Source organism: Mus caroli, unplaced genomic scaffold (genome assembly GCF_978045245.1).
Source record: "Mus caroli unplaced genomic scaffold, Mus_caroli_1 scaffold_4, whole genome shotgun sequence".
In the NCBI taxonomy this organism is placed as follows: Eukaryota; Metazoa; Chordata; class Mammalia; order Rodentia; family Muridae; genus Mus; species Mus caroli.
Window position 1 is genome coordinate 110,580,621 of NW_028227259.1, and position 72,089 is coordinate 110,652,709.

At 42.9% G+C, this 72,089-nt stretch overlaps 1 long non-coding RNA gene and 1 pseudogene across 1 annotated transcript; one reads left to right on the plus strand and one right to left on the minus strand.

Moving 5' to 3' along the window:
* The first annotated feature begins 2,207 nt into the window (after positions 1-2,207).
* On the plus strand, positions 2,208-8,769 carry LOC110294911 (ADP/ATP translocase 2 pseudogene; annotated as a pseudogene).
* A 911-nt stretch (positions 8,770-9,680) lies between these two features.
* Positions 9,681-58,077, minus strand: LOC110294817 (uncharacterized). The gene is made up of 4 exons (XR_002377981.3): positions 58,010-58,077; positions 57,603-57,636; positions 13,223-13,388; positions 9,681-9,789 (listed from the first exon to the last, which is right to left on the minus strand). It is a non-coding gene; the product is annotated as an uncharacterized LOC110294817 (long non-coding RNA).
* Positions 58,078-72,089: the final 14,012 nt, after the last annotated feature.

Sequence of the window (72,089 nt, forward strand, 5' to 3'; positions counted from 1 at the left end):
GTCTCAGTATTGTTGGAGGAAGAATATGAGCAAATATAACCTTGGGAGGCATGAGGGACCAGTGTTTAAAAACCCAACTTCCTTCTGCAGTGGAGACCCCTCAGGCAATGAAAGGGAGGAAGACCCTGGCACTGCCCCCTGTGGAAGAAAAGGGTCCTTCTAAGACCTCTCCTAGAACAGCCAGTGCAGCTGGGCAGATGGCACACTGCACTGTGCAAGCAACGGAGCCTGTGAAGAGAAACCGAGGGTCATGGCCACCTGTGCACTCTCAGCAGACTGAAGATTTACTGGAAATGGAAGGGGCCTGTCAGCCCAGAGACTCCAGCAGCAATCCCACATAGCTTTCTTCCTAAAACTTTTCACTGTGCCTTGCTACCTAATGGTAGGGTGTGGGAAGCCACATATGCCATTATGTGCAGTTTTTTGCCGAGTCACTGCCTGGCCCGAGGCATGCAAATGAGGTACTGAAAGCATAACCAATCGGGTGTAGACACGCCTCTCCTAGGCCTATATAAGCAGCACCAGTTCTGGGGCTCAGGGTCTTTTCGCCTCTGCAATCAAGCTCTCCCAATAAATGTGTGCAGAAGGATCCTGTTGTGGCGTCTTTCTTGCTGGTGAGTCGGGCGCTCACAGTAGGGTTCCATAAACTGACCTCCAGTCTCAAGACTGGCAAGTTCACAGCACAGCCCCTGATCTAGTTCCAAAAGTATTGTCTTGGTGTTGGTCTCGGCAAGTGTTGGGCGTTTCTCTCCCCTGACGCAACATAAATGATTTCTGATTTTTGTTGCTGATATTGTTGGGTGTTCTGAATTCATTTATTTAGCAAACATTGACATCACACTCTGTTTGTACTAAGCACTATTCTTAGCACTACACAAATGTTCCTGGTTCCATCCAACTCACTGCTGCTTCTGACAGTGACATTCTCACAAAGAGACTGCCACAACTGTCAGTGTCTTTACCGCAAACAGGAGACAGCTTCATCTGCTCCCCTCCAACTGGTGTATGTGTGGTGGTGGTGGTGGTGGTTGGGGGTGGGGGGTGATACACTACAGTGTGCTCTGAGAGCTGGGGAAGGGGCTTTGTCTGTCCTGTTGGGATGTAAATGGCTTCCATCCCATCCCTAGGGAGTCAGGTCATTAGAAATGTTTTCCCTCACTTGAATTGATCCTACTTCAGCACTGAGGGGGATGCTGGCCACCCCACCCCCTGCCCATTCCTCTCCTTCCAATAGGCTTGCCTGGCACATCAAATGACAGATCTTCTCGGTGATATAGATGTCTAGTTTTCAAAAATCTTCAATCAAATTTCACTCCCTCGAGCCCTTTTTCTCCTCATTCTTCCTTATTGGTTAACACCTTTGTAATAATCCGGTGTCCAGACTGTATCATTTTATCACTTTCCGGCTCCCCTCCCAGGTGGTGTTTACTGTGACTCTAGGGCTTTCGGGGCCTCTGCTTTCCGCTGGGCAACTGCTTCCAATCATTTGTCTCCAGGCTCCTCACTCCGTCCTGCCTTCAACCTGACTTATTTTCTCTCTTAAATTTCCACGCATCCCAGATTCCAGTCACCTTGTCCACTTGGAATGCACACGTGCGCTTGTGGCTTTACCATGACCTGAGTCTTAATTCTCTGTAATCAGTGGGAGGCGTGAAGAAATGTTCACAGGAGTATTGCATTAATAATGATGGATGAGATTTCACTTACTGAGCGCGTCCCATGGCCCAGGCACCAGGCTCAGCGTGTTCATACATGTTTATAAGATCACACATGATCTTACAGTAAATCACGAACTGTAGCTGCTCTTTCTATCTGGTTTTTACATAGAAAGAAAGCTAAAGTTTAAACATGTTAAACTTAACAAGCTAGTGTGATAGAATTCAACCTCTGAGGACTCCACGGTCACCCTCAGCTACGTGAGCCTTGACCTCAATGAGATTGGTCTGTGAGAGATAAATAAACACATAACTAAATAAAATTAAATTGAATAAAATTAAATTAAATAAAGATGCTAAATAGGCAGACTAGAATTCACACCCAAATTTTGAGATTAACTATTACACTACATGGTGTTTAAAGTAAGCTTCGCCTTTCAATGGCACTGCAGAGACTGAAGCAGGGAGCCCTGTTTTATAAACTATGCTATAAACAAAATAAAAAACTGAAGGAGATTTCAGAAGTTTTCTAGTTCTAGTCTCGTTTGCAAGATGAGGGCCCTGAAGCAGGTAAAGAATGATTTGCTGAGTATAGCTCGATTCTGACGCCATACTGAAGGGTGACTTCCTGGAAGATACTCTTCCCTGAGACTCAGTGGCTCTCTCTGAGCCATAAGGCCAGGCACATAGTGCTGCTGCATGGAAGTTGCAAATGAGTCCTGCATTTCACCCTTCCTGTGTTACCAACACTGTCATCTGTCTGTCTTTGAGGAATAGACCATAGCCCGTCTTTCTGCCCACTTGGCCTGAAGAGCAGAGCTGCTGTGTTCTCCCTCTCAATACCAACCCAGCCCCTACCCCGCTCCTCTCTATTCCCTATGACTGCCTCTCTCCACTTCTCTACTTAGTTATCTCAAACCAGTGATTCTCAAAGGGCCAGGACATGCTACGCATCCCTGAGGCCCTAGATAACCCCCCCAGGCCAAAATGGTCTCTTCCCTCCTCCGAAAGATTTCCCATGTCACTCATTTGTCATTTATCGCACGCGGCCCTGTATCATCTGTTCGGTCCCTTTTTGTGTAAGAGCCCAGCTTGCCTTGAGGGCAGAGATCATATCTTATTCATCATTGCATCCAGCACAATGCCTAGCCTAAGGCCCACAACAAAATAGGTGTTCTATAAATGTTGATTGATTTATTGTACGTGGAAATGAAAATGACTTCCTTGCTTCTACGGAGACCCAAACAAAGAAAGTAACTTTTCTTAGAGCCATGAGACCGACTTGGAATACACATTTTCGAGGACTCAAAAGGAAAGTAATTGGAAGTGTTTGTACTTACACGAACATGAGTGTGTCTGTTGGCAGTTGAAATGGGCCAACAGGGGTTAATCTGATATTAAGCAGACAAGGACAAATGAAAAGTTTCTCCACAGACTTGAGCAGTTAAAGATACTTTTTAAAAGCAGTTCTATATATGTAGGTATGTTTTAAAAATTAGACAGATTGATCATCATCAGATTATAAAAAGTAGAAAAACCTGAGGGTCACTACCCTGAGGCTTGCTAGAGGTCATACTCTTTCTCATTCGACTTTGAAAATTCCATAAAAATGTGCAGACCCATCTTCCTGACCCTCCTCGTGGAAACATCTTAGATTGTGAAGAGGCAAAGCCTTAGTTTGTCTTGTAGATGGGCTTACAGAAACTCAAGAGAGACCTATAGTCATGAAGAAGATTATTTTGTTTTTTTTATCTTCCCTTGATACTACTGTAAGATGGACCTTTACATCTTGCTATATAGGCCGTTGATGTGTTTATGCTACAGAGGGGGTGACTAATGCCTTACACGTGTGAGGTTGGCCTCTCTACCTTGTACTTCCAGAAGGGCAGGAAGGGAAGAAACAAACACTGGTTGAGAATTTTCTAGGTGCCAGTCACCATGTTAAATGCTTGCCCCATGTTAATATCTTCAGCAACTTGTCCAGGTTCCGACTTCCAACAGATAGAGATAGTCAATGTGAACTGTGTTTGCCCTGCTTTTGGAATCTCATGGATGATGTCTAAGGGACCTTTTCTTTTCATGAACATGAACACCTCAGGCTGCCTTCAGGATCTGGTACTTTTGATCATATCCATATTGGAAAACCCAAGTCATGCCAGTGTTTGCTAGGATTTCCAAGTGATTTGTCACCCAACGTTCACATACTGGAGGCTTGATCCTTAGAATTGTAACATGGGAAGATGGTGCAATGCTTGGGAGGGAGGGGCAAATGCAAGGTGGCTGTCGTGAAAGCATTATCGTCAGAAGAAACGAATGCTGGTCTCTTGCACTAAGTTACTTCTCATATAAAGTTTCTATAAGCAATACTACCCCGAGTGCCTGGCCCTTTCTGCACATGCCTGGAGTGCTTTCAGTTTTTATGACAAGTTGAGCCACAGCCAAGCCAAGAGTCAGTGAATGTTTTTTTGGACCCTGTAGTCACAAGAATCATGAACAAGGTAGACCTCTTTTCTTTACAAGTATTAACTAGCCTTGAGCATTTTGCTATAGCAAGAGTAAACATAACAATACACTTATATTCACTTTTAAGGCTTCTTATCCCTGGAATAATTACAATTCCTGTCTATACAACTTCCAGCATTCTCACAATCTCACAGGATCAGACTTCCCTTTCATCACAAAACTTGGGTCTCTGGTTAGCTTCCAGAATGCCTAAGTATCAAGTTTATATACAATAATGATGTATGTGTCTGTCTTAATTAGGGTTTTACAGCTGTGAGCAGACACCATGACCAAGGGAACTCTTATAAGGACAACATTTAATTGGGCCTGGCTTACAGGTTCAGAGGTTCAGTCCATTATCATCATGATGGGAGCATGGCAGCATCCAGGCAAGCATGGTGCAGGAGGAGCTGAGAGTTCTACACCTTGTTCTGAAGGCAAACAGGAGAAGCCTGACTTCTAGGCAGGTAGGCAAGGGTATCCAAGCCCAGGTCCATAGTGACACACCTATTCCAACAAGGCTGTACCTCTTAATAGTGCCACTCCCTGGACCAACCATATTCAAACCACCATAGTCACCTTCTTGCTTTCTTTGTCCTTTGGGCTTTAAAGATGTGCCTTTTCTCTTATTCAAAAATAAATAAATAAATAAATCAAAAAGAAAAAAGAAACAAGAAAAGAAATTGTCATCCTTGGGAGTGTCACTTGTGGCTTTTATCTCACTGACCCTTCCTATTAATCTCAGGAATCTGGCATTCCTCATTTTATCATACCATGGGTCTTAATTTTTAATTCCAAAACAAGTTTAAAACTCTTACATCTTGAGAAAAGTATAGCCATTGAGATCTTCATACTTGACACTAATGTCTCTTTCCTCTTCCCAGCTAAACTCATAAAACAAAAACCCATGGTCTAGCACTGTAGCTTGAGTTCACACTCACCCACAGTCTAGCAATGTAGTTTGAGTTCACACTCACTTACAGTCTAGCACTGTAGCTTGAGTTCACACTCACCTGTGGTCTAGCACTGTAGCTTGAGTTCACACTCACCCACAGTCTAGCACTGTAGCCTGAGTTCACATCCAGCACACTACTGTTTCATTTTCTCCACTTCAGTCCAGATCTGCTTCCCCTGGTGACTAACCCACTGCTCAAATGGGAAAATGAAGTGGAAACTTCTGGTTTCTTTGGAAAGTCTGTAGTCTCAGATAGTATTTTGCTAAAGCAGACTGGTGGAGGAATGTTTCCCTGAAGCAGACACAGGTGAAAGGATGTTCTGCTGTAACAAGCACATGGAAGGATATGATAAAGGTCTCTTTGTTAAGGACATGCATGTACTGGTCCGCCTTACAATGCATAGCTGAGCTCCATTTGTCAGGACTCCATAGAGAGAAACATGCCAAACTTCCCGTGAGGTTCCTTCGGCTTCTTTTTACTTCCATGGACTCAGGCCAATTGGCAGTGATATCAGATGATAGAGAGACATCTGGGGTTCTTTTGCTAAGACAAAATCACGTGCTGAGGCAAGACTGCTGGAGGACAGGTGATGTTTGGAGGGAGTATAAATAGGAGTCAGAGGACAGTGACAGAGGCGTGACTTGGCTTACTGGCAGGAAAGTTTATGTAAATGTGTCTTGTTCACTGATTCTCTAGTCCTGGGTAATTCTGCAGCCTTCCGGAAGCTGATACTGTCTTGTCTATTCAGCTGTTGTGTTCTTTCTTTCTTTCTTTCTTTCTTTCTTTCCTTCTTCCTCTTCCCCAGTAATTTTCTACCCTCTGCTCCAGATAATGTAAGAGACTTATAAGGTTTTGATATTGTCAGGTCTACCAGTGCTGACTACATGGATGGATGCCAAGGACACCTCTGCTGCCATGGTCACTCTGACACCCACACTTGTTCATTAGCTGTCTCAGCTAGAGTCCTAGCTCAGCCTACACAGTGGACAAAGCAAGTACCTACTGTGTTCTCAAATTCCTCTCTCATCCTTCTCCTCCCAGAAGACCAACCACGGGGAGCTGTCAGCTTTGCTTCCTAACCATCTATACTCTGTCCATCCTTCCTTAGTCTTGGGGCCCATTATCTATTAGAGTGACATCACAACTTCATCTAAACTTGATGTTCTCTACCAGGACAATTGTGTCTCTCACCCCATGAGGCATTTAGAAACAGAGAAGGTATGCTTAACTGTCACCTCAGGTGTTAGAGGGGAGGAGAACTCATGTGCTCACACACCTTAGTAAAGGACAATCACAGTTCATAGACCAGATCCCCCAGGCTCTCACCCAAAGGGATTATCCACCCTAGGTGTTAACTGAGCCATGACCAAGTCATGGACCTATTTATCAGGAGTTCTCAGTTCTGAGATGCTAGACTCAGTCAGAGGCAGTAGTTCCCTGTCCTTTGAAGAGCAGGGGAGTCTGCCAACAACTCAGCAGGGACCATAAACTACCATGTTAAGAACTGGCCCTGCATGTTCAGATGAGACTGATGACACATGCACCTCTGTAGCGTGCTCTGTAACACCACCAATACCCGGTAGTATGACTCGTGACACCAACAACACACGCTTCTGTGGTGTGCTCTGTGACACTGATGACACACACCTCTGTAGTGTGTCTGTGATACCCACAACACACACTCTGTAGTGTGCCCTCTGTCATTGTTCATTACAGTTTGCTGGTCTCCTTTGATCCATGTCGCTGTTTTTAAATATGGTCATGGTGTTTCCCTGCAAGTTTTACATAGTTCAGTGTTTTCTATAAGCTAACAAACAAGACTCACTCATTTGGAAAAGAATTAACATAATTTCAGTAGCACATATGATAAAAGAATAATAGCACATGAAGTAAATGTTGGGTACCTGATAGAAATACTTCAGATATTGTCATATTATATTTATATGTTGTGTGAAATACTGACAATATCTTATGTATTGTATTTTTATTTCTTTATTGAAAGTGGGAAACAAGTGTTATTAATTTTTGTTTGAGTGCATGTGTTCCTGTGGGAGGTATGAATATGTATGTGAACATATGTATGCATGCATATACGTGTGTGTGTGTGTGTGTGTGTGTGTGTGTGTGTGTGTGTGTAAACCAGAGGCCAAGATCAGCTCTCTTCCTTCCTCCTCTATCTCTACCTTTTGAGACTGGATCCATCTCTGAACCTGGAGTTTATAAATTTGTCTAGACTAAATGGCCAGCAAGCATCAGGCACCCGCCTGTCTCTACCTACTAAGGATGAGATAAAAAGTGTGCACATCTTTGCTGGGCTTTTTTATGTGGGTTTTGGGGATCAAGTCTCAGGTTTTCATATTTGCATGACAAGCACTTTGCCTACTGAACCATCTCCACAGCTCAAAGGTTATTATTTTGAAAAACATCAACTAATCAAGAGTGAACTATTTTCCTGAAGTAGAATGTGTATGTGGGTCTCTAGGATTCAAGGATGTGTGTTAAATCTTTAATTGTCTCTAATTAAAGATGGTTTGAAATTTAACTTTCCCAATTATCCCAATATTTTCAAAATCCTATTGATCATGCTCTTGAGACTTAGTCTCCATTATAAGGTTTTTTTTTTTTCTTCTAGAAATATTTCAAAGAGTATTTTCAGTTTGGGAGAGCTCATTATGAGAAACCTGGACTATTAGTTTCATGCAGTAAACTCAACTCAATTGATGGGTGTTTGAACAAGGGAAGGTTTTTGTCTCACTGCGCAGAATATTGCCTCCTTACAGTAGACTCAAGAACATTTTGATTTGTAGTTACAGAACATTTTCAGGACACAATTATTTTACATATATAATGTGTGTATTTACCTACATGCTCCTTCCTGTGCTCAGGGCTTGAAGTAGTAAATACAGTGATGTATTTGCTATGATCCTGAATCATTTAAAAAGGAAAACAACCTACCCAGGACCCTGGAGTCAAAGCCAGTTGTCAGTGCCACCCTGTCCTGTACTCTCCTGACTTTATACTTCAATGGTCGATATTGTTGTGTTCTTCCCAAGGACTTCCTGGCAAGTGGAGGGGCTGCAGCCATCTTCAAGGCTGTAGTAGCCCCTACCCGACAGGTCAAGCTGCTGCTGCAGGTGTACCATGCCAGTAAGCAAATCTCACCAGATAACTAATATCCGGGAATTATAGACAGGTTCATAGATAATGAGCAGAGAGCCCTGTCCTAGTGTGGTAACCTGGCCAATGTCACCAGATACTTCTCCACCCATGCTGTCAACTTTACCTTCAGAGATAAATACAAGCAGATCTTCCTAGGTGATATGGAGCAGAGGACCCAGTTTGGACACTGCTTTTCAGGGAACCTGGTATCAGATGCCACTGCTGGGGCCATATCCTTGTTGTGTTCTGTGCACTCTCTTAATTTTGCCCATACCTGTCCAACAGGTGACATGGGCAAAGCTGGACCTGGAGGGGAATTCAGAGGTCTGTTGACTGCCTGGCTCAGATCTACAAATCTGATGGATCAATACCTATACCAAGACTTCCATGTGTCTGTGCAGAGAATCATCATCCTCAGAGCTGCCTGCTTTGGTATCTGTGACACTGCAAAAGGGAACGCTTCCAGATTCCAAAATATATCTTTATCAGCTGGATGATGGTAGTCTGTCACAGATGTTGCTGGCTTGACAAAGTTTGCCGTCACATGACATGCATAAGGCATTCTTGACCGCTGGAGGAAGACTGTTCATGGTGAGGGAAGCCAAGGTTTCTTCAAGATGCATGGTCTAGCGATCTCATTGGTGAGGGTGAGGCTTCATCCCTGTCTTGTATGATGGAATCAAGAAGTTCACATATTTCCTAAGTGATCCAGAACCCTGTGATCAGGCATGTTGTATTACATTAGCATATTTTGAACATTATGAACAGATTCTCTGGGTTTGTTTGTCTTATCAATGACAACTGCTCACTGTTTGAAAAGTGGGAAGAAATACTACTACTACTGCTAATAATAATAATAATAATAATACGTATGTCTGGTCAGTTTTCTACTAAACCCATTTCCATGATGACAACCATGATGGTACTCAATTATATTTTTAGTTCAGTCATGACTGATAAAAATGATCAAAGAAATAAAACTTCCTTTAAAGAGAAAAGAAAAATTAAAAAAAAAAAAAAACTAGAGAAGCCATACATTTTTGGAATCTTTGACATTCAATGAGACTCTGTCATAGGCCAGATAATATAACACTTATTGATGGCTATATTTTATCCAGCTACTTCCCAAACTGTTACAAAAGGAAACAGACCTCCACGGCATGGCTCTGTAAAGGGGAAGTGCCTCACAGGTAAAAATGAGCTGACAGTTAACAATTTATGAGCACTTGAAAGAACGGCATTCCAGGTTAGACAGAGGTGGCAGGACCAGCGTGTGGAACTATGTCGACTCTGGAATGCTAAGTTCCACACGCCTGGAATGCGGTGAAGGAATGTGTGTTAAGGAAGAAAAAAATTTAAGGCCAGTGAAGACGTACAAATTGGATTATGAGATGCCAAGTTTATTGACTTAAAAGTGCTTCAAAATCCCCACTGAATTCAGAGAAAGGAGAGGTTGTGAGGAGGAGTACTGCTCATTTATTCATCAAAGTTTCTACTCCGTGGCTTTTTTCTTCTTCCTTTTAAAATAAATAGAGAGCCTGGGTTTAAATTTTTCATATATTTAATGATACTATTTCTCTTCCCCAACTCCTCCCAGGTCCTCCTCCTCCTCCCAGGTCCTCCTCCTCTTCCCTGCCCACCCAACTTCATAATCTTTCTGGGTCTTAAAAAAACAACAACAACAAAATAACAAAAGCTCATTAAAAAGAACACCACCACCAAAAAGAAAAAAACCCAAAAACCAAACCAAACCAAACCAAAACAAACCAAACCAAACCAAACCAAAACAAAACAAAACATGGAGTCTGTTTTGTGTTAGCCAACTATTCCTGAGCCTTGGAGTAAGGTTAACAAATCCAATGTCATGCCATTGAAAAGACAGATCTCTCTCCCACCAGCTGTCTTGGTTAGGGAGGGGACTTGGTGCCACATCCTCTGTGGTCTTCCACAAGGTCAGCGCTGTATTTCAGGCTGGTGGTGGTCAGCTCCTTGTCTGACTTCATGGAGGCTGACAAAACAGAATTCCACAGGCAGCAAACAGTGCCTCCTCAAAACCAAATAGGTGCAGTCTCCTGACTCCTCTGGAGGCTGGACCTGGAAGGTGAAGGTTCCAGCAGAGAGGTTTCTCCAGAGGCCTTTGTAGGTAGGCATCATTCTTCTCCCTGGGTCCTCATGCGGCCATTCTTCTATCTGCAAGCATCTCTGGCTTTCTGTCTCTCTTTACAAGAATATCAGGACCTTATCTTTACCTCCTCATCGAACCTCAATTAAGTGCTTTTAAGGCCTGTCTCCAAATACAGTCATATTTGGGGCTTAAGGTATCAACATGTGAGTTTAGAAGGTGGTATAGTAGTTTGAATGAGAAATGCCCGTCCCCTCCTCCATGATCTTGGGTGTTTTAACACTTGGTCACCAGTAGGTGGCACTGTTTGGGGAGGCTTAGACGTTGCAGCCTTGCTAGAGATCCATCAGTGGGCACGAGCTCTCTCTGCTTCCTGCTCCTATTGCTGTGCTCCGTGCTAACATGCCTCCCTGCTGTGATGGACTTCTGTCCCTCCGGAACCATGATCCGAATAAAATCCTCCTTCTGTAGGTTGCCTTGGTCATGGCGATTTACCACAGCGACAGAGGAGTACCTAATACAGTGGAGTTAGGGTAGGGGAGCACGTGTAATAGCACCTCCAGTGGAGGAAGTCTGGTCAGGTTCTGAGAGCCATGATAAATGCAGCTGGGGCCAGGCCATCTCTGCTTTTCACACCTGCTCACCTGCCATCGACTGGATTTGCATGCTAATTCAACAGCTCCCAGACTTTTCTCCACTGATCCAATGTCACTAGCTTAACCCTAGGGGCTGATACCAAGCACAAGTCTCTTCTTCAGCAGTGAAGACACAAAATTTGAAATGCCAGCATTGGTGATGGGTAGACACTTTAACACAGAAATGTAAAACTTTTGCCTTAAACTGAAACTGAATAACAACAACAACAAAAAGAATCTCCACGTTGCTTACTTAAAACATCCATGTCCCACATTACAGCGTGTACAATGGATTTGCCGTATGTATGTATGCATGTATGTATGCATGTATGTATGCACTAACATACTGTGTAATTTTCATGGTTTATAGGCATCATCAAAGCAATCCACAGACAGCTGCAGAACCTCCTAGGTTGCATAATCGCCCACTTGTTAGCGTTCAGAAGTAGAAAGCATCCTTCCACAATAATTAACACGATATGCCCATGCATATTCGCACATAAAGATTAAATTTTTAACACTCAAGTGTGCTTCATGCTGAAGCAGGTCCTACTGTGCTAACGCCGTGCTAACCTATGGCATCTCGCTCATTACTACCTAATTAAACTACTAATAGCCACATCAAATGAGCTTGTGTCCATAATTATTTTAAATATTAGCTGGGAAAGCTATTAAAAGTATGTAATCATATTGATCTTTGAAATTGATTCGGGAGCCCAAACTCTTGAAATTTATACAGAGGAATATATCTGCCCTTTAGATCTCGTGGGTGGGACCATGTTACCTATTTTATAGAATTTCTCCACTTGTCTACCTATTTCAAATTGGAAGTGCACACCCATGGATAATTGGGGGCAAAGTTTAAATAACTGGTAATTGTTCTATAAAATGCATTTATCAATTTATACTAATAACCCTGCCCAGGTAGGAACAGAAAGTTTTGTAAACAGAACTCGCAATTTTAAAAAGAGAACTCTTCGTGAATATTCAAAGTGTTCAGGGAAGAGGAGTTGCCTCTGGGGGACACGGTGGAGTCACTGAAGCACAAACGTTGTTGGGTGTGTGATGGCATACAGTTTGTGCTTACATTTCTTTTGAGATCTTTTCCTTAGTTTGCAGCCCCACCCTTGGAGCACTTGCATCCAAATATCAGCTTGCTCCTTGCTTGTTTTCCCAAAACATTTTGCAGTTGGGACAGATGGTCAGTTTTCTGTTTTCTCAGCATGCAATTAAAAAGAGAGTCAGGGTTGGCAAAGAATGGAAGTGGGGATGGAAAGGCTTGCAGGAGCGAGCCGGCTGCTGCTAGTGCTCCACTTACCACTAGATGTCCTGGAGACTAAACAAGAGGAAATCTGGGGCAGAGATTTGCATTCTCAGCCTGGCAATGATTCTGATCTTAATAGTGTAGCTCTAGGTTTCCAAAATGTCTGTTCTACTGGTTTGTGCCATGCTTCCTACAAACATAAGCAGTTAAATGTAGTGGTGCAGAGTGTAAGGAAACCCAGCGTGCATGTTGTCAGGCTTGTATATGGTTACAAAAGGACAGTTGAAACATTTATCCCAGAATCATGCACAGTGAGGAAGGGATACACAGTAAAGATACAAACACACATGTGCACACACACACACACAATCATACACATATAGACAAACACACAAATGCATACACATACAGACAAACACATATGCATACACACAAACATACACACATAAACACATACACAAACACACAGATATACAAACACACACACAAGCACAAACGCACACACATAAAGACTCATACAAACACACAATCACACATACACACAAACATATACACACACACATGCACATAATATACACACATATACACACACAATCGAGCGCCTGTGAGCACACACACACAATTAGTTCCCTTCTTGCAGAGAAGAATCTCCTAATGAAGCTTTGTTTTTCTCATTGAGCAAGCTCAACAGGCTGTCTTGTTCCGGATTACTTTCTTAGCAAGAAGAGTAATGTGTGGCTCTAACAAAACAATTACAGCCTTGTTCCTAGGAGTTGTTCACACCATGTTATCTTCCTTGACTGCTAACCAAATTGGAGTTGAAACTTTACTGTCCTGTCAGTTTGTGTGATTATTATGATGATGTAAAGCGGTGTGGTGCCCTTCTGAAATCCCATCTCCTAACAAGGCATAAAAGTACCTGCACACACCAAGAGTGTGTGCCAAGGGATGATGTGAGAGGGTGTCTTTCACTCCAATTGTTCCAGAATGGCCGTCAGATGCAGGAGGTCTGGCACAGCCTCCACTTGTATCCCCAGAGTAGTCAGCAAAGGAAGTGCAGGAACAAGCTCTCCCTGTTGTTGCGTGGTAAGAATCCTTCAGACAAGAGAGCAAACACATTGTGAGCACAATTCCTGGCACATTGTGAGTCCTAAGCATCCGTGTTGGCAGGATGGGAACTGTGAAATAAGTGCCAGGCTAGGGACCTCCCTCACCAAGGACTCCAGTTTCACTTTTCTTGGGATATGACTGGATAGGATAAAAAAAAAAATTGTAGTGGAAAAATAAAAACAAATGGAAAAGGTTAAATGTAAAAATATGGCCTCCAGTGTCTTACAAAACGGTGGCTTTGAAATGCCTTTGGGCCCGGACCTCATTTGCTGTCCATTGCTTTGATCAACTCTATGAGCAGAAGCTACTTGTGTGGGAAGCCACATGTGCCGTTGCAGAGTGGCGCAGGCTTCTGCTGGCCACCACGCATAAGTTTGAGCAAACAACCAATGCTTACTTATGCAGTAAAGTTTTTCGCCAAAACACTGCCTGGCCCGGGCATGATAATGAGGCTCTGCAAAGTACTAAGAGAATAACCAATCAGATGTGAGAGATGCAAATGAGGTATGATAATGAGGTACTGAGAGAATAACCAATCAGATGTGAGACATGCAAATGAGGTATGTTAATGAGGTACTGTGAGATACTGAGAGAGAGTAGCCAATCAGATGAGGAACATGCAAATGAGGCATAGTGCATAACCAATCCGGGTGTGAGACACGCCTCTCCTAGGCCTATATAAGCAGTACCAGTTCTGGGCTTGGGGTCTCTTCGCCTCTACAATCAAGCTCTCCCAATAAACTCGTGCAGAAGGATCCTGTTGCAGTCGTTCTTGCTGGTCGAGTCGGACGCATGCAAGATACTTGGAGAGAAAAGGGTTTATTTGGCTTGCACTTCCATGTCGTGGTTCATTATTGAGGGAAGTCAGGGCCAGAACCTATGGCAGGAACGGGTGCAGAGGCCATGGAGGAACACTGCTTACTGGCTTGCTCTCTATGCTTTGTGATGTTTGCTCTCTTCTAGAACCCAGGACCATGTATGTAGGGATGGCACTGCCCACAGTGAGGTGGGCCTTCCCACAGCAACCATCAGCCAAGGTGTTCCACAGACAAACCTATAGGCCAGCCTGATAGGCAATTCCTCAACTGAGGCTCTCTCTTTCCAGATGACTCCAGTTGTGTCAAGTTCACATACAAACGGGCACACGTGTGCACATGCAAACATATGTGCACACACACAGGCACATACATGCACACATATGTACAGCACAGCACAGGCTCCCTCTCCTGCATACGTGTCTGCCCTGGTAGGAGAGAGTAGGTTTACTTTGTCAAACACACTGAGACATAATATCAAGCTGAGTGAAATTCCAGGTAAGAACCCCCAGCCTCCCACCCCCCACAGCCCCAGGAAGCAAGAGGTCTGCTTGGTATTAACTGAGTAGAGCTCTCCTAAGACAACTGTTCTCTCTTCCCTTTGGCTTGCACTAGCTACAGCACCATAACTTGCAGTCACAGGCAGTGACAAGAAAAGGAGGTGTGACAAGCCCCAAATGTTCTCAGATTCACAGACAAGTACCCCAGGAACACAAGGGTGATCCTCTCTAACTATAACCCAAGAAGAGACAGAGTAGGCCCTTCCCTGGGGGCCAGGAGCTGAGATGTCCTGCTTGTAAATGACTTCTGGACAGTGAGCATTCTCGATTATAGTCAAAGAGAGGTTGGGAGGGAAAGGAGGTTAAGACATGGATGCATTCAGTTATTCACATGTGGGGCCAATAGTTGGGATTATATGTAGAGGGCAGGTCTGGTGTAAAGTCCTGTTCCCCAATTGGCTCTTGATTTGTCAGTAAAGAAAGCCATGAGCCAATTGCTGAGAGGGAGGGACAAGCAGGACTTCCAGGTCCCACGAGTCAGGTAGGGAGATATGAGGAAGGAGAACAGAGTTCTCCATGCTTTGAGAGAAGAGAACCAGACAAGTATGTGAGATCTCTGTTTTGTTTGTTTGTTCGAGACAGGGTTTCTCTGTGTAGCCCTGGCTGTCCTGGAACTCACTCTGTAGACCAGGCTGGCCTCGAACTCAGAAATCCACCTGCCTCTGCCTCCCAAGTGCTGGGATTAAAGGTGGGAGCCACCACGCCCGGCTCCCATGTGAGATCTCAAAAGGGAGTGGCCACACAGGCCGCTTCTACAAGTGGGAGTCAGGGGAGTTTAGCAACTGAAGAATAGGGCAGGTAGAAGAGATGCAGATAAGAAATTGGTAAGGGCACATTTTTCCTGGGGGGAGATGGTAGCACCCAGCAACTGTGCCAAGAAGGCATGTTGTAATTGAGCAACTATGTGTCTGTGTCTTTTATCTGTGGATTCAAGGGAAGCTGGGAGGGAGCTGGTAGCATGGCTACTTCCTGGAGCAAAGGCGGGTAGAGCATAAAACTATATGCTACAGCTCTATCTCAGTCAATCATTGTATGAAAGCTGAGCCTGTCCTTTCTTCCAGTGTTGCAGAAACCTGTAGTCAGAGAAGTTGAATTATCAACGTGTAAACGTGATAGACAAGATGGGATGTCAACCACGGGGTGAAGAAGGTTAGAACACTGTTTGCTTTTATCATTGTCACAAGGATATGTGCATACAAATATACAATGTGACCTGCTGAGTCCTATGTGCGTTTTCAGGATTGACAAGTTGGTATCAAAAAACAAATTAGAAAGACTTGCAGTGTTCATCTCTAGGGAAGACCCTCCCTTCTTCCCTCCCTCCCTTCCCTCAGCTGTCATTAGTTTCCTACAGTTCTCCATCTAGCAGTGGGGCCTGTGAGACTTCCCCTATTCAGGTTGGTGCCACTGTTCATGTGGAACAGCTGGTTATGTTTATTTGGTTATAAGTCCAGTTCTGAGTCACTGCAGTTCGCCCACGCTTCTCTGTCTATGGCCCGTGAGCATTTCCACCGTGTGTACTGAAATACCACTGACGCTCTAGGACTGTTTGGTTGCCAGGCCCTGCACAGGGCTCTTTAAGATTTCCTCTCCTTTATGCTTCCTAAGTGTGTGTCTATGTGTGAGTGTCTACGCACTTGTGAGTTCAGGTAGCCTCAGCAGCCAGCAGAGGGCATTGAATCCCTTGGAGCTGAAGCTACGGGCATTTATAAATCATCTGGATGTGGATGCTGAGATTAAACTCTGGTCCTCCTGACTGAAGCAGGTGCCCATAACTGCTTAGCCGTCTATCCAGCCCCAGTTTTTATGTTTTTCATATGTTATCTGAACAATGACAATTCTTAGCTGTTTCCTCAAGACCAGTTCTGGCCCACCATACAGTGTTAGTGAAATGTTTTGCCTCACAAATGTAAGACAACATCCTTCAGAACAGGTGCCTTGTCGTGAAGATTCAAATGGCTTCTGCTAAGAAAAGTCTGGTTCAGTATTTGTCAAGTTGATTGCATTTGTTTTAATAATTTCACAGATGGTGTAGCAAGACCAGCATGACTCCTGCCCACACAGTTGGGTCCACTCTGTCACATCCTTTCTTGGGCGATATTGTGACTGAAGCATTTAGTTTAAATCAATCTGTATATGCACTGGATTACATCTGAAACATGTTAGCCCATGTTAGCAGTTCTGTTGTAGGGAAGGGCAGTATCTGCAGGTTAAGTGTTGCTACAACCAGATATAGTGCCCTGGAATGTGTGTGGGAAGCCGTAGGAAGTGAGACCGGTGGGAAGGGACGCAGGTCGCTGGGTGTGCTGCCTTTTGGATCTCTAAGCTAGCTATCGTGAGATTTGTTATACGAGCTTGACCCTAGAGGTTTTGTTTTTTGGTTTTTTTTTTGGGGGGGTGGGTTTTGTTTGTTTGTTTTGTTGTTGTTTTGTTTTTTGTTTTTGTTTTTCCTTTTTGCTCCTTGACTTTCTGTGTGACCTCTTCCACTTTCTATCCTTCACTGCTGTGATGTTATCTGCAATGAAGACTCCAGTATCAATCTGATGTTCCATGGTTAATTAAACATCTTCATTCAAAAAGCACCCAGCATCCAGTATTTTGTTACAGTAACAGAAAACAAATTAATGCCAATGCAGTAGTTCATTACTACTGTAAGTTTCAAAGATTCATTGTCAGATCACAGATAGTACAAACAAGTTCTGGTGTCTAAGGAAAATAATCTTACTTAAAATGAAATTGCTTAAGATCCTGAAGCCAAATAAAATCAAGAAATATTTATTCTGCCAAAATCGTCCTAAAGCTTGATTGAAGTTTTTAAAAACAGGCTGTTAGTTCTTAGATCAGGAAGTGAGTGAGGGGGGCGTTGCTTTGTGATTTCTTTTATTTAATATGCTAATATGAGGGGAACAATGACATTTCCGATTGAGTTATTTGGTCAAATAAAATTACAGTGATGCCAATTCTCTCGTTCTGTAGCAGGCGAGCCCAGTCCTGACTGACCTGGAGCAATTCTGCTGTCACCACAGCACTTATTTTTCTTCTATAGAACTCCCAGCATTCTATAGCCTTCGTTTTTGGTTCTCTCTGGACTTAATCTGTAAAATCCTAGAGGCCAGGGAGCTTACTGTTTTCCTCATGGCTTCTCCTGGGTGCATTCTATAGGACATGCACAGTTAGTATCCACTAAGTGTCCTGTGGAGATATGAATGAATGGATGAATGAATGAGTGAATGAGTGACTTATGAATGAGTGAGTTGTGAATGAATGAATGAACAAATATGTGAACTAATGAACTTAAACTTCAAAGCTGAAACTCCCACTTAGAATCACTGTGGCCTCGGTATCAGTTAAAAAGTGAAAGGCGAGCCCATTGATCGGGTAGTGAGTCATCTCTCATAATAAATCAATTTGTTTTATTGAATTGTGACCATGAGTTTATGTCTGTCAAATCTTTCAAGAGTGTCTAAGAGTCTGATTACCTAATGGCTGTGTATTTACTTCTGTGAACATAATGGAAAGGCCTTTTAGAATTTTAATATAAGTAAGATAGTCGTAGAGTTGTAATAGAATTTTATACTTATAACGAAATTGGTTCCTTCAAAATTCCACCATCATTTGATGTCCAACTGCTCATAATAGGGCTTAAAGTGGATAACAGCCAATAAACATGGGTAATTATGAAGTCTGCAAATTGATACCACAAAGTCATCAGATGGATTTGAGGAGGGCGAAATAATGTACTAGCAAGCAGGGTCTCTTATTATACACAACCATGCAATGAAACTATAGAAATATATGAAACATAAGAACTATAGCCTAGCCTTTCTTCCTTGCCCCACACAAAGAGCACACGTTAGCTTGGGACGTAAGGAAGCCTGGTGAGCAATATAAAACCCCTGCTTGACTTCTAGAGTAAAGTGGCCTCTTAGATTCAGGAGAGACAAAGAGATTTCATTTTACAAACAATGCTTCAGACACAACTGTGGCTACTATCTTATTACTTCATGCTTATAGATGGAAGGATGGCCATCAGAGCATTATTGAGACAGACTAGCACACAGTAGGTACAGCACTTCAAAGCTGTCATACACCTTTACAGGGATGGTGGGAGATTGGGACTACTAAGAGCTGTGTCAGGCTGCTGCCAAGTGAGGCTTGCTTATCATCTGTTTTCCCGGGACAGAGGTTACGCTTCCCCTTTGGTAAGAGAAGCCAAGCACGGAGGGAAAGCAGGCCCTTTGTTGAGATGAGCCTCCGTGTTCCTTTTGTGCTGAGTTTCCAGTGGGCCCCAGCACTTTCAGAAAGGAAAGCCGGGAAGAAAAATAGAAATGTAATATGTGTTATTATATTTTAATGCGATGGTCTACTTTTTCTGTTTGTAGTTATTGAAGTTTTTGTCTTCCTTCATTAAACATTTAATAAATCACCACCAGCGTATGACAGATTTTAACCATAACACAAACAGCAGGCGGCGGCGAGTGGCTCAGTTCATATAGGCATACAGTACCAGAGTCTACAGCACCCTGCCCTGCAGGCGTCAGCAGAGCGACCAATGGAAAGGAGGCTGCTTCTCCCACAAAGCCTCGAAAATAAGTTTCCTTCTTTTATCTTCCTACAAATCAATTGGAGCCCTTACAGCAAAATCCCATAAAATAACTTCAAACACCACTTCTTAGTCTAAAAATTTGTATTATGGCTATAACTCTTTGAAGTTTTATGACTGAAGTTTGGAGAAAAATGATTTAAGTGTTATCTGCTAGACATCAGAGCTTCAAAAATTCTCTCAGTTTTTCTTGACACATAAACTGCTACCCACTGTATGTTTTTAGTACTTCTTTTCTTGCTTTCAATCCCCTATCCCAGTCTGCTGGATAAAGGTTATTTAGCTGTAGTTTATACAGTTGAATTAATAATCTATAGAGGTCTGCCAACTTGTAATTGGTAATCTTACTTTTTTACCACTTTTCCTTCATTCTACTAGGAGATGTAATTTTTTTAACAGAACCTTCAGAATCTCAAGTATGTTGACTTTAAGTTTTAGAAATCACTATGCAACACGTAAAACACCAGGCAGAGAGGTTAAACATTACAAAGAGAAACCAGGAAAGTTTCCTGGTACAGAACTCCTCTGTGCACAGAGAGGATGATACGGAAGAAGGTGTAGGGACATGAGATGCCTGCTTCAAGGGGCACAAGCTTATCAGGCCTCTTCCGCAGCAGTACAAAGGTGGCTGCAGAGATTCCACACCCAACAGCACTCTTTGGAGCAAGAACTGTAGTCATCTGCCTTTCTTTTTAAAAGGCACAGAGAAAGTTTAGTTTGTAAAACATCAGGTGCCATTCCACCACCTCCTGGTGGAAACCTACCTCAAGACAGCTAGCTAGGCTGGGTGGAGCCTATAAAAAATAATAATTGATTTTAATTAATTTTTATATAATCCTTGGCCTCAATAAATGATCTTGAACACAATACTCAGAGACTCCTTTGGCTTCTAAAAAAGATTTACTTCTTTTGATGTGCAAGTGGAGGTTGCCCTCAGAGGTTAGAAGGTATCAGATCCTCTGACTCTAGCCACAGATAGTTCTTAGCCGTCATGTGGGTTCTGGGAGCTGGAAAATGATCTGTGGTCTTCTACAGGAAGAACAAGTGCTCCTGGCTGGTAAGCCATCTCTCCAGGACCTCTTCAGCTTCTCAGTCTCTCTCCCTAAGGAGTATTTTGAGTGAGTCGTTTAAAAAACAAAACAATATGCTGTTGCTGGTCATGGTGGCACCTGCCTTTAATTCCAGCACTCAGGACGCAGAGACAGGAAGATCTCTGTGAGTTCAAGGCCAGCCTGAACTACATAACAAATTTCAGGCCAGCCCCACGCTATGTAAAGAAAGCCTGACTCAGAAAGAATTGTTTAAATATACGTGGACAGGATCCTGGTTGGGAGTAGATAAAACACCTACCATCCTCAGGTGTGACGGTACTGGGACTTCTGAATCTACTCAACCTTACCAAGTTTTCTGTCTGATGGCACAGTCCACTGCCCCACAAGTATGTGTATGAGAGTGTGTGTGTCTGTGTGTATGAGTGTGTCTGTGTGTGTGTATGAGTGAGTTTGTGGGTCTATGGTATCTGTGAGTGTGTGTATCTGTGAGAATGTGTATGTATATGTGTGTATGTATGTGTGCATATGAAGACCAGAAGAGGACATAGGGTGTCTTCCTCTGTCACTCTGTACTTTATTCCTTTGAGGCAGGGCCTCTCCCTGAACCTCAGCTTCTCTTTCTACTGGACTGACTGGTCCATGAGTCCTGGGGACCTGTCCCTAAGCCCACACTCTGCCATGCCCATCTTTTACTTGTTGCTGGGGATTCAAACTCAGGTCTTCTGCCTCACACACCAAGCACTCTTATCCCTAATCCCGAGAAAGCATTTTAAAAGCAGCCTTGTGGTGCTGTGAGGAAGGCAGGCTTATGTGAATGCCCCAGAGGGCTCCCAGGCAGAGGAAAGAGTTCCCTGTTGCTTCTGTTCTGCTCTTGTTTTATCAAGCTTTTCCCAACAGAGGGGGCGTCAGCACACTTTTAGGCAGAGGAAACGGATCCAATAGAGAATTTGGAGATAAGAGAGAAGACAAATAACACAGCCACACGGAATCAAAAAGGCTTGAGATGAAGGTAAACACTAGATCTGGGTATTCATAAACGCTAAGTGCAAGGAAATGCTTTGGGAAGAAAGCAACAGCTCTGCTCAGGCCTCGGAACAGTTATCTGCACTTTACCAGCACATTTTACTCAACAAAGATTCTCCTTTTTATTTTTTATTTTATTTTATTTTATTTAGCGATTTAAAGTATGTTGCGTTAAAAGAAAAAAAAAAGAGCTATACAAATCAAGACACAGGCTGCAGGGCTTCCACTTCAGCCTGATCCCCTGTCACGTCTATCAACATTGTAACTAATGTCAGAGTTCTTTTTTTGCTAATGAGCTGCTGCACAGAGGCAAGCTCCCCTCCCAGGCCGCCAGCTAAGGTATAATGAGAGGGGCTGATGTCTGTGGAAGCTCTCGGAGAAGCCACTCTTTGCTCCTGGGCTGCACACCTTTGTCCCTTTTGTCACCGACCCAAATTAAGTTATCTAAGGCACTTGCAGATGTGCTTTGCTTTAATGCAATTGGAAAAAAAAATGGTTTTACCTCTACCCATAGTTCACCCCCAGAGTGCTGGCCAGCGTTTAAGAGCCCTGTGGGGGTGTAGGTGAGTGCAGGGGGTGTACTGAGGGTTGTAACACCCTCCTCTTTCCAAACATCACAGCCTCCTGCTCCAGGGAGGCACCTTTCGCAGTCCTTCTCTTGGTAACATCAAAAGTCAAACACAGGTTTCCTCATCACCCTTACGAGTGCTCTGTGGTCACAGATGCTGTCTGGAAGCCACTCTCCTCCACCCCCACCCCACTAGGGTTTTTTTTTTTTTTTTTTTTCAGTTTTTTTTTCAGTTTTTTTTTTTTTTTTTTTTTTTTTGGTTTTTCGAGACAGGGTTTCTCTGTATAGCCCTGGCTGTCCTGGAACTCACTTTGTAGACCAGGCTGGCCTCGAACTCAGAAATCCGCCTGCCTCTGCCTCCCGAGTGGTGGGATTAAAGGCGTGCGCCACCACGCCCGGCTCAGTTTTTTATTAGATATTTTCTTCATTTACATTTCAAATGCTATCCCCTATACTCCCCCATCCCCGCTCCCCTACCCACCCACTCCCACTTCTTGGCCTTGGCGTTCCCCTGTACTGGGGCATATAAAGTTTACAAAACCAAAAGTTGACTCTTCCCATTGATGGCTGACTAGGCCATCTTCTGCTACATATGCAGCTAGAGACAGGAGCTCTGGGGGGTACTGGTTAGTTCATATTGTTGTTCCACCTATAGGGTTGCAGACCCCTTCAGCTCCTTGGATACTTTCTCTAGCTCCTCCATTAAGGGGCCCTGTGTTCCATCTGATAGATGACTGTGAGCATCCACTTCTGTATTTGCCAGGCACTGGCATAGCCTCACACAAGACAGCTATATCAGGGTCCTTTCAGCAAAATCTTGCTGGCATATGTAATAGTGTCTGCGTTTGGTGGCTGATTATGGGATGGACCCCTGGTGGGGCAGTCTCTGGATGGTCCATCCTTTCGTCTTACCTCCAAACTTTGTCTCTGTAACTCCTTCCATGGGTATTTTGTTCCCTATTCTAAGGAGGAATGAAGTATCCACACGTTGTTCTTCCTTCTTCTTGATTTTCTTGTGTTTTGCAAATTGTATCTTGGGTGTTCTATGTTTCTGGGCTAATATCCACTTATCAGTGAGTGCATATCAAGTGACTTCTTTTGTGATTGGGTTACCTCACTCCGGATGATATCCTCCAGATATCAACCTCCCTAGTTTTTAATCCCAACCTCTTCCTTGTGGCTGTGACTCTTCTCAGCGTCTGTTCATTCTGTGTGCCTCTTGCCTGTCCGTTACTCTCGTATTGAAGTGATTAGCTTAGGACCACTGCCTCTGCTTCTGAAAAAGCACCCTGTTGTTCCATCCCAGTGAAGTGGACACACATCCCCAGCAACTGCATGTCCTAAGCATGATGTAGACTGGTGCCTGACCTCCCCATACTATGGTATCATGTTCTTTCAGTTCCCAGCTAGAGAAATTTGGATGAATCAGAAATTGTCTTCCATCCAAGGTATGGAAAAGACCTCATGGGACAAGGCATTCGTTTTTACCAAAGCACGCTGCACAGAGCATAATAAGACCATAAATAGGATCCTGGGATGCCATGATCCCGTGTGTTTGGAAGTGCCTCACCCCAGCCAAACACATCGAGTTTTACAAAATGACTTCAAACACTCTGGAAAGTCAAATAGTAAATAAATTTGTTTCACTTTAACTTAGAAACCCTAAGTTAATTTAGCATTTCTAAATTAATTAATTTGGCCAGTGAATCCTTATTGTGGGCATGGAAGGGTATTGATTGTCCATGGACAGTGGTCTCAGAAAGTATTGTGAGAAACCCTACGTTCTGTCAGTCACCCAGTAGAGTCATTCCTACACACACTGCGAAAGTCAGATAGATTCTTCTGGAAAGGCCACCTGAGTTCCTGTTGCTCAGCTCACATTATTTTCATAAAGATTATTTCTGAAACAGACTTTTATACTTGATTATGGGCATAAAAAAGTAATGATTGCCCCAAAGATGCCCACCTGATGCCCAGATACCCATCTGATACCCACCTGATACCCATATGATGCCCACCTGATACCCATCTGATGCCCACCTGATACCTATCTGATGCCCACCTGATATACATCTGATGCCCACCTGATACCCACCTGATGCCCACCTGCCTTGCCCTTCCCAGCACTGAGGTTACAGACAACACCATTGAACTTGGCGTTTTATGACTGTGACTGTGACTGTGGTTATGACCACCTGAGTGCTGGAGATCTGGACTCAGATCTTTGTGTGGCATGGCAAGAACTTTACAAACTGACCCTCTTCAGTCCAAGTGACTATTTTCTTAACCAGCTTCTCACTTATTATTCATAAGACATCACAAAACATTCCTTGTGGTGAGAACGCTGATGCTGCTCATATGCCTCCAGCAAAACTGCCTCTACTCCTCATACAGCCATCTTCTGTGTGACACACCCTGGGGACCCTGGAGCAAACATGGGGATGCACCCAAACACATGCCTCTGCTAATGAGGAGTTGACTCTCAGGATTAAAATGCACACTGAGGGTGCTGAACTTGACATTTCCTAATATGTTGTTGTGGTTTTATTTCAAGTGACCATATTCTGTTGAAACCATCTTTGGTGTTATCCAGTGTTTTCTGTGGTAGAGCCTTTTCCATGGAAGAGAGAAGTTTTCAGTTTTGTAACATCAAGAATGAGTTACCATTAACATTCTTAATGATGACATATCATTGGCAAAATTTTGTATGACATCACAAGATTTTGTATGACATCACAGGGAATTTAATTCTGTTTATCAACAACACATATATCAATTTACTGTATATCCATATAAGGCTAAATGTTGCATAAATTTAATATCTGTCAGAATTATATTAGTACATAATATAACCCACATATATTATATATTCTTATATTACATATATTATATATGATAATATACTCTCATTAGCATAGGGATATATTCACATGTATCCCTTTGATTGTCCCAGGGTTCTCAAGTAGAGTACATCACACAGAACATGGTTATATGAGGAGTAGAGGCAGTTTTGGTGTGGGCATGTGTGAAGCATCAGTGTTCTCACCACACACACACACACACACACACACACACACACACACGCACATACACGCACATACACCAAACACACACACATCCTTGAGACTTAGGAGCTACTTTGACTTAATTATTCTATAGAGACTTTTATTTTGAGATATGGTCTTACTGTATAATCTTGGCTGGTCTGAGACTTGCTGTATCTCCCAAGCTAGCCCAAACTTGGAGTGACCCTCCTGCCTCTGTCTCCTACGTGTTTGTGCTACAGGCATGTGCTCCCACACTTGGCTGAAACTCCTTAGTTCTCAAAGAGCTAAGTGCCAACACAGTTTTACGCAACCTGTCAGTGAAAGCAGGTGTTCTCAGCAGGATTTGTTGTTGGTGTTGTTATATAAGTACCCTATAATTTTATATCAAAGACAAAATACTCAAAGAACATGGATTTGAAATTTAATAAAATAAAAATAAGAACATGAAATTTAATTTCAGTCTATTATCATCAAGGCGGGAACATGGCAGTGTCCAGGCAGGCATGGTGCAGGAGAAGCTGAGAGTTCTACATCTTCATATGGAGACTGCTAGGGAAAGACTGACTTCCAGGCAACTAGAATGAGGGTTTCAAAGCCAAGCCCACAGTGACACACCCACTCCAACAAGGCCACACCCACTCCAACAAGGCCACACCTACTCCAACTACACGTATTCCAATAAGTATTTGAATTTGGGAGGGAGACAGAAGTGGTGAAGAGGATAGTAATAGAGCTAACTCATCCCAGGAAGGATCCTGAAAAGATGCAGGAGAGGTGAGTTCAGATACAAATTAAGAAAGATGGAGACACCGCTGCTAAGGACTGCAAATGCTGGCAGACAAGAAGCGAGATGGAAGTTTTTCTGTCATCTCCAACTTTCAGCTAAAATTCTAAAGACAATGATAATAGTTCATAAATTTAAAAAGTAGTGCTAGATATATCCAACTCTGTTTTACACACAGTTGGAGAAGTCCACCACCATTGCCTGTCTAGTTAGGCATTTGTTGACAAGATCCTTTGAGGAGAGGGAAGCTATTGACATAGGAAACACTGAGGTGCTGGGGAGTATCCAACCTGTTCATGTGGAGGGGACTGCAAGAGAACACTCATAACTCCTCTGGAATCACTCCCTGGAGAAGAGATCTTACTCAGAAACACAGAACTAATGCTTGCTTAGAGATGGAGATGGGCAGGCCTTCCCTTGACTGTCAGGGCTGCTACCAGGGCTGAACTCATGAAGCTTCCGGGTAAGCCACAGGCACAAGTCCCGAGTCTGAGGGACACATGATGGAAAGAAGAGCTAAGTCTGCTGGGAGCTTGCTTAGTACATTTGCCAGTGAAGGCAAGACAACAAGAGAGATGCAGAGGTCAACTTAGCACAAATCCTACTGATGAAGCAAGACAGGTAAACTTTCCCACGAACCATGCAGATGCTGAGAAGGGTAGCCTGACTCTCGTTATCTCTGTTGTGAGAGTATAGTGATTGATATAAGTATCCTCTCTTAATTTAGGGTATCTGCAAGGCAAAGGAGTCACCTCCCAGATGGGGCACAAGTTTGTCTATAAAGACAGAGTTTGTGGAATGTTAATATGACAGAGGAACAGTTTATAAAGAGCCACAATATCTCTCTCTCTCTCTCTCTCTCTCTCTCTCTCTCTCTCTCCCACCTCCTCTCTGCTTGAACCTTGAGATATCCAAAATGGAAAGAGAAGATTTTGATTAAGAGTAATAAAGGGGCTGCAGAGATAGCTCAGTGGTTAAGAGCACTGACTGCCCTTCCAGAGGTCCTGAGTTCAATTCCCAGCGATTCCCACATGGTGGCTCACAACCATCTGTAATGGGATCTGATGCCCTCTTCTGGTGTGTCTTAAGACAGCTACAGTGTACTCATATACATTAAATAAACAATATTAAAAAAAAAAAGATAGGTTGATAACTTTTTTAAACAGAAAAAAAAGAGTAATAAAGGCCCGAGGCTCTCTTTTCCCTCTCTATCACTGGACCTCGTCCTCAGCTAAATGGAGGAGAGAGGCTTTGAATTAAACAAAGCCTTCATTTACATTGGACTTACACTATAGTTACTAAAAGAGAGGTATCTGGAATGTCCCTAAGTAATTGTAGTCATTGGGTCTGCCCAAAACATCAAGGGTGGTGTCAATTGAAGGAAAAAGAAATTATTTCCTAAAGGTTCAAGTCCACCTAATAAGCAGCCCTACCAGCCGGATCAGTAGATCTTTTTTGCTTCTTGGTCAATAGATAGTTTCTGAGAGAAGAAAATCTTATGGACGGTGCTCTGGAGCACTCCCACTGGTGACTGTACAGATACTTGAACAGCCACTGCCTTCTACTAATGCTCTCCTGACTTCATAGCATATTGCCACATGGTGAAAGTGGGGTGACTTGGAAAACAGTGCATATCTGCTCCCCTTCAGACTATTCTCCAAAACAGAGTGGTGTGAATAGTCTTTATTAAACCATCACACATACCCAGGACAACACACACACACATACACACACACACACACACACACACACACACACACACACACACACACACTAAACCTACCTATTGCCCTTTAATGGGCTCGTGAGCATATCTGTTTTAAGATGTGGAAATCCTGCCTTTCAGATATTAGTGTCTCTTCATAATCGTTTGCATGTGTATCCTGGAAGTACTTTGTACTTGTCAGCATCTCTGGAGACAGGGGTTTAGCAGACACTCATTGGCAAAAAACAGGTGAATCCACAGATTTACCTACAGAGCTCCTGCCTTTATGCCAGGGCCCCTGGGCTCGGCTTTGGGGGCCTCCCTTGCACAGGAGAGTGGTTCAGATAATGAGTAGATTCTACAGTCCTGTTCACCTGTGCCACCAAGACGCGAGAAGAAGAGCCAGACGACGCGATCGGGACTCTGATATATTTAGATGGTCACAAGCTGAACTCTGCTCGTCACTGCTACAAAGAGGTGAGGAAAAGCTTTTTTAAAAACTGTTTTTCAGATGCAAGGTGTAGGGAATCGAGATCATCCGTATAACTTGCTAAGACTGATTCTAACAATACACACTGCTGCTTTCAATCTGTCCGACTCTTATGCAACCAGACCCTTGCTGGTGTTAGAGCTGGGTCAAGACTGATAAACTTTCTGCCAGTCTCTGGTTGGTGGCTCTTTCCAAGCCCTTGAGGACCAGCACCTCTAAGCCTCTCCCTCAGGTCAACAGCCATGTTAGCCTGATTGATCTCAGCATCTCTCTCTCTCCCATTCCTTCGCCCCACCCCTCCCTTTGTCCCCTCTTTCCTCCCCTCCCCTCCTTTTCTGTCCCCTATGTCTTCTCCCTCCTCCTCCTCCTCCTCTTTCCTGCTCCTTCATCCTCTTTCCTCCTAGTCTCTTTTTCCTCTTCTTCTCCTTTGGTCAAACTCAAGAGTCTCTTCTTTTCATATAGCAATCCCACTGCCAAAAACAGAGCCTTCCCAAGTGGCATGTAAACTATTCTATAATTGTTCTAAATCATCACCAGTCAGTCACAAGCTACAGAGATGCAGACACGGCACATGAGGCTTCTGTAGCTCTGGAGACTGCCACACTGTTTTTACAGCCACTGGTGGACATCCAGCTACAGTGGTAGTCCCGGTGATTCAAAACAGGGTTATCCAGGAAACAGGGTTCAGATCATTTTATTACTTGCAATACTTTATATCCCTCCCACCAGCAGCACGGCAACCTGAAGAGGCCAGGGTGAACACTGGTCCTGGCTTTTTGTCCCTTGCTTTATTTCTCACCAGGCATCTGCTTGGATTCAAGAAAGAGTCCAGGCAAGAGCAGACCAGGAAGGATCAGGAATCACAACTGAGGCCAGAAGAGCCATGGGACAGCAGAGAGTCCTCCATCCCAGGTAAACCTTCTATCTTAACGTGTTATGCGCTTCCTGCTTTATAGCCAGTGTCGGAAGCTGCCTGCTACTGTGAGGCAGCCCCTAACTCAGGCTTGATACAGAACCTTGATGGGTCGTATCCAGTCTATCCTGAAACAGCCTGACCAGAATGGATCATTTGTCATCTCCCTCATGACTTCCCAATTACTTTAAGCAATGAATCATTACCAAGGCCCGATTCTCCTCCCCAAGCAGTGTGTTAGGAAAGCAAATAGATTAGAATGCATGTGGTGCTCAGAGCCAAGCACATAAACAGAGGGACTCCCTTCTTCTCATTCTAGCTTTAGATGAAACAGCAGCCAGAAAGCACTGGTATTTCCTGTGGCCATGACCTTCAATTCCACTTGACAGCTATTTAACTGGCGGACTGAAGGATGTTCAGGGGTCTGACAGTGTCTCGGCTATTAGTGCATTTTTATAAAGCGAGTAACACAAACAATTCAACAGAATCGGTCACTTTAATGCATCTGCCCTCCAAGCAAAATAGAAGTAGAGCTTTGAAAGCCAGCACCACAGTGTGGCTGCAGAGTCTGGTGGTGTCATGTCTCTCAGACATCCAGGGAACAAGCCTTAATAAACAGCTGGCGCCGTTGGCTAACACCACCTCCCTCCCACACTTTATGTCCACTGCTATCTGATCTTTAATTGGGTGTACCTTTTTTCTTTACTACATATTGGTCTTTCGGGGTTATCAAAAATGCCTACTGTGTGCAGGGTGCTATTATCCTGGTAGTGAGTAATACATTGGAGGAGCTTAGTCTTCTCCTCAAATATTTGGGGAAAACAGACAGTAGTACAACACTGTGACAGTTGCTGAGAATCACACGCAGTCTGAGGGGCAACTTTAGAGCTGACAGGGGAAGAAGGCATTGCCTCTCCTTTCCTAACAAACCAGTGGGGCCTAGAACTGCCAACTGCGGAAGAGTTCATAGATAGATATTGAATAAGTAAATAAAAGATCAGAGAGAAGGTGCCACAGATGTTGGACTGTGCAGGAGTCTAACACAGAGAGAGGGCCGGGGGCGCAGGGGTTGGGGGGAGTTTCGCTGCTAAAGTGCTTGCTGTGTAAGTATGAGAACCTCAGTTTGAAACCCAAAACCCACACCTTCAAAACAAAAATCTGTACAGTACCAGGCACCTGTAATCCCAGCACTACAAAGGCCAAGGCAGGGGGATCCCTGGAGTTCACTGGCCATACTGTCTAATGGAATTGGTGAGCTCCAGCTTTGGTGAGGGGGGCTGCCCAGAAGAAAATAGGTGGAGAACAATTAGGGAAGGCTGACAATGAAAACCTCTGACCTACACATGCAGACTCACATTCACTGACACACACACACACACACACACACACACACCTGTGCACGAAGGAACGCATATAAGCACATATGCATCTGTGCATATATACACACATGCATGTGTGCACACATATACATGTTATGTACACATGCATACACACACCTGTACACAAGTGAACACATATATACACATAAATCTGTACATGCACACACACTTGTGTTCAATGGACACATACACACACATGCACACACACATGGACACATACCTGTGCACAAGTGAACACATACTCATATATAATCACACACATGCATCCGTACATGCACACACACAATAGGACCAAGGAGCCTGTGAATGCAGTGACAGTGAATGGGGTTTTAAAGAAATGACTATAAGGCTGGTCTAACTTCAGCCTAGATACAGAGGCAGAAGAAGCAGGAGGTGAATGGAGAGGGAGGCAGGAGCTAGACAACGCTTCTCATTAAACTGATATCCCAAATTCATCAGCTATCATGGGAGAGCACGGATCATCTGATAATCCCTAACACAGACTTAGTGCCGAATCCTGCTTGTTTATTATCTCCTCCGCAACGCACATGGCTACGCTGAACTCTCTCAGATACGTAAAGAGTATTCGCTCCTTTGCAGTGTAACTTGTGTGACCTGAGATGCCTCTGCACAATGGGGCCTTATGCAAGCTCCAACTTCTAGCCTGACTGCAGTGATCTCCACCAGCATATTAGCCAGTCTCTCACTCACCCCTCACCCGTCTCCCCTTGGGATGCCTCACCTTAGCCACCATCCTAAACCTCCTAGTCTCTGAGAACCTCTCCCTGTGCCACAACTTTCTCTCTCTCTCTTCAACTTGCATTTGCAACTAGAAAGGGACCAGGTCCCACATTGGGGAGTGGGAACCCTAGCCACCTCTGTTGGTCCCTCACCTTTGCGCATGGCAGAAATGCAACTGTTCCCTGGATAAATAACTCCAGCTTTGAAGGGCTAGAGGAAGCATGCTTCAGCTTGGCCTGCTTTGTGGTGAGGAGCGGTGCGCCTTCTCGGGCCTTGACACTGATGTTCAGTGACATTTACTAGGATGATGTAAAGTACGTGGATGTGGTTAGCTCTCCCCTCACTGGGGCAGCAGTGACTTTAAGCGCACTGTTTACCTCTGTGTGTGCCCAGGGACAGCCTTCATCCCTGATCTTATATCTCCTATACATTACCTTACAGGTCATCTTTGATAGCCAAGAAAGAGAGAAAGGGCCAAAGTCCTTGGAATTTGTAAATTACATGCCTAATATATCTCAAAATACCAACTTCAAGTCATGTGGAGTTTTTTTTTTCTATCTAGGGTCCCTGTAGGAAGTCTGTTGTACTTCCTGCTTCAGAGGAAATCCGAAAGAGTCAATGCCTGAGAAGAAAGGTGTCTCTGAGATCAAGGTCAGCGCCAGACAGAAGATGCAATGACAATAAGCATTGTTTATTAGGAGAACAGTTTTTAATTAAATATTTTCAATCGAGAGTGAGTCTCAGGGAAGTGGTGTACATGTTTATTTTCTCTTCTGGCATCAATACTCTGTTGAGGAGCTATCCAATTTAGCTTCAATCTGAGAGAATGGACAATGGTCTGTGTTCCTCCAGCTGGCTTATTTTACAAGCATTAACGAACAATTAGCCAACACTGGCACCCCTTCCCTCTGTAATCCTGCAGTAGGATCACTAATCTCTACCACTAGCAGCTAATGATGAAGGTCTCTTAAGCTGAGCCTCTCATCCCAGCCAGTTCTTAACACTTGCATAAGTATGCTTTCTGAGGACGGGAGCCCCCTACTGCTATGCAGCCCAGGAACAAAAGCCCAGAGACATTTTTGAAGCGGCTGCTGTTCAATCAGACTTCTATGCTCCTGTTTGCCTTCCTCCTACAACAAACACCAGTGATCAGCAGAGGGCTCTGGGGGTCACGGAGGGCTCTGTGCTTCAGAGAGCATTATACAACCCCCATGTGCACAGGCAGACACCCTAAAGTGGGATGGAAATGTGGACTAAATAGAATCAAACAGCATTTCTCCGTGAGTCAGCTTTGATTTAGCATTGAATAACACTGTGTTTGAGACTACATTGTCATTAAAAATGTATATGGGAGAGGCAGATTTATCAAGAAACAGACACAGGGTAAGTCTTCGGTTCTCTGAATTTAATGGACCTTATATCCAATTGTCTCTCTCTAGTGGGGCAGAAAGCAATCCACTGTTTCATTAGAACTCCTCTGTAGGGTCAAGATTTGAAGAAAATGCAGGGTCAGGACAAAAAAAAATGCAAGAAACCCAACTGTAGAGTAGTAGAACCCCAGGATAATAGCCCGGCTCAGGGTGCTGGTCTTTTGAAACTGCTTTTTTTCAGACTTCCTGGGAAATATCACAGTGCTAGAGAGGTTTGGAGAGGGGGACTGGATCCCAAGAATTACTTGTGGGAGGCAGTTTTGGTGGCAAGGATGCTAGTGGGCTTCAGGAGTTAGAGTGGAAGGAACAAGATGGGACAGAGGCAGCCACAAAGCTCACAGGTACTGACTGTTAACCAAGTAGTAACAGAAACTGAGCCACAGCTCTGCTGGAAACCTCAGAAGGCTGCTGGTGTGTTAGGAAGAATCAAGTAAAAGCAGCCACAATCCCAGGATGAGGTGGAGAGGGGACACAGCTCCTAAGATGTAGGCTCTGATGGGGGAGGCAGGTAGCAAAGGGAAGTCGACATGTTTCTCTGATGCAGCCTTTCCATCATCCAAGTGCCCTGCTCCCCACATCTCTTGGCATGTAGGGAACTTGGAACTCTCCTTCCATTAAAAAAAAAAAAAAAAAAAAAAAAAGCAAACGGCAAGCTATTCAGCAACAGTTACTGCAAATGACTCCCCCCCACCCCCCCACGTCAGTCATCTCTCTGTTTAATTTTCCCATCAGAATGCTGAGACATGACTTCCTTCCCCTCTGACATTCAGAGTTGCAGCCCTGGAGAGCGGAAGGAGTGGACAGACTCGGAGACTGACAGCTTGGAAGCCGAGTTCTATTCACAGCCAGTCGCTGACCCTCATGTGATCCTGTACAAGTCACTTAACCTCTCTGCCCTTGTGCTTCCTACGTATTCCACCAAGACAAAGCTACCTGCCCCTCCCTACCTCTGCAGCCCAGAGGTTGAGTGAGCAAAATCTGCAAAACATTTGGAAAGCCATTTGTTAATCTGAGGCTCAATCCATGGAAAACTCAGCAAAAGACCCATCCTGTAATGGCACAGTAAAAAATAAAGATAGATTATAAGGCAGGAAAGTCCGGAGGCCAAAAACCCCACCACGGTGAATTTGGTTTTTGAGGTTTCAAAGCAGGTCTTGGCCAAAGAATATTTACCTTTTTCGTTCCTTTTGGAATTGCTGAGTGATCTGTTTCATTTAAGTAAGTGCTGGAATAAGAGAGGTAAAGTTTGTTGTTTATTAATCCCCAGTTTGGAAAATAATAAGAGATCATTCATCTTTGCACTCTTAAATATATGGTCTTCGCTGCCTCATGAATGAAGCCGGGCTCATCCCTCGTCTGTGTCTCCTCACATGTCTGTTCCCACAGACTCCTCGATATGTCCTGCTTTTTTCACATTTCTATCAAAGACTTACCCATCCCTCCCACAGAGGAGCCTGTACATATTTGTAGGAATTACAGTTTCATGGACCACACCCATAAGAGTTTATCTCACTGTGTGTTTGTGTATGTATATTGTGGGTATATAGTGTGTGCATGTGGGTGCCATGTGTCTAGAGGCCAGAACCCTGTTCTATTACTGCCTGATCCATTCCTCTGCAATAGGGTCTCTCTCTGAACCTGGGAGCTAGCCCAGTAGCAAGAAGCCTGCGAGATTCTCCTGCTTTTCCTTCATAGCTCTGGAGTTAATGGGGTCCATGATGGGCTGTTATTGTAGGTGCTAAAATCAAACCCAACCCATGACACACATGCAAAGCAAGTGCTCATTTTATCACCCTCCAGCCAAGCAGACAATTTTTTTCTTATTTCATGTCTAAAACTTTCTTATGAATTCATAAAGCTACCGTCCACCACCGAGCCATCTCTACTTGCTAAGGCTGGTAACACAATCTCTGGATTTAAACAACTGTTGAACAAAATACAAGCGATCTACCAAGTAATAAGTCAATGCACAGACCAGAGATCAACTGATTTAAAAAGAAAATGTCTATGAGTATGTACTATGTGCATGCCTGGTTTCTATAGAAGCCAGAAGAGGGCATCGGATCCCCTGGAACTGGAGTTACAGACAGTTGTGAAACACCACATGGGTGTTAGAAAGTGAACTCATGTCCTCTGTAAGAGCAGCCAGTGCTCTTAACCACTGGGCCACCTCTCCAGTTCCTCGACTGATTCTGGAGTATTCATGTGTGTCAAGAACTGTCATAGGTCTTCTCTCAATACAGACACACACATACATCCACACATGTGATGGAGACCCAAACATACACACATGTAACACAGATGAACACTTATATACACACATGTGCAAAGTAAAGGTAAGGTATTTGTACTTTCTAGAAGCTTCCAACCTGATGGGGAAGGCAAAGCTTCTGTATCCAAGCCGAGCAAAAATGCTAACTGATCTCATGTTGATGTAACAGGAGGAAAGAGATGACCAGCAGCCAAAGTGATTCTATGACATCCTCTGTCCCTCCGCCCTCAGCCTTCCCCACACTCAAGCTCACCCAGTCTGATGGCTCCCATTCCAGTTAAACTTTGCCAGCCAAACCATGAGGCCCACACACCTAGGTGTTACTACATGGAAAAAGCATTGTTACCTTCTAAAGTGGAAGGACAGACAACAAATGCAGCCTCACTTAGAAAAGGGTACTAAACTTAGGGGAAGTTCTTGGGAGAAGAGTGGAGAAATCCCAGGTCTTTCTGTGTGAACTTGGACCCTTCCATGTTATTCCAGAATTTTTCCTAATCTCTGCCTTCACTGACTTGACTAACCTGCCCATTGATTCCATGAATGGGAGGTTTCAGACTAGAAGGAAAGTAAAATACACGTATATTATCAAAATAAAGAATGTGTTGGGTGCCTTACAAGATGCAAATGAAGTACTTAACCAGGAAGGGTCAGGAAAAGTCCCTTTAGTGAGAATGTGCACTGGACTGCAGAGATGATAGATAAATGATAGATAGATAGATAGATAGATAGATAGATAGATAGATAGATAGATAGATAGATAGATAGATGGGTGGGTGGGTAGATGGATGGATGGATGGATGGATGGATGGATGAATAGATGGATGGATGGATGGATGGATGGATGGATGGATGGATGGATGGATGAATAGATGGATGGATGATGGATGAATAGATAGATGAATGGATGGATGGATGACTAGATGGATGGATGACTAGATGGATGGATGATGGATGGATGGACAGATAGACAGATGGACAGGTAGATGGATGGACAGATGGATGGATAGAAAGGAATAGGACTTGGAAGCAAGAGGACACAGCATTACCAAAATCAGAGAAGAGGGGGAAAGCCCATGTGTACACAAAAGGGAAAATCAGCATTTCTGAAGGTGATAGACAAATAAGGAGTTAGAGGAAAAGATACAAATAAGAACATGAATGGAGGTGTTGAGGGAATGAATTCATTGTCAGGATAACAAGGAGCCAACAGAAGCTGCTCAGAGAAGCAGCCTGGCTGTTGATGCTGAGTAAGAGTAAGACCCAAATCTCCAAGTAAGTGCTTTCTTACTTTGACTGGTGGGCTCCAAGCACACCGACACGCTACCTTCACGTTCTGTTGCCTTTGCCTGCCTTCCCTTTAGAGCAGAGCTTGTTGCTTGTGTGCAGTGGCTCTGGGATGTTCTCACTCTGTCTTGGCTGTGTCATGTCATCAACCTAAAAATAGATGCTAATTAACAAGGTTATTTCTAACTTACGTTGTTAAAAGACAGGAAGTGGTGATGAATTGCAGAGTATGAAATTAACCAAGGACAGAACCAAATTCCAGTTCGAAATTCCCACCTTGCCAATATTCGATTCACTAAATAGTGTCTGTTTTTCTAAACCAGACAGTCATTATCCAAATTTCCTCTCCCGGATGTGATAATATAGTGAGATAAGACATGCCCCAACAGAACACAAATTGGCTTTTGGAGTCTAGATGCTACGAGGAGTGTTGGGATGGGCAAAGCAAATATCTCACTCTATTATCTGCTGTCTCTGAACCAACAGATTACATGGTTCACTGGCTAGCTGAATAACTTTTAGACAGTTTGCTCATGTGTATTGACACATATGCCAGAGAAATACATTAACAGCTGAGAAACAGCTGTAAAAATTACATACTGAGGTGGGTAGACAGGAGCAGTGCTCACTCCATGTATGTTTCCGTGAGGGAGACAAAAGTTTCATATGACAAAGGAAGTGGACAACATACACACGAGCATCCAGATGTGATGCAGCCAAGGGAGCATCACAAGATCTCCCAGGGGCCTCTCTCATGTCTCTGGGACATGGCTTTAACGTGCAATCTTTGTAACACTAGTTCTAATATACATGCTTGCATTTCCCACTAGGAAATGGAGGTCTTTAGATAAAATAAGCTACTGTTTGTGTTCATTCACTCACTGTAAGAACAATGGACATGTTCCAACTTATGCTTTTCCTTAAATAATGAAATGTTTATTTCTCTGCTCAACTTTAATCTCCTCTCCCAGTCACATGCATGTCTCACAAAAAATACTAACAAACAGGAGATTTTTCTAATTACAGTGACATTGTCATTGTTTGTTTTAAAAAAAATTGATAGAAGACTTACAGAAATTTTTCTTCAAACAAATGCTGGTCATGGCTCTGCAGGATTGCAGACTGAATTTATATAGGAAGATGGACAGAAAGACAGCCTCAGTGCCGTGTTGCCCTGGCATTCACAACAGCAATAACCATTCGTATGCAGGCTGGGGTACTATTACTCTATCTCCTTTCAAAGAATCAGAGGCACCAGCCACCCCTCCTAGAACACCATCTCCCCAACCCTTCTCTTCCTTTCTCAAGGCTGTCCCCATTTGAACCCCAAGATATGGTGGGGTTCTCCAAGGGTCCATCCTGGCATGTTGGGGTTCTCCACAGGTCCATCCTGCATGCCTTTCTTATCTACTTTGCTCACTAACCTTTGGGTCCCATAGCTTCAGTTCTAGGCCCTGAGTCCTAAATATGTAGCATCTTTGCTTGAAGTGGAGATAACTTATCTTCAGTTCACATTTGACACACAGATGACTCTCAGTCTAAGAATCTGTGACCATCTCCTCCAAAGCCTTCTTTCAGTTCCCAATCCCAGGACCGCCACTCAGACAGGCATAGAAACCCTTCCACTCAGGCAGGTACAGACTCTAACGAGTGGCCTTGACACATCGTCCTCCCCAGTTTACCTCTCACTCCTGTGTTTGTTCTTCCATCACAGCTCTCTTCCGACTGTTTCTATGGCTTCTGTCCCTGAAGCCTACCTCTCACAGCATTGTGACTGGCTCAGCGATCCCCTTCCCCAGGGCTACACCTTCCTTACAGTGTGGTAAAGCATACTATCTTAAAATACATTTATCCACTTATCCACAGCCTGAAGGTCTTCAGAGCACCACACCCATTGAAACACTACAGTCTTTGATAGACTTTTGCTTGGTCTTTCTCCCGTGTCTCTCCTGGCCTTCAGCCCTGTTACAACTCACCTTCCATGCCCTCTGGTGGGCATTGGCCTGTGGCACTCTCCCCACTCTTGAATGCCTTCTACACTTTGCTTAATTCCTAGAATCCAGTCCTCACCCTCCCCGTTTAGTCTTCTTGTTTCTACTTCTATCCTTAGGGCACTTTCCCTTAACCCTGAATTCCTACACAAACTACTCCATGCCGCTTCAGACTGTCAGAGCTCTGACTCTCTCCAGGGTTCTGGGACATGTAGAGAGCTCTTTGTAAGTTTAGGTTGATGTTGGCTGTGGGGTTGCTTGCTGTCTTGATTATGTTGAGATATGTTCTTTGTATCCTTAGACTCTCTGGGACTTTTATTTTGAAGGGGGTGTTGGACTTTTGCCAAAGGCCTAATCTACACCTGGTGAGATGGTGGGTGGCTTTTGTCTTTCACTCTGTTTACTACTGTATTGAATTATATGTGTTGAACCATCCTACTTGGTCATAATGGATGATCTTTTTTTTTATGTGTTTTTTGCATTTGGTTTGCAGGTATTTTAATAAGAATTTGAGTTAGGGAGAATCTGATAGGAGTTGGAGAAGGAGAGGCTATGATCAGACTATATATTGTATAAAAATATTTTCAATAAAAAGATAGATGTTAAAATATTTCTTCCTTTATTGGCTCTCGTCACGTCACGTTGTTGCTGGGTTTGGGTATGTTGACCAAAATCGCCATTGCTTGTGGGTCACCTGCTTTCCGTTGTTCTTTCTTCAAAGGGACATAAGCAGATTGCTGGCAGGCATAAGTAAAGAATTCTAATTATAGGCATAAATTTTTGCTATTTTTTGCCAAACTCCCATCCACCCCAGCCTAATGCCGATTTCGCCTGGTACCCACGAAGCAAGTATTCCTGGTCACTTTCATCTTGCACTGAATACCAATAGAAAATTATATAAAGGAATTCTATGAAGAAATGTCTTATCTATGACTTCAGAAATTAAAATGATTGATTTCCAAGCTTTATGGCAATGTCTTGATTGCGACACGTTGCTGGTGCCATTTTTCAAAGCCAAGTCTTGGCTAAGTTTAGGAACCAGTTACCTTTCCTTTCCGTCTGCTTACCTGACCAAGCTGCAGTCACAAAGACCATCTGCAGGAGCTTGGCCTGGTTGCTATGGCAACCAGCCTAATTTTAAGCATTCTTTGATATCTTCCCTTGGAGTACTTCATCTAACAAGATGCTATACCTGAGGAACGCCAAGCTCACCTTTTCTGATTAACTATGAGAAAATGAAGACTCTAGTCTTGAAGGGGTCCAGAGAGACAAACCCTCTGTGTGCAAACGTCACTGCCAGAGCTACACTCTGAGCAGTCTCTGTCCTCTCAAGGTGGGTGACCACAACCACAGTGAAATACTGGCAGGAAAATTCCTGCTTCTTCCAGCTCATCCCCTCTAGCTGGATCTCAAGTGCATGGCAGACTAGCTGTATAGTAGCCCATACTTCTCTTGAGTTACACCTATTATTTGAGGTGTGAGATTTGGAAAACTTCTTACTGTGGGGTAAGAGACTAGATCCTTTGTGCCCTAGTAAAATAGTAATAGCAAGCACACGTCTACCAATAACGAATTTTGAGTTTACTTGCATTGAGTTGTTTGGTATTTAAAAGCTTGGCATAAATCTTAAAGGTAAGGCAGATATTTATTTTAAGTATTAAAACACTGTACATAAGACGGAGCCCCATACGATTGGCAGTTTCAGCTACATTCCCCCCACATGTCCAGTTGAAAGCAGGAGACAGCAGAAGTACTTGCCAGTAAATGGGAACTCTGGGAATGGGCAGAAGAAGAGGACAGGCTCTGTCATAAATCCATCAGAAGGTGTGGTTATCAAGCACCTATGTGGTATGGAAAACACAGAGGAACACAGGCACATTTCTCTCTGAAGTGCCTCAAAGAGCTAATAAGAACTTCAAAAAATGGAGATGGGGGCTGGAGAGATGTCTCAGTGCTTAAGAGCACCCCCTGCTCTTCCAGAGGACCTGAGTTCAATTCCCAGCAGCCTGGTGGCTCACAACCATCTGTAATGGAAGCCGATGCCTTCTTCTGGTATGTCTGAAGACAACTACAGTGTACTCATATAAATGGAATAATTTTTTTAAAAAAAGAAGAACTGAGGGTGGAATCCCTGGATACAATAGGGGAAACGGGTAGCAAGCTTTGGAGAAATGGAGGAAGAGATGTTTGTACTACTCGCCCTTTCAGGAAATCAGTTTGCCCTGGTTGGTTTTTGTGACTACTTCGGGAACATGCCCAAAAATCAAGGATAGTTGTGTTTGCTGCCCCTAGTTGTCCTAACACAAGCACTTTTGGTTCCTAGAAAGAGGTCATGTGTCTGAGATTATTAATTAATATAATTGAAAAAACCCATACCACAGTGTCCATCAGGTAAATGTCCATTAACTTGAAGCCCAGTTAATGAGTTGAATATCCTTGTCTGTGAGGCTCTCCAGTGATGCTTCCCTTAAAAATACCTAGTAGTTAGCATGGTGGTTGCCCATGGGCTGTGAGTCATGCAAGATCACATGCACACATGTATTTTTTTATGCTAGGTCCACTCTACCCACACAGGTTACACCCAGTAGGACCGCCCCATCTTTCAGTTCTCACCATAGTGATTCTGTTTCTCTGAGGATAACACTTGAACTCCCTGCCGTCCAACCATGTTCATATAGTTCCTCATCTGTAAGAGCCTTCTACAGTCACTTTCAAAGCTAAGCTTAGTTTAGGACTATCATAAACTCCTGCCTTTTTTTTCAAAATGAATTTATCGTGCCAATTCAAATATGAAATTAACTTTTTAACATTGAGAAAGGAGTCAAGTAATTAAATTATAAGCACTTCTTAGAGTAAAGCTTGCAAAATTCATTGCTAAAAAGCCATCCCACTCCAGGCTTTCTCTCTAGAGATCTGTCAACACGCAGAATCTCTAGAGATTCTGCCTGCCGTGGAGCAGCTCTGCCTGAGGATGTGGCTTGGCTCTGACAAAAAGCCACACGGTTTTAGGAAAGGGGTGTTCTTTGCTTTGTTATATTTACATTGCCTGTGACAGGTTGCAACTTTGGATATCGCAGTTATCCTAAGATACCTGAGAAGTTAGTAATCGAGATGACCATTTATCTTCACAAGGTGTGATATCTGGACTTAAATTATGCTTATATGCATGCTTTACTCTTATTGTATCCTGATAAGACATTCATATAATTAAACAGGCAAGTCAGTCATTTTGAAGTGTTTATTAAAATTTTTTTAATGAATCCCTCACTGTGCTGCAAACACTATATAGTTATAAATCGCAGGATCCCTGGCCTCAGCATACTCACACTCTAGAACAAACTGACAGCAACTCTTGCTTCCATGGGGTGTGAGTAGACACAAGCTGGTCAAATGGTCAAATAGTTAAGCATTCGGCAGCCTCAGAGAAAATGTAACCCAGATATTGAAATACGGTAGTTTGGGGATATTGCATAAACAATTATTTAAGTATGAAATTAACTTTTAAACACCATGAAAGGAGTCAAGTAATTAAATCATACACACTTCTTGGAATCAAATTTGGAAAATAAAAATCTTAATTGCAGTTTTGTTTCTATTGCTGTGATTAAAAAAATAATAATAATAAACTTGACAAAAAGCAACACAGGAGCAAATGGATCATTCTGCTCACAGCTCCAGGTTCCAGTCTGTTAGGCAGGGAAGTCAGAGCAAGAAGACTTTAACATCCCATCACATCCCAACCATAGTCAGCAGAGAGAAAGGAAAACGGCCATGCTTAGCACTCAGCTTTATCTTATTCTCACAGTCCAGAGCCCCTAACCAGGGAGTGGTGCTGTCTGCCTTCAGACTAACTCTTCCCTCGCCAAATGAATACATCTCTGGAGTAACTGGAAACTTGACTTTTAGTTAATTGCACATCAGTCAAGTTGAAAATCATTACTAGCCGTCACCAGTTCAACCCTGTCAACTTGACACCCAGTCACATCTCCTTTTGACTTGTTTAATTTCCACATGAAAACAATAACCAGGCCATGGTTCCACCTCACTTGATATAACTGCCCTACACACAACTTTGGTATTTTTCCCAGAATAGGTGGTGCCTGTGACAAGTGAGCAGTAGCTGAGATACAAGAGATTTCCAAGCAGACAGAAGAATAGGAAAAAACAAACAAACAAACAAAACAAAACAAACAAGCAAAAAACATAGGCTAGAACCACAGGACTGAGATCAACCAGAGCCCATACCAAATCTCCTTCCTCTCTTCATCCTTCCTCCTCCTCCCTCTGCCCCCTCCTCCTCTCCCTTCTCTTCCTCTCCCTCCCCCTTCCTCCTCTCCCCTCTTCCTCCCCAACCTGTGGCATCAGCAGAAGCCTTTGTCAACACTCCAGTCTAAAAGCACATCCTCCCACTCCCTCCCTCAACTGGGATTACACTGCCCAACACATTACATCCGACAGGACCTTCTGTCCTTGCATACTTCTCCAAGACCACTCATTCTCCTCAGGACACTCAGAGGGTGGGTGCTTAGAAAGCACAGCCACCCCTAGGACATTTTGAGTACTTGCAGACTCTATGGAAGAAAGGACAATTTCAAATCCCAGGACGACACTTAGGTTTCCTTCATGGTTTTCAGCTCAGTGTGTCCCTATGTGGGTGGGGGAAGAATGGCAGCAATAATGCTTTTCTACTCAAAGGGTCGACAGAGTGAAAGTGAGATACGTGAACTACAATGAGCCCCACTGAGTACGGCTGCCATGTTACTAGGAAAAACTAATGTCTCCTCCCCATGAAACTATGTGGGGAGCAAGCAGATAGGTCGCACTGGAATATCCAGTGTAGTCATATCAACACGTTTGTGAGAGGCAAAGACGCACCTGCGCTCAAACCCCTTTGGTCCTTACCTCTGGCCACGATCTCCTGTCGCCATTCTTTGTTCTGTGTTTGCACGGGCTCATGTCTGGGTTTACTGTTTGCTATAAACCACGCAATCAGTGATAGGTCAGGCAGTACCCTAGGAACTATAGGTATGGCAGAAGCAACACAAGAAAGAGTCTTCCCACGGAGCTCGGTGTAGCTAAATGTGTTAAATTCTGGTCCTCCCCTTCTCCTCGCAATTCTGGCTAAACTCCGGTCCTCATGGCAAAGTCTATTGACAAGGATCCTTTCAAAGAATGACTGCTTCCTTCTCTGCTTTAAGTTATCCTAAGGTTATAGTAGAAAAATAGTAACAGGATTTTTGTTAATATAACAATCTGAAAAGGTTTTACAAAACATATTTTGCCATAAATCAAAATTACACCAGTGAAAGGTGTGCTTATAACTCTTATATCAAAGGCATTGCAGTTTAAAATATAGAAGATTGTGTTTAACTGGCGCTCAAATTATAAATAGAGTATCGGAAATGTACCTACCTCCCACCAACACCAATCTTCTCAAGCATGACCAAGTACTTTCAATTAATTACTGGTCCGTATCACTGTCTTTTTTAACCTGAATTTTGAAAAGGTCTTCTCTTGACAATACTTTTACTCAAAGGATGAACCAAGCCCCTGCTTCCACAAGCAAAAGCACCCGACAAACTTCGCCTTGCTTCATGATAAACCCACCAAACTGAATCACAAATCACTGAATCACTGCGTTTGTACGGCTTCTCTTGTACCTTGGGTTGGCCTTGAACTCTTGATTCTCCTGCCTTGCTCTCCAAGTGCTGGGATTACAGGTTCACTTCACCACATCCACCCTAACACTAGAAAGTTTCGATGGATGTTTTAGATGAGAAAGAGTGGGTGGAGTTGCCTCATCATGAAACAGCTGTCTCTAGCCTAGCAACACCACTGGGCTGTCTCTAAGAACAGCAGGCATGCATTCACTCACCAATGGATAAGTTGATCTCAAGGAAGAAGAAAGAGAAACCATGGTTACCCCAGCCCAGGAGAAGCAGAAAGGTGCCTAGTAGTTGCAAGGATGTAGTTTGGTGAAAGGAAAAGGTCCTCAAATTCTCTAGCACAGTAGTCAACTGTGGCTCACACTAACTGGTTATGTCTACACTAAATTGGCATGGATTTGAATGTTCCACACACAAAGAAATTACATAGATATCACAGTTATCCTTACCAAGTCATTATGTATTTTTACATGTATATCAAACTATCTTACTGTGTCCAGGTGATGACCCATATCTATGGTCATCACCACAGCTAAAGCCTGGTGGATGACATACTGCAGTGACTATGGGCCATGAGTGCTGAAATTAGCATGTGCTTGATCTAGGTCACAAGCTGTAAAATGTGGAACCTTGTTCCTCTTAGATCTCCAAGCTTTCATTTTCTCAGTGTATAATGGAGGTAATAAAGTTATTGAGGGGATTAAATAAAGAGTACAGGGCACAAAGTAAGAATTCAATCAACAGTAGCTATTATTAAATCCTTAATAAACACTTACTGATTGAATAGTCTATAGTAAATGGCAAGGTCCTGCAGCTAATTTCTGAGCTTAACTGGCATCTGTCTGTTCGAATCCTGTGTCCTCTTTCTGTACCATTAGGAGCCATTGATACAGCAGATAGCTGTTTCTGCTGATTAGCCAGTGTCTCTGCCTCAGAACAAAAGCCAACTCCCTGCCTTCATTACCCACTGCAGCTTTGTAGAGGTCTATGCTCACAGACTGTCCTGTCCACAGGTATAGCCAGTGTCTGTAAAAATGGATAAAGTAAACTGTAATCCTCAAGAACAGGATGATAAACTTAGTCCATGAGAGGAAAAAAAGAAGAGACAAAAAGGCTTGACAAAACCACAAATGTATTCTGTATTTTGAAAGTTGTAAGTGCTAAGGAAACCATGATTCAGTCTTATGGTGTCAAGAAGAATTAACTTGAAGACTATAAGCAAGAAGATATAAGACTGACAAAGTGAACCTCTAATTTTGGTGGGGTAGGAGGGACAAGAGGAAGGCGAAGATAGAAGAAGGTATCCTGGTTTCTTCTCGGACCAAATATACCCAAGTGACAGATTGTGGAATCCATTTCTTCCCTTAGCCATAGGCCAGTGAATTTGGGCTCCCACCTGCTACACTGGCCATTTCCCAGTTCCCTAACAACACGGATTGGGTCAGAAATGGGAATTAACCCAATTAAACAGAATTAAGATGGGGAAAGTTGAGTTGTATATCCCTTGCAACATAAAGAGTCCTCACTGGTCCAGGCCACAGCTACACAGAGATTCCATCAGTGAAGCAGACATTTAAAGACCGAGGTAAAGGTCATATGGAGCTGAATGTGAGGATGGTCTGTTGGGCAGGGAATTGAGCTCAGTGGTAGAACACTTCCCTGCTGTGTGCAAGGCCCTGGATTGACTAGTTTCCCAACACGGGGGGAGAGGGTGCTGGGGGGGGTACTCTGTTCAGTGAACATGGATGGAATTAAAATATTAAATGCCTAAATAAGAAGAAACTTGAAAAATGGTAATGCTAGCCCTCTATTTTTAGAACAGAAGAGCAAGTAGCAAAAGTTAATTATTAATTAGTAAATAGCAAATAGAAAATATAGTTATTAATAAAGACTTTAAAACATAAGTAATAAATATATCAAAGAACCAAGGTAAACTATACCCAAATAATCTAATGAAGCATTATAATGACAACCAAAGAGAGATCACAATAGAAGCATATATACATATATATGTGCATATATATGAATTATATAATGTGTAAATAGATATCATATATAACATGTAAATGTATAACATATTGGCATATATAACATATTTTATATGTTATATATAGCATATATTTCATATGTTTGTATATAGCATTTATTTTATATATGTTCATATATATATATAATATGGATCACATAAAATTCTCAAGTTTAGAAAAGAGAACTGAAGGAAAGAGCTGTGCGAGAGTGAGCTCAGCAGCAGGTCTGAGAGGAAAAGGAAATTCAAAGAGAGTAAAAAAGGAGTTATCTAATCCAGAGAACTTAGTCCTACAGAGACAACTCAGGGAAAATAAACAGACATCCACAGATCTGTATCACGGTGTTGGCCTTGCTGATGGATATGTAATGGACTCTGGAGATGTACCTGAAGTCATCATCAATGAAAATTCCCAAATCAGAGGAAAACATTAACATACTCAAGAATCTCAGCAAGTTTCTAAAAGGAAACCTGGAAGAGACGCAGACCTAGAGACTACATAATCGGGCTGTGGATGGTCACAGACAAGGAGAAAGCCTGGAAATACTCAGGGAAGCCTTGTATACAGAGCGCCAGGGTAACGCTCTGCTCATTAATAAAACAGTGTAGACCAGGAAGCATTTGAATGACGTATTCCAATTCCACAAAAGAGAAAAAGAACTCAACCCAGCATTCTATATTCTATAAAACTGTCCTTCAAAATAATGGCATGTTAAATATATCCCCAGGTGAACACACATTGAGAGATTCATTTCCAACACACCTCACAGAGATCCTGAATGTAGATGCTAAGATTGAAAGAGGGTATTGCCAAACAGGAAGTGAAACCACCCAGAAAATTAAATCAAACAGCAAGGAGAAGAGATAATTAATGAAACCAGGATTTGTTTATTGGAAAAAAATCAAGAAAACTAACAAAGTTTCCTGTGGCTAGATTATCCATGAAAATAATGCTAAAGACAAATGTTAACAAAACCAGGACAAAAATGACAAGTATGGCAAAAATAGAAATGAATTTGGAATTCAGTTATTCCAAGGAATAGATGAGAGAGGTAAATTTCAGGAAAAAACTACAAATTCCTAAAACTATCTCCACCATAACAACTGTTTCCTGATGATCTTACATATATAAAAGAAAATATGAGTAAATATTAAAACCTTCCTGCATAAAATGTCCATCAGCTATCAGTTAAAGGCTTTCAGAAAATAGGGGAGTGAGTTTTCCAGTCTCATTAAGCTAGCATTTCCCTGATAAACCAGAAAGACTTCACAGGAAAAGACAATGAGAATCCAGAGATACACAAAGGGATCTAACATAATTGTGGAGAAGTTACCTACAGAATGCCCAACAGGCCAAAGATCAACTCGCAGGATGCACTCATTAATAAAGGACAACTGATATACCTTTGCTTGGACTGACACCAAAAATGCATTTCACAAAACTCAGTATTTATTCACAACTAAAAACAAACAACAAAAACCCTTTGACAAATTAGAAAGGATGGAAGGAAAGATTGCTTCAGTAAGCAAAGGCTGGCTGCTAAGATCAAGAAGCAGGCGATGGTGGCTATTTGTATTACTTCTGACATACACCACACTGGATGTTGTAGAGGGTACAACCAAGCAAGAAAAAGAAATCGATCGAATATCTTAGTGAAATGAAAAAATTAGCTCTCCTGTTTGGATGATGGTTCCATGTTAAAATTTATAAAATCTTCTAGAAATCTTTTAAAACTCCGCTGAAACTAACAAATAAGACTTACAAGACCACAGGACACATGAATAATATACCAAGAAAACGAATTAATCGCAATTAATTAAAAAAAAACTTAAGAAGGCAATTTCAAGGTGATCGTGGCCAAGTAGGCCTACAACCTCAGCACTGCAGACTTAGAGAAGGGGGGTGGGAAGGGGGAAGAAGGAGGAGAAGGAAGAAGGAAGGGATGAGAAAGAGGAGGAAGGAGGAGCAAAAGGAGGGGAGGGGGAGAGAGAAGAGGGGGGAAAGGAAGAATGGGGAGTGGAGAATGAGGAAGGAAGAAGGAGGAGGGGGAAGGAGGAAGGAAGGGAGGAAGAGGGGAGAAGGAGGGGAGGAAGAGGAGGAGAACAAAGAGAGGAAAGAAGAATAAGGGGAGGACTGAGGAGAGGGAAGAGGGGGAGGAGGGAGGGGAGGAGGAGGGAAGAAAGAGAAAGGGGAAGAAGAGGGGAGAAGCATAAGGGGGAGGAATGAGAAGAGAAAAGAGGAGGGGAGGAGGAGGGGAGAAAGAGGAGGAAGAAAGGAGGGAGGAAGAGGAGGAGGAGAAGAAAGAGAAGTGAGAAGGAGGAGGGGGAAGAGGGGAGGGAGAAGTGGAAGAGGAAAGGAATAAAGGGAAAAAATCCATTGAGGAATATGAAAAACAAAACAGAGGGGAACTTCAAAAGCCTATAAACATTTCTAAAAGAAATTTTACTATAATTCAGAAAATATTTAGAATGTATTATTAATATTTAGAACCATTTTTCTATGCATTGGAAGGTTTGACATTTCTAAGATAACAATTCTTCTTTCTAAAGTAATATGTCAACATAAACTTAATCAAAACTCCATTAAGACCTTTACAAAAATTTTTTATCTTATGTAGATAGAAACACAAAGAATCAAGGCCAGAGTCCTGCAAAACAAGTCACCTGACTCCTAACACTGTGAAGCCACAGTCCCACGGCTGGTAAGGACAGACACACAAACTCTAATGAAGACTAGAGTCTAGAAATAGACTTCCAATCCACGAGCCACGAGGTCATTTGGTAAGTCAATGGCATGTTCTCAACCAATACTGCTGGAATAATTAGCAAGCATATGATAAAAAGCAAAACGTAGGTTGTTTATAATTATATTCATTTATTTTCCTGTGATGTTTTCCCTGCATATGTGTCTGTGCACCACATCCTTGTCTGCTGCCCATGGAGGCCAGAAGAGGGCATTGGATCCCCTGGGAGCATGACTGATGTTTGTGAATGGCAACGTGGATCCTGAGAACTAACCCCAGGTCCTCTGGAAGAGTGTTCAGTGCTCTTAATGCCTGCACCATCTCTGCAGCTCTGCCTCCGACCTTTGGGAGGGGGACAGCAATAGGACCCCTAGATTGTCATCTCCCACACCCCCACATGCACAAGCCTAACTTAAAATGGATTGCAGATCTAAGTATTAGATTTGAAATTAAAACTTCATAAGGAACAGAGAGGCATAAGTCTTTGCAAGCCATGCAGCAGACAATGCTTTCATAAATATAACATCAAAAGCAAAATCCATTCAGGGGGAAAAAAAAAGAAATCTTTTGTTCTCCCAAATGCTATTAATAAAATGAGAAGTCAAACCACAGACTGACCACAAAAGACTTTCGCACAGAATATAGGAAGAACTTTAATGAGTCAATAATAAGACAAAAAGGTTTAGTGGATAAAGGAGTCGAATGAGCAATTCACTGAAGCAGATACATGAGTGCAACATGCACATAAAAGGACCCTAAAGCACTGCACCATTAGTCATCAAAGACAAACTAAAATGGGTGCACATGCTCAGTCTAAGACCTGTGCTACCCCTAGGCTGTCACTACACATTCATTAAAAGAGCTGCTGTCACAAAGGGCTGTGGTCACACCTTTAGTCCCAGCACTGGGGAAGCAGAGGCAGGAGGATCTCCGTGAGTCTGAGGCCAGCCTGGTCTACAGAGTGAGTTCCAGGACAGTCAGGGCCACACAGAAATTTTGGTGGGAGGGAGGGGAAGAGGGGGAGGGGAGAGAGAGGAGAGAGGAGGTTATGAGAAGGGAAGGGAGAGGAGGGGAGGGCAGGGGAGGGAAGGAGAGGAGAGGAGAGGAGAGGAGAGAAGAGGAGAGGAGAGGAGAGGAGAGGAGAGGAGAGGAGAGGAGAGGAGAGGAGAGGAGAGGAGAGGAGAGGAGAGGAGAGGAGAGGAGAGGAGAGGAGAGGAGAGGAGAGGAGAGGAGAGGAGAGGAGAGGAGAGGAGAGGAGAGGAGAGGAGAGGAGAGGAGAGGAGAGAAAATAGTGGTGAAGTGCTAACCATTAACCAAGGTGTTAAGATACCAGACCCCATGTAGATTGTTATGGCCATTCTGGGAAACACTTGTCACTTGTCTTCAAGTTAAACAGAAACCTTCCAGAGTCCTCAAACCTTCCAGAGTCCATCAACTCTTAGAGAGGTACCTACCAAGGAGAAACTGGAATGATTGGATGCACAGAGGTCCTTATATGAGCATCCACAGCCCCATTACTTACAATGTGGAAAGCCTGGGGTGAGAGCACTCAAAATGCCATTGGTGGGGAACAGATAAACCAGTGTAGTATGTCCGTGAGTGGAATGCTCTCAGCCAAGAAAAGGGGTGATCGGCACTGTGCCAAATGAGACACAGGCGGTGATCAGAGTTAACAGGCAGAGGTGGGGATGGGGGTCGAACTGAACAAGGCTGAGGCAGAGTTCCTGCCCTCAAAATGAGCATGGATGCTTCCTCGGGGAATGGAGTTCCTAGGCTGAGCCAATACAAGGAGATCAAATGAGGGTGAGAAATCCAACAGGCTGGGAGTGTCCACTTACCTGCGGAGGGAATGTTGATGCCAGTCAGTGAGTGAGTGACCGTGAATGGTAGGTCTTAGGCTGCTTTCTCCTCGAAAGCAAACGACTGGCTCAGGGAGCAGTGGAGAAAGCAAGCGATGGAGACAAGATTCGAATTCAGGATAGTCTGACTCGAAAGCCCCTGCTTTCACCTACCACATACATTGCCCAACTTTATACCTGTCAGCAGATGAACCACTGTCCAAAAAAATCAATGAGCTAAAGGGCACTGTTTTTATTGTAACGAGCATTCTTATGTGGCAAGAACTATCTGGGGTCATTCTGAACACTCCACCATCCATAACACCCCAATGTCCAGCTTGTTATTCAATGCTAAGAACCCCCATTTTAGGCTTTACAACTTCTTTTCTCTCATAAGATAAAAAATAAGAAGTCCACTGATGTCCAGCCTTCAAGGAGGAAAAGTTACTGGGGAAGAGCAGCGAAGGGGACCAAGCAGGGCTGACAATAGTGTCAGGCTGCTCACTCCTCCTTAAGCAATGCTCAGTGGGGAACAAAGGGAGTTTAAGCTAGTGGGCCTATTATTTCAGAGGCAAAGCAGTGTGGACATAATAAAGCTGCCCCATGAAAAGTAACATTAAAGCAGGGAGATGATTCAGCATGTAAAACATTTGCCAAGCAAGCAAGAGGACTGGAATTTAGATCCCCAGAACTCATGTAGGTGCTGGGTGGGGCATAGCAGCCTTCTTGTAGTCCCAGTACTTGGGAGGCAGAGAGGAGATTCCTAGAGGGAAATGGGTAGCTAAGCTGGCCAAATGGGAAATCTCTGAGGTCAAGTGAGAGACCATGCCTTAATACAGAAGGTAGAAAAAGATGTCAACATCAACTTTTGGCCTCTATACACGTGTTCACACATATACCCACAGACATGTACATGAGTGCACAAGCGTGTACACACACACATGTGCACACACACATGCACACATACATGCACATGCACGCACAGAAACAAAAAACACCTTGCCTCATAAGCAGGATAAGTAAGAAATCCAACAGGCTCCAGCTGCCAGGAGATGGTGGGGCATAGTCATGTGTGCACACTGATTGGGAATTCAGCGGTAACCTTCTGTGAACCATTTATCTTATGTACTTATTTAACTAACATTCAAACTGACAAGACTCGGCTTTCTGGGCCTTCCTTTCAGACTTTTATGTGGGAATGATCAGATGGAGCTCAGCTCCCATAAACTTTGCATGTTTTTGATTTCACACACAAACTGAAGGTTAGAATTCTACTCCGTGTCCTCAGTCATTCAGGTTTTTTTTTTTTTAAATCTTTGAACATGACTTCAAACCCTGCCGAAACACAACCCAAATACACACACTTCTATGTCTGTACAAATACGTAAAAGAAATGGGTATGTCGGCTTTCAATGAGTACCAGCCTAATGGAAGCTTAAACTACTGCCAGGGAACAAAGACAGCCAGAACTAACTAGGGCCGCTTTGTTCAAGGGTATGAAGACGTTCAGGAAGACGGGAGACGAACTGCACATAGCAACAGGAATAAAGCAAACATTCCTATGGCCACAGTAATCCACACCAGCTTCTCCCTGAGCTCCTGCTGTACCGATAACAGCCCCCAACCAGATTAAATACTTAATGACCCAGGTTGTGAAAAAAGTACTTATTTTGTATCATGTCCATCAGCCTCCCAAATATAAATGTTATAATTATATGGCGTTTTGGTACTTCCTAATACAGTGACCATTTCATCTCCACAATGATCCATCACTGCAGGCAGGGCATGCCTTGATTTCACAGAGCCGTGACTCCACAGGCCCCAGACATACTGCTTTCCTTGATGCCACTCTGCCTAAATTTCAGAATAGAGACACCCCAGTGCTGTATACCACATACCAGCAGAGACACCTACTCAGTAAACCAAATTCAAATGACCCCTACCATTCCACCATGAGTAATCTAGGGCAGAGAAAGTAGTTGATTTAATTTTGTGATCTCCAATTATGAAGCAGTGAAAGTTGGGAGCAACCCCAGGGAACCTCCATAGTTCTTATGTTTTTGAGAGAAAATAATTGCTGGACCATCTCCATATCTGGATCAGTCTATCTCTTCCCCTGCTGCCTGAACCTTTAATTCCTGCACATTGGAGGCAGAGGCAGTGGGATATCTGTGAGTTGAAGGCCAGCCTGGTCTACAGATCAAGTTCCAGGACAGCCAGGGCTACACAGAGAAACCATGTCTTGAAAACAACAAACAAACAAACAAACAAACAAAAAGAAATCCAGAGTCTGAAAGAGGCCATACACTTTCATATCACAGGTGTCTTTAGCTCCTAACCCACTCCTTTCTCACAGCTAGGCCAGCTCCACATTTGAATCTCTTTTCTGAATGTTACCCATCCTGCTGGGTCACCCTGGAAATATTGTAGTAGGTGTTTCAATGTTTCCCAGGATCTTTCTCAGAAACCAGACTCTCTATGATCACTTAGGACGCCATTCCACTTTCAGGAGTCGGCTCACCCAGCTCCATTCCAGCTCAGAAACCAAAATTATCACATTTAACACAAACCAGATCTGAAGTAGCAGATCATGATGGAGGGACAATTCCGTTACAAGACCAACACTAGAGCGGTGATCAGTCACACCAAAGCAGGCAGAGCCTGAGGCAGGACACATTCTTAGCCCACTCTCATGACTGCTGCTATCTTAGCTTGGTCATGGCAAGCATACTGAAGGGGTAAAAGAAAGAATAACAAACAGTCACAGCAAAGCATTCCAACACAATGCTAGAGGAATCTGTGCCATCGATACATTGTATAACCCAGCAGCTTCTTGTTTCCGCTGGTCCATGGGGTATTGAGGGAGAAGTTACAATATTAGCGAGACTGCTAGTGCTCTGTTTCAAACAAGAAAGGCTCCAGACTAATACATAAAAAAAAATCTTTGGGCTACAGAAACATCTACCATTAGTTTGATACTTCCATAGATGCTCTGGAAGAATTTGTTTATTTTATTATTTAAAACACTATTTATTAGACCAGCAAGTATATACTGTACTTTCACTTCCTGAGAAAGCCTAGCAAGCAACCTAAGCTTCATCCTCAGGACCCACATACAAATGGAAATAAGGACAAACTTCATTTAAATAAATAAATAAATAAATAAATAAATAAATAATAAATCCCTCCCAACTGCAGAAAGCACAAGACACTACCCTGCTGCGGAGACACTGGGTTAACTATAGCAAAGGATTTTTTTTTTTTTAAGAATTTTTACAGATGAGGCTAGAAAACTGGACTCTTGGAGTTGAAGTCAGAAACATTAACCCAAAAGAACTTGAGAATGGAACAGAGAATAAACTTCAGGATGCTCTGTAGACACATACCTTGAACTATCTATGGGGACCAAGATGGGGCAAGAGGACTGTAAGCCCTTCCCCAATCCAAGACAAATGTTTCACCAAGGAGGACATCGGATTCCAAAAGATGTTTAAGCTGATATGGGTGAGGCATTTGACCAGGCTGGGAAGAAAAAGATGCACCAGATATGTTCATTCAAAACACATATGCTTGTTGATTCAAAGCCACTGGCTGTGTGGAGAGAAGCAGTGGTAAGCCGGTGTGATCTGAGATACACAACTGAAAGATCTAACACTCTTACTTGCATGCTATTTAGTCAGCTACTAACCTACAAGCAAATATTTGGCCTTCTACTTCCTGATGAGATTAATAAGAACCAACATTAGTCGCATAATAATAATATTTATCACAACAATGCATATTAGATAAAGCTAGGTATCATAGGAAGATGGAATGATAGGTTTTTAAGGTTCAAAGAATGTTTAGACTTAGACCACCCAACTCATCATTAAAAATCATGGCTAACACCATTCACCCTAGGCAATGGGCATTTGTGTTTTATTGTCTTATGTTACTACATAGAAGAGCTCATTGTATCTGCCTTGTCTTCCCAAACGTACTGCTATGCTATGCTCAGTGAGCCACCAACACTATCAAAACACTCAGTGGAGTGCAGCATACATAGTAGGTCCTCAAACAGTACTTACTGGGGAAGCTAGAGTTCCTTAGTCTGTTTGGGTTTTGTTGTTGTTTGTTTTGTTTTGTTCTGTTTTGTTTCTGAGACAAGGTATTGTGTATGCCAGGCTAGCCTCAAACTTTCTATGTAGCCAAGAATGCTCACCAGCCTCCCCCTTTCTCCTCTTCTTGAGTGATTACAGGTATGTGATACCACACCTGGAGGGTCCATGGCTGGGGACTGAACCTAGGGGCTTGTGGGTGCTAAGCAAGCACTTCATCAGTTCCTGAGTGCATCAGTCTTGTGGTTTCTGATGGGTCCATCCTGCTAGGACTCTCCTCGAGGACTAGAACTGTGTCTTGCAGATTTTTGAAACGCCTGTCCTGGGTCCCGATGGTCCCGTCTGTAATCAGTGTTCCATGGGTATTTCCTGAATGAGTAAATGTTCACTGGCGTATTTCCAGAAGGAACACAGTGCCACCTTACCATTAACTTTTCATATCTAAATCTAGCAGTCAAGAGGAAAGGCTTACTTAACCCTCCTACAGAACTATGGAGTTACAGCCAAGTCCACCATACAGATGGCAGGACAACATCAAAGGTCAGCCACCAAGCTGACGGAGTAGGTCCAGAACTGGTTGAATGGGTCAGGTTCCACATGAAGTACCCCTTCCCCTCTGTCTACACACCACACTAAATGCCATGAGAGAGACTTGGCTTGACCTTTGGTTCCAATGAATCATGTCACATCACAGTATGACTTCCAAGTGAACAGAAAAAGCACAATATAACTTCAATGTAAACATCTCTTAAATCATCTAGGATATACTTTGGGAACACCTTGACATTTATGTTTTACTGTCTTGCACATGTAAACCCATGCATATCTTGCATGCATGGAAGTCCAGCTAGTCCAGGCTGCCCCTGATGCTTAAACTTTGTTCAGATTATAGACTGACATAGAATGAGCTACTTGTGAAAGAGAACCAGGTGCATTTAAGCGAATCATGCCAGAAAGACAAAGTTTAAGGAAATATGACAGGGGAGAGTGTGACCTGGGTACAGGCACTGTGTCAAGATGCAGAACCAGATCCGGCCCCAGGTGGCCAGGGTGGAACCTTGGGAAGATCAGCAAACTTGATGTTGGAGGTCAAGATCTCCATCCACACTAGCAGTTTCTCTAGGCCTTTAGAAACCACCATTGACTTTCCCCAAAATTCATCAAGTATAATAAGGAAACTGGAGATTTTACCCAAAGTCCAAGCTCAGCCACCCCAGCCCTTCTCTGGCCACTGACAGACATAGCTGCTTCTTAATGCGCTTCTTGTACTTGCCTTGTCTCCTGTCAGCAGCCAGAAGTTGGGTTGTTGTAGCTGGTTTTTTAAAAAGAAATCAGGAATAAGATTCAAAGAGCCTGCCCTGCAGCAATCCCATACTGCACTACTTCTTAGAATCCTAATGGCGAATTCTAAATACATAAGAGAGCATCTCCAGCTGTAGAAGTGATGAGCTTCCGGGGCCCTGTTGAGTTCCCTGACCCCGGACCTATTTTTATATTTTGATCTTGGGGACCGTGCCTCATGACTTTCAGAACCTCAAGTTATCCCCGGGGTAACAGCACAAGCTTAACCAGTCCTAGCAAGACTTAAAACAGGGCATCCAGGATCAAAGTGGCCAACAAACCCGCGCATTAGCCACGGGACCAGCCCCCAAGAGGACCGCATTAAGCTGCATTGTGCAAGTGGCTAAATTCTTTTCATGGAAAAAAAAAAAAAACCTCAACACCAAAGGCTTTAAGTATAGACGTCTGAATAGCCACATTAGCAGCAGTCCACGTTCTGATATAAAATATAAGAACAATACTTCAATATCTAATTAAAGTGTGGAAGAGACAGCTCAATTTGAATGTTATTTGCATTTTTTAAAATTTAAAGTCACCCAAAATCTCCAAAGATCAGTGTCCCTTGCTCTGCATTTTCCTCAGGATAATATTAAAGGGACTTTCCTGTATTCAAACAGGGAGTATAGATGAGAAGATGCCTTTACGAATGAATGAATGAATGAATGAATGACTCCAGAGTCTGGATGAAGAATAAAGTAGCCCAGAGAGGTTTTGTCAGTGACCTGACACTTCGTTTTTCCTTCCATTGTCTGCCTACCCAGAGAGCAGGAGCCCAGCAACAGGGATGATCACATGAAGGCGGGAAAATACAACTGTCAGGCTCCCGGGACAAAGCTGACTCTTCACAATACCATTCCTTAAATCCAGACATTAGAGGGAAGGGATGAGAGGAGTGGCAAGCAGCTCCCGATGGCTTTCTGAGGACACGGCAGAGATTATGCTAATCCGCACTGCATTGTCCCCCGCAAAGTGTTCTCACAGCAAACCTTTTATCTGGGGAAGAAGAGATGCCCAACCTCTCAACTCAGTAACAGCCAGCACTTTCTGTGTGGTTTCTGTGTAATTAACACCAGCCTTAGACCTTTTCATTGGTGCTGCTCCAGCTTAGGCCCTTTTGAGGGTGTCCACAGGGGAGCAGCCCTCACCCTTTGCCTGTAGCCTGAGAGCCCCAGCTTATGCTTAGATCTGCATGCCATCTGTTAATGGCAGAGGGAGTAAAACTTGAGCTAAACTTTGACTGTCAGAAAATTCGAGGGACCAAATCCACCAGGGCGAGATAAGCAAATTATTACCTTACCAAAATACAAACAAACAAAAACACTTTAAACTAGTAATTCAAACCAACAGCCTCATTTCCCAACACATCACAGGCATAAAAACACTCGCACAGGTGGTCATTTGAATGCACGAAAGGAATTTTTAAAAAAATCAAACTTCAGCAACCACCCCATATTATTTAAGAGTTGGATCATGGCTGTGCTACATCCACGTTCCCAGAAGTGGTAACGAACCGTTGAAGACGGAAAACACTGGGGCTGAATGTAATTCGCTAATAGACGTCTCCTGCTTCTGTGGGCACAGGTAAAATCCATATGACTATCACAGAAGCAATCATTATAACAATGGAAGCCATGTGCAAAAGTCAGGGAGAGGCAGCCACCCTAATGCTTTTTAATTGCCACAGTGGTTAGTGTGAATCATTAGGTATGCCCCAACACCTAAGAGAAAAGGCTGTGCATGAAAACCCACTTGCCTTCAGGTGGACCGCACAGGTCGGGACCCATCCCCACCTTTCCTGCTTGTTCTCTGGAGAAGTTTGGCTGTACTTACACAGTTCATTTTGGCTCTAGCCCCGGCTTTTAATCTACAACAACAACAAACAACAAAAAGACCTTCAGTAATGAAACACTGGGAGTCATGAAGTCTGTTCTACTTTTGTAACTCTTCTGTATGACCTGTGTCCTGGCTGGACAGAGGGGTATCTTGGTAGGAAGGCCAGGATAGACTGATGTAATAGTGGTCAGAATCATGTATTGTACCACAGTGCTGTGATTTCAATAACATTTTGTGAATTAATTCCAATGAGTTGGCAGGAGTCTGGTTAATTCTGGAAAGAGAAGCATAAACCACTATTGTATGCCTCCCAAATCATGCCACTGCCTCCAGAGAGCTAAGCAATGCCACTCTCCCTAAGTAAGCAACACTGCAGGGGGGTGGGGGGGGGATCGGGGCCTCACCTGGATCAGCAGGTAAGCAGCTCTGATCCTGTAAACCCCCAGGCCTCTTGCTGAGCGGTGGCTCAGAGTCAAGGCTACTGGCTCTGATCCTAACCAAGTCCAAAGGTCTCTGGGGCTGGACACACACTGGGTATGGCAAATACTCTGCATTTTAGAATGAGTGTATCTTTAGACATGAGAATGCCTCTGAGTTCTTACTGTGTACAACACACAGAAATCACTATATGCTTTCCCTGCAAACTTAGGTTCAAAGATCTTGAAAGAAAAGTTGGTGAAGAAGGAAAATACCCAAGATAGTGTGTAAGGACCATGCCTGGTTCTTGGCCTTTGATCTGAAGATTTGGCAGGTGTTTAGAATTTCAGAAGATTACAAATTTGACCTGCAATCATATCTTTCTTTGCAAGTGCAGTAGGAAACAAGAATATTATTTTTTAATACTTTCAAGTCTAGATAAATCCCAAAGAAGAGTTGCTCTTAGACAGTGAAGGACATATTGTATAGTTTTCTAGACATACATACAATATGTATAGACATATTGTATAGTTTTCTTTCTGTGGGAAAATGTTATCATCACATATCTATACATATCAGGCTGTCTACAGCATAAACCTTTTAACTTGCCAAAATACCATTATCGTGTGCATCTTATAGTATGTGTTTATAGTATGGTGTAGTTTTTTTTTTATAGTATTCAACTGTACATTCCTATGAGTTGCCAGGTTCTGGAGGTTGAAAAGCACTCCTGGTCACCTGTGCCTCCTGGTGTGAACTCGAGTCTTCAAGGTAAAGTCAGGATGCCCTTGAAAGATATGCATCTAAATATAAGTGGTCACCTGCTTCATTTCACCAGCATGGCGGAATTAAACTGTTCCAGAGGAGCCCACCATAGAAAGACTGCTGAGCTGTGCAAAGGCCTTTCACTCGCTGCTGCTGAGGGTTCTGCGCAGAATAAGCTGTTTAGACCACATGAAATCTGCAAGACACTGTTAGATCTTTACAAATTTCATGAAATCTTTTTCGGATATCCAAAAAATCCTGAACTGCTTGAATCTATTGTCTGCCGGCACTGGGGACTGACCCGTAATCTCTTTCCCAGCCAGGATACCAAATCTGTGCCCAACCTTGTCACTGGTTCCAGCAGCTGTTTGAACTCACCCGCGGGGATGGCAGCAACCCTGCTTCTGAAAGAACAGCAGAAGGGCTTACGTGCACCGCGCCTTGAAGAGCGCCTGAAAGGGAGGTCAAAGGTCAAGAAAAGATAAAGTGCCAAACAAGGAGATCAGTAACTCTGGGCCTTCTTGATGAAATCCTAATGTCTGCTTCTTCAGGACTCGGGACTCATAACTTCATTTCAAAGCAGGCTCGTTTTGCTGGCGTCTGTGTGTGCATGTGTGTCTGTGGATTTGTGTCTGTGTGCGATTGTGTGAGGGTATGTGTGTATGTGTGTGTGTGTGTGTGCTCACACACTCCAGGCTTTCAGGCGGATCACTGTCCATCTGAAAGCCTATTCAGTTGTGCGTGTCCTGAGCACTTTGTCTTACACAGCCTGCATTACTCTTGTAAACAGAGACAGCATCAAAGTGAGAGCAGAGAGTCCCATCAGTGGATTAAGGCCTTCTGCATGATAAAGTAGCTACCTAGGGGGGATAAACTTAATATGTGAAAGAATGTTATTGAGAGGAATAAAGTCCCAAAACTCTGCCACTCTCTTCATAATGTCCTAATCTAATGCGTGACATCAGGGCCTTGGGCCAGGGTGAGTGTTAATCAATGAAACACCCATCTGGGTCCCCTGTCCTTATTGCTATTTAAAACTAGCCTAAACTCAATTATTGTCCCTTAGAGACCAGGATGGGATATTAAGTTGATTGAAGGGAATTGTGTCCCACAGAGAAATCCCAGTGTTGAGATGCAGAGGCGTCAATGTTGCTGACTAAACTTCGGCTAACCAGAGATTAAATGCCGATTCCCAGAACTCGAGCACTGCACAGACGACATCTGGCTGAAAATGTCTTATTTGGAAACAACTAAACTTTGGCCAATAAAGAGATCAGTCTAGTGTGCACCATGTTCTTTGGATAAAGTAGATCGTGGAAATCCTCTGTGTCGTTGTAACACAGAAATGCAGAGTAGTAATGGTGCACATATGGGGGCAGAACTGAGGACAAAGAAGGGATTGATATTTGTTTGTTTGTTGTTTTTTTTGAGACAGGGTTTCTCTGTGTAGCCCTGACTGTCCTGGAACTCACTCTGTAGACCAGGCTGGCCTCGAACTCAGAAATCTGCCTGCCTCTGCCTCCCAGGTGCTGGGATTAAAGGCATGAACCACCACTGCCTGGCAGGATCGATATTTTTAAGCTCATAATAATTGTTAGAATTATGGTGACAACTGGGAAAGATATATAATTTAACCCTTCGATGCCTGAAAAGGATCATCCCAAACAAGCCCCCTAACTAAATGAAATGTGTTTGCTGATGTTTAACGGTAAATTGCTTTTAGAACAGAATCAACTCTCTAAAGCCCAGTTTCATGGCACAGAGACATTATGTATTATCAACTGTACTTTTGAGAAGTTTTGGAACAATTGGACAGAAAGAGTGGCTTTTTAAATATGCAACAACATAGTCTAAAATGGCATGGATATGTTTTAAAAATACTCTTTTAAGTCTATAGTTGTGGTTAAAGTCAGGTGATTGCAGGCGGGATATCATTAACAAAATTAAGACAAGAAGCTCAGCTCCTAACTACTATGTAAAAGAATTCTCATTTCCTTTCTGAAACACTGGCTTTACTGAATATTAATTTCATAACAATGACTAGTATAACCCAAAATAGGGACAAGGGACAAGGGACTGGAATGGGGTGATATGTCAAAAAGGAACGGAGTAGGTGGCTCAAAAATACAGTTCATAAAAATGTGACACACAGTCGAAAAGAAGAGAGTGAGAAGGATGGAAACCAACTCAGCCAACACACCACTGCCCACTGGGAAGAAAAGTCACTTAGCCATCTTCTGCCAGGACACAAATGCCCAACAAAAGTCCACATGTCTCTAAAAATAAATGCAACAAGACAATAGGAAACACCAGAGTTGTAAAAACAAAACAAAACAAAAACAAAAAAACAAAAGCAAAAACAAAGCATGCTAAGCTTAAAAGAGTGAATGAAGCACTTTACTACATAGGAGTTGTTCAAAAGAATGAAGATTGAGGGCTAGAGAGATGTCTCAGGTGCTAAAGTGATTGCCTTGCAAATCTGAGGAACGGTGTTGCATCAATAGAACCCATGTGTAAAATAAATACATAAACAATCATGGCAGAACATACTTAGAAACCATATTTAAAACAAACAACAACAAAACCACTCAGCAGCATAGTAATATGAATATGCTTGTAATCTCAGAGCTGGGAGCAGATACCAAGGGCTCACTGGGTTACCTGGAGAGCTCCAGGCCAGTAAGAGAACATGCTTCCACCACCACCACCACCACCACCACCACCACCACCAAACCAAATCAAACAGACAAAACAAGGCAGAGAGCTCCTTAAGGAAGACACCTGAGGCTGATTCAACCCACCAGTATGCTCCTGCATACCCAGAAAATCACACCCACAAATGACAATAAATAAATAAATAAAATGTAAATGCATTCAGCAAGACAATATGAAAGAGCTTTCTATAGAAAACAGTAAGGCAGAGATCTCAGCACAGCCAGCATTGGTGGCCCCAGAAGACATCCCTAGGGTACTTTTCAGTTGAAAACATAGAAGAAGTCAAGAACCCTCTTGGACACAGCTAGAAGAATTTGTGCCCTGGTGTAATTGGCTTTCATCTCAAACTCACCCACTTTATGCAACAACCATGGGTATCACAAAAGTGCCAACAACAGTAACATGCATGGTGATAATATAGAACCCACAGGACATGTTCAGATTTGCAAGTTTCTCAGGGACCACCTGCTGACATTACTCCAGATGGTAATCAAAACCAGATACATTGCTCATTTCTGTAGCCTGTGACAAGTTATGAAGGTCCTATTACATATGTCTATTGTTGCTACTTACACATTAAGAGACTGCCTCCTGTAGCAACAATTGGGCTAGTGGCGTCTAACATAGCAGTTAATAATGTTTACTGAAGGAACAGTCATTGTATATGCTATCACTTCTCTTCATTGATAATTCTATCTAAGTTAGTGCACAGCTTGGACATATAGCTTCTTTGAGTTAGTAGACTGTTCATGTCAATAAAATGAAACCAAGATGAAAGGCCCTTCAAGAAGAACTATGCAGCTCTTCCTGTCTGACCAGCACCGGGGTGGCTGGGGCGCGGGGTTGGCTGACACCGGCCAGCTGCCCACGACACCCGCCACAGGATCTTGAGAATTCTGGTGAGTGGAACACAGCTTCTGCTCCAGTCCAATCGCGCGGGACCTGAGACTGCTTTGGTTGGGGAGGCAGAAAACCGGCCTGAGTAGGGCCACAAGCCTCTTCCGGTCTGATCAGCACCCTCTTCCGGTCTGACCAGCACCGGGGAAGCTAGGGCGCAGGGTCGGCTGACAACCACCAGCTACCCACGACACCCGCCACAGGATTTTGAGACTTCTGGTGAGTGGAACACCGCGTCTGCTCCAATCTTTAAACAGTGACAATGATAACAACTAACCCCAGAGATTACCAGATGGCGAAAGGTAAACGAAATAATCTTACTAACAGAAACCAAGACCACTCACCATCATCAGAACCCAGCACTCCCACTTCGCCCAGTCCAGGGCACCCCAACACATCGGAGAAGCTAGACCAGGATCTAAAAGCATATCTCATGATGATGGTAGAGGACATCAAGAAGGATTTTAATAACACACTTAAAGAAATACAGGAGAACACTGCTAAACAGGTAGAAGACATTAAAGAGGAAGCACAAAAATCCCTTAAAGAATTGCAGGAGAACACTGCTAAACAGGTAGAAGACATTAAAGAGGAAGCACAAAAATCCCTGAAAGAATTGCAGGAAAACCAGACCAAACAAGTGATGGAATTGAAAAAAACCATCCAAGACCTAAAAAGGGAAGTCGAGACAATGAAGAAAACCCAAATTGAGGCAACGCTGGAGTTAGAAACCCTAGGAAAGAAATCTGGAACCATAGATGCGAGCATCAGCAACAGAATACAAGAGATGGAAGAGAGAATCTCAGGTGCATAAGACTCCATAGAGAACATCGGCACGACAATCAAAGAAAATACAAATTCCAAAAAGATCCTAACTCAAAACATCCAGGAAATCCAGGACAAAATGAGAAGACCAAACCTACGGATAATAGGAGTAGATGAGAATGAAGATTTTTCAACTCAAAGGACCAGCAAATATCTTCAACAAAATTATAGAAGAAAACTTCCCAAACCTAAAGAAAGAGATGCCCATGAACATACAAGAAGTTTACAGAACTCCAAATAGACTGGACCAGAAAAGAAATTCCTTCCGACACATAATAATCAGAACAACAAATGCACTAAATAAAGATAGAATACTAAAAGCAGTAAGGGAAAAAGGTCAAGTAACATATAAAGGCAAGCCTATCAGAATTACACCGGATTTTTCACCAGAGACTATGAAAGCCAGAAAGGCCTGGACAGATGTTATACAGAAACTAAGAGAACACAATTTCCAGCCCAGGCTACTATACCCAGCCAAACTCTCAATTACCATAGATGGAGAAACCAAAGTATTCCACGACAAAACCAAATTCACACAATATCTTTCCACGAATCCAGCCCTTCAAAGGATAATAACAGAAAAAAACCAATACAAGGACAGAAACCACGTCCTAGAAAAAGCAAGAAGGTAATCCCTCAACAAACCTAAAAGAAGACAGCCACAAGAACAGAACACCAACTCTAACAACAAAAATAAAAGGAAGCAACAATTTCTTCTCCCTAATATCTCTTAATATCAATGGACTCAACTCCCCAATAAAAAGACATAGACTAACAGGCTGGCTACAGAAACAGGGCCCAAATTTTGCTGCTTACAGGAAACTCATTTCAGAGAAAAAGATAGACACTACCTCAGAATGAAAGGCTGGAAAACAATTTTCCAAGCAAATGGTAGAAGAAACAAGCTGGAGTAGCCATTATAATATCTGATAAGATTGACTTCCAACCCAAAGTCATCAAAAAAGACAAGGAAGGGCACTTCATTCTCATCAAAGGTAAAATTCTCCAAGAGGAACTATCAATTCTGAATATCTATGCTCCAAATACAAGGGCAGCCTCATTCATTAAAGATACTTTAGTAAAGTTCAAAGCACACATTGCACCTCACACAATAATAGTGGGAGACTTCAACACACCACTTTCACCAATGGACAGATCATGGAAGCAGAAACTAAACAGGGACACAGTGAAACTAACAGAGGTTATGAAACAAATGGATCTGACAGATATCTACAGAACATTTTATCCTAAAACAAAAGGATATACCTTCTTCTCAGCACCTCACGGTACCTTCTCCAAAATTGACCACATAATTGGTCACAAAACAAGCCTCAACATATACAAAAATATTGAAATTGTCCAATGCATCCTATCTGATCACCATGGACTAAGACTGATCTTCAATAACAAAATAAATAATAGAAAGCCAACATACACATGGAAACTAAACAACACTCTTCTCAATGATACCTTGGTCAAGGAAGTAATAAAGAAAGAAATTAAGGACTTTCTGGAGTTTAATGAAAATGAAGCCACAACATACCCAAATTTATGGGACACATTGAAAGCATTTCTAAGAGGAAAACTCATAGCTCTGAGTGCCTCCAAAAAGAAACTAGAGAGAGCACACATTAGCAGCTTCACAACACACCTAAAAGCTCTAGAAAGAAAGGAAGCAAATTCACCCAAGAGGAGTTGACAGCAAGAAATAATCAAACTCAGGGGTGAAATCAACCAAGTGGAAACAACAAGAACAATTCAAAGAATCAACCAATCGAGGAGCTGGTTCTTTGAGAAAATCAACAAGATAGATAAACCCTTAGCCATACTCACTAGAGGGCATAGGGAAAGTATTCTAATTAACAAAATCAGAAATGAAAAGGGAGACATAACAACAGACCCTGAAGAAATCCAAAACACCATCAGATCCTTCTACAAAAGGCTATACTCAACAAAACTGGAGTACCTGGATGAAATGGACAAGTTTCTAGACAGATACCAGGTACCAAAGTTAAGTCAAGATCAGGTTAATGATCTGAACAGTCCCATATCCCCTAAAGAAATAGAAGCAGTCATTAATAGTCTCCCAACCAAGAAAAGCCCAGGACCAGATGGGTTTAGTGCAGAGTTCTATCAAACCTTCAAAGAAGATCTAATCCCAGTTCTTCACAAACTATTCCACAAAATAGAATCAGAAGGTACTCTACCCAACTCATTCTATGAAGCCACAATTACTCTGATACCTAAACCACATAAAGACCCAACAAAAATAGAGAACTTCAGACCAATTTCCCTTATGAATATTGATGCAATAATCCTCAATAAAGTTCTCGCTAACCGAATTCAAGAACACATCAAAACAATCATCCATCCTGACCAAGTAGATTTCATCCCAGGGATGCAAGGATGGTTCAGTATACGGAAATCCATCAATGTAATCCATTATATAAACAAACTCAAAGACAAAAACCACATGATCATCTTGTTAGATGCTGAAAAAGCATTTGACAAAATCCAACACCCATTCATGATAAAAGTCTTGGAAAGACCAGGAATTCAAGGCCCATACCTAACCATGATAAAAGCAATATACAGCAAACCAGTAGCCAACATCAAAGTAAATGGTGAGAAGCTGGAAGCAATCCCACTAAAATCAGGGACTAGACAAGGCTGCCCACTCTCTCCCTACCTATTCAACATTGTACTTGAAGTCCTAGCCAGAGCAATTAGACAACAAAAGGAGATCAAGGGGATACAAATCGGAAAAGAAGAAGTCAAAATATCGCTTTTTGCAGATGATATGATAGTATACATAAGTGACCCTAAAAATTCCACCAGAGAACTCCTAAGCCTGATAAATAGCTTCGGTGAAGTAGCTGGATATAAAATTAACTCAAGCAAGTCAATGGCCTTTCTGTACACAAAGGATAAACAGGCAGAGAAGGAAATTAGGGAAACAACACCCTTCTCAATAGTCACAAACAATATAAAACACCTTGACGTGACTCTAACTAAGGAAGTGAAAGATCTGTATGACAAGAACTTCAAGACCCTGAAGAAAGAAATTAAAGAAGATCTCAGAAGATGGAAAGACCTCCCATCCTCATGGATTGGCAGGATCAACATTGTAAAAATGGCTATCTTACCAAAAGCAATCTACAGATTCAATGCAATCCCCATCAAAATTCCAACTCAATTCTTCAACGAATTAGAAAGGGCAATCTGCAAATTCATCTGGAACAACAAAAAACCTAGGATAACAAAAACTCTTCTCAAGGATAAAAGAACCTCTGGTGGAATCACCATGCCTGACCTAAAGCTGTATTACAGAGCAATTGTGATAAAAAAAAACTGCATGGAACTAGTATAACGACAGACAAGTAGACCAATGGAACAGAATTGAAGACCCTGAGATCAACCCACATAGCTATGGTCACTTGATCTTTGACAAGGGAGCAAAAACCATCCAGTGGAAAAAAAACAGCATTTTCAACAAATGGTGCTGGCACAACTGGCGGTTATCATGTAGAAGAATGCGAATTGATCCATTCCTATCTCCTTGTACCAAGGTCAAATCTAAGTGGATTAAGGAACTCCACATAAAACCAGAGACACTGAAACTTATAGAGGAGAAAGTAGGGAAAAGCCTCGAAGATATGGGTACAGGGGGAAAATTCCTGAATAGAACACCAAAGGCTTGTGCTGTAAGATTGAGAATCGATAAATGGGACCTCATAAAGTTGCAAAGCTTCTGCAAGGCAAAAGACACCGTCAATAAGACAAAAAGACCACCAACAGATTGGGAAAGGATCTTTACCTATCCTAAATTGGGTAGGGGACTAATATCCAATATATATAAAGAACTCAAGAAGGTGGACTCCAGAAAATCAAATAACCCCGTTAAAAAATGGGGCTCAGAACTGAACAAAGAATTCTCACCTGCGGAATACCGAATGGCAGAGAAGCACCTAAAAAAATGTTCAACATCCTTAATCATCAGGGAAATGCAACTCAAAACAACCCTGAGATTCCACCTCACACCAGTCAGAATGGCTAAGATCAAAAATTCAGGTGACAGCAGATGCTGGCGAGGATGTGGAGAAAGAGGAACACTCCTTCATTGTTTGTGAGATTTCAAGCTGGTACAACCACTCTGGAAATCAGTTTGGCGGTTCCTCAGCAAATTGGACATAATACTACCAGAGGATCCAGCAATACCTCTCCTGGGCATATATCCAGAAGATGTTCCAACCGGTAAGAAGGACACATGCTCCACTATGTTCATAGCAGCCTTATTTATAATAGCCAGAAGCTGGAAAGAACCCAGATGCCCCTCAACAGAGGAATGGATACAGAAAATGTGGTACATTTACACAATGGAGTACTACTCAGCTATTAAAAGGAATGAATTTATGAAATTCCTAGGCAAATGGATGGATCTGGAGGGCATCATCCTGAGTGAGGTAACATATTCACAAAGGAACTCACACCATCCACTCACTGATAAGTGGATATTAGCCCAAAAACTTAGGATACCCAAGATATAAGATACAATTTGTTAAATGCATGAAACTCAAGAAGAACAAAGACCAAAGTGTGGACACTGTGCCCCTTCTTGGAATTGGGAACAAAACACCCATGGAAAGAGTTACAGATATAAAGTTTGGAGCTGTGAAGAAAGGATGGACCATCTAAAGGCTGCCATATCCAGGGATCCATCCCATAATCAGCTTCCAAACGCTGACACCATTGCATACACTAGCAAGATTTTGCTGAAAGGACCCAGATATAGCTGTCTCTTGTGAGACAATGTCGGGGCCTAGCAAACACAGAAGTGGATGCTCACAGTCAGCTATTGGATGGATCACAGGGCCCCCAATGGAGGAGCTAGAGAAAGTACCCAAGGAGCTAAAGGGAACTGCAACCCCATAGGTGGAACATTATTATGAACTAACCAGTACCCCAGAGCTCTTGACTCTAGCTGCATTTGTATCAAAAGATGGCCTAGTCGGCCATCACTGGAAAGAGAGGCCCATTGGACTTGCCAACTTTATATGCCCCAGTACAGGGGAATGCCAGGGCCAAGAGGTGGGGGTGGGTGGGTGGGGGAATGGGGGGGAGTGTATTGGGGACTTTTTGGATAGCATTGGAAATGTAATTGAGGAAAATACCTAATAAAAAAAATAAAAGAAGAACTATGCAGCCTAAAATTATGTGCTTGAAAAAAATTATAGACCACTTAAGATGGTTATTCCCTTATGGGAAAAAAGATCAATGGGACAATCTTTCAAGGTGTTCCCTAATAACTATATTTCTCACTTAGAGAGAGTAATAGGACCAATACAAACCCTTGATCTCATGCTATCCCCCAGCAAGGTAAGAACTCCTCATTATATAAAAGAACGAAGTTAACCAGGTCTAACCTTTATCGAGTTCTGACTAGAGAACTCATACCCAGGACCCCTCCATGGAACCTTGAATAACTAAACCCTTACACAACCAACGGATTCTCAAATGTGCAGGCTCTCACTTCCTTCTGAGAGGGGGTTTGATCTTTAATGCAAGGAGAGAAAACATTTTAGGTATTTGGCATTTAGCAATTCATAGGTGTTGGAAAGTCACACAGAATGATGCAATGACATGAAACATTGTTGCCATGAGGCAACAACATGATACATTGTTGCCAACCATTTTCCAAAGTCTAAAAGCAAGAGTAGGAGAGGGACACAAACCACTCCTGAGGTCTGACTATCCTACAGTCTTGAAACTCATTCAAAACTAATTTATTGATTTTTCTGTTTAATTTTCCTTAGTATTTCTCTTTAGTCAAGGTCAAAAATCACCTAATCAAATGTCAACACCTGGAGATGGTACAGGGTGGTCTTGTCCTTGTTTGTATCAAAGTGGCATGAGGTCTCAAACTTGCTATGCTGGCTTTGAACTCTTGATCCTGCCTTTGACTCCCCAGTACTGGGATTATAGACCTATACCACCAGGGTAGATTTTTAAAGGCTTACTTTACATTATTTTAGGTTGGCTAAGACAACAGCCAGTTAGGCTGAATGCCATAGTAACCCCTATATTTGTTCTCTTTATTTTTGTTTTGCATTGACTTCCCCTCAGGTCTACAAGATTATGAAAAACTGGCTGGAAGACTGGCATCTCTGTCTTCCTACTCTGTCTTTGGGACACTTGCTTACCTCTATTATAGACATGCTGTCACTAAAGTGTCTCTCTAGAACAGAGATTCTCAACCTGTGGGTCATGACCCCTTTGGGGGGGATGGGGGGCAAACAAACCTTTCACAGAAGTTGCTAAAGATGATTGGAAAACACAGATATTTACATTATGATTCATAACAGTAACAAAACTACAGTTATGAAATAGCGATGAAAACATTTTATGACTGGGGGAACTGTTTTAAAGGGCCATGGCACTAGGAAAGTCAAGAACCACTGGTCTAGAACTTATCTCCGTGTTCTCTGAGACTGAAAATTTGAGGATAACCCGGATCCTACAATGTTGGTCCCTCTTCCCCAGGTTTGCTAAGATATTCCTTGTCTGATTGGCATATTGAGGCATGAGTCCAAGTCCAGCCTAACTGAGTTTTGAAAGGGGTTTCTACCCTAAAACTCTGGTGACAAGAGTCCTGGTATTACAGACAGGCACCACCACATGTGACTTTTATATCTGTTCTCCAAATGTGAACTCCAGTTAATGCCAGCTGCTATGTGACTCCTTGGAAGCAGGTGGTAGCTGGCCTGAGGGTCTGGTTTGCTCATATTCAGAGGGAAATAAAATGAATACAAAGAGAAACTTAAAATGGCACTTGGAAATTTTGTTTAAAGTTTAGCAAATAAAATTCTAGGGGGCTCAGCCAAGTCTCCACTGCTTTATGCTTAAGTAAAATTCCTCATTTACGCCAACCCAGGAACTTAAGAACAGAACATTTAGAGATACATTAGGCTGTTAGCAGACAAAACTGTAAGTTCAACTATCTCAGTAGAATTCCAGAGAATGCTACATAACCGTGATTATATTTATACACAGCAGAGAGGGGATGACCGCAGTAAAACCCAGTCACTCCAGCCCAGGTGACACCTTGGCAGACGAGCGTGTGTCAGCACTGCGGAGGGAGATGCTTCTGAAGTCAAGTGCATACAGAACAAGCCCAGTCATGTGACTGGGAGAAAGATGAAAGGAAAGGTTTTCATCTCTCAGGGACTGAAGTGGGAGCTGAAGTGTTCTCTCTCAATTAGGCAAAGCGTGGTACAGATGATTAACCTAATGTTACCGTGGTAACCCAAGAATTACACTGTAAATGAGATCTGCCTGACGGTGGGTACCTTTCATCAGACATGAGGCACATGAGCATTTTGAGCAAGAGAGCTGTAAATCTCGTTCCTAGCACTTTAACCATTCATGAAAGAGCAGCCCTTTTGGACAAGAGGCAAGTATGGTGGTGGCTACTCCTTAAAAGAATAGAAACAGAACATGGTTTAGGATAACTGTAAACCACCCAAGACTTCAACAGCAAGCCCCATTAATGATAATTCAATGCCTATGACATATACTGACTAGAATAACAACTGGTGTGTGTGTGTGTGTGTGTGTGTGTGTGTGTGTGTGTAAGTTAGAAGGTTTGTTGATGCCTTGGGTAGGGCCTTTTAAAAATATTAATGCAATAATTTTTAATATGGGTGCTTTTCATTCCCTGCATACATAGGAAAAACATCACATGATTGCTGATTGATATTCTCTCTCTGTTACCCATCCTTCCAAGAGTTTTTATAATAGGATAGATAAACTATATCTCCTACTATATGTATGTATGTATGTATGTATGTATGTATGTATGTATATCTCTGTTGTAATTTGTCCCTATGATAGAAGCAATATCTTGTGAAGGAAATCATGATAATTCGATGCTGACATGTGTTTCCTGTGTTTCTGAATTCTGGAAGTGCCTGGTAACCTTTCAGAGCCTGGAGCTCTGGTAAACATTTGAAAACTAAATGAAGCTTTTACGGTCTCAGAGCTGCCTCCAGGACATACTTGTGACCACCATCGCCTTGAACTCGAGTCTAAAGAGAAAAGTCCTAGGGCCATATCTACAGCTTTAAAGACACAGTTTTAAATTGATGGTGAGCCTTTCAAGACCTGTGATCAGGTGTAAGGGAAGAGGCCAGCAGTGGACTTCCCCTCAAGGCTCTGGCTTTGCCAAGGGATAGCTCAGAGAGGATAGACAAGACAGATAGAAAGATGACACTCCAGTGCCCTTCTCTCTTTAGCACCTTTATTTTTTTAACCCTTAATCATATATCACCCCAAGGCCGTGTTTCTCAGTATTGTAAGAACTACACTGAGAGACAGTCTAGGGATATCTTCATGAAAATGGCTCAAAGCCCAATAAAACACAGGGTCAAGTGAAGTGTGACATGGTTCTTCACTGGAGATGTTTTGGAGGCTTCAAGTTAATAATCATTATTCTGTCAAACAGAGGGTACAGGGAGGAAATAAACAACCGCTTTCCCTGGAGAGGATGACGCTCTAGAGAGCTCATAAGAAAATGTTTCCTTGGAATTATCTGCCACTTGGTTGGCCAAAGCCTGTAAAGTCCTTTGCATAATAGAGCCAGAACAGGGTAAGTATTAACATCTCCAATTATAGCTGCAAACTAACCTGTGTCTCTCAGTGGTTAAAACTGACAGTCTCCACCCCCATGCCAGCCCCCTCAACCTGCTCTGGAAGTTAATTACTATCAAACTCTCATGATCTCCTTCCATTTTTTTGACACAGAATCTTTATCTGACGCCCACACTGGCCTCAAACATGGAACAATTCTCTAGCCCCAGCTTCTCAAGT